Here is a 72,089-nt window from a genome sequence, read left to right on the forward strand (position 1 = left end):
CCAATGGAGACACAGCTAATTATAATAAAAAGCCTGATAAGAATTTCACAACTTCCTAATTCTATCGAAAAATTAAGTTCTTACTTTGGAGATACTAGGGGCGAACTGACCCTTTAGACCGGGGTCTCCAAACTTTCTAAACAAAGGGCAAGTTTACTGTCCCTTAGGCTTTGGAGGGCCAGACTGTGGCCAGCGGGAGTAGAAATTGCTCCAGTGTCAGAGGGAATAGAAAATGCCTCAGGCTTGGTGGTCAGTGGGAGTAAAATAATTAGACAATGTCTGTGGTAAATAGGATGAGGAATAGTGGCCCATCATTGGTATCAGTGGGAGGAATCGTGCCCCATCATTGGTATTAGTGGAAGAAATTGTGTCCCAACATTGGTATTAGTGGGAGGAATAGTGTCCCATTATTGGCATCAGTGGGAGGAATAGTGCCCCATCGTTGGTAATAGTGGGAGAAATAGGGCCCCATCATTGGTAATAGTGGAAGGAAAAGTGCCCCATCATTGGTAATAGTGGAAGGAAAAGTGCCCCATCATTGGTAATAGTGGATAAATAGGACCCCACCATTGGTAATAGTTGGAGGAATAGTGCCCCATCATTGATATTAGTGGAAGGAATAGTGACCCATCATTGGTATTAGTGGGAGAAGTAGTGCTCTATCATTGTTAATAGTGGGAGAAATAGGGCCCCATCACTGGTAATGGTGGAAGGAATAGTACCTCATCATTGATATTAGTGGGAGGAATAGTGCCCCATCATTGGTAATAGTGGGAGGAATAATACCCCACTGTATGTGTCAGCAGACAGTGCCTCATTGTTGGTGTCAGTGGGAGGAACAGTACCCCAAGGGGCAGATAAAGTCAAGCAAAGGGCCGCAAGCGAGCCTGCAGGCCCAAGTTTGTAGACCACTTCTTTAGATGATCAATCTATTATTGTGTTAACAGGGAATGTCCATCAACTGACATGAATATTATGTTCAGTCTGTATGCCATCATCTGGATCATAGTTCTGCCTCGCTTAGTTCTATTATTAAACTCTATGGATCAGAGGTGTCAAATGGATACAACACAGCTTGAGGGACTAACACAGCCAGGGGATATCATCATTGGTGTTTTGTTGCCTCTCCATCTTGACAAGGTCTACCAGAAAGTTGACTACACTGAAAGGCCACCTAGAACCACCTGTACAATGTAAGTAGAGAGTAAAGGTAGACCTATCATATAGAATATTTGCTTTTGAGCTCATGCCATGGTTATGTCTTATCTGCTAATTGGTTGTAATTTCCATCCTGGTTAGAACAGCATGCTTAAGGCATACCTAAAGACAGTAAGAATAAACTACAATACAGTAAAGGTGACAGCATACTGGATTGCCCAGAACATCACTTCTTATTATAATAGTGACTTTTATAGAATACAAGCCTGCTTTAAAGGATATCAACAAGCTTGAGCTCCCTGGCAATAACATCAAACCTGTATGTAGAACAGCAATCAGCTACCTCTATTGTGGTGGCAATGAAGGAGAAGATGTAGCTGGCCATATGGAACAGGGGACACAAGCGACTTAAAATTATTGAGATGTCCTACATAATAAAGAGTTGGTCAGGATTTTGTAATGACTTCTACATCTGTGCATCTTCATGAAAGATACCCTCAATATATCAATGACCACATGATTATATTTTTATATGAATGGCCAAGCAAGCATGAACATACACATTTTAAACACAACTAAATAGCTAACAAATTGCAAATGTCCAGCTTTTGAAAGGTATCTCCAGCAAGGCAGCATTCACACACAAACTGGCCTTTAAGGGTGCCAAACCAGTGAGAGTATCTTTATTTCATCATAAAATCCTGACAACAAACAACTACTTTATAGAGGTTCTGAGGGGCCTAGTCATCAGGGCATTAACGTACTGGATGAAAGAGATGTTCTTAGGGGGAGGATTATATGTGGAAGTTGCAAATGGAAATACAACCGAGTTGCAAGGCTGCAACAACCAGCTGATGGACCATTTTGGTCTTTAGAGCCCCTATGAAAGAGTCCCTTTTGACCCCGATTAAATGATGAAATAAAGATACATTAAGGCATTGATTTTGTTCTCTCCTACATGCCACACAATGGAGTTGAGTGAGTAATAGAATAAAGGTAGAGACTGGCTCAAACACGATATTCCACTGCTGTGAACTCAGTAATCTCTTCTGGGATTTGTTTCAAATGCTGACAAAACCTTTCAAAAATAGTTTAGGCCATACTTGATTAGTTCCTCTACTGCCTTGATGGTGGCCCTGGATATGTGTATTTAGCTGCTTAGCACTAGTTACACATTTCATGTATAGTTTTTTTTCTTTGAAGGTTCCATTTTGAGAATTATCAGCAACTTCAGTCCATCATTTTTGCAGTTGAAGAGATTAATAGCAATCCCAATATCCTGTCAAATCTAACCTTGGGATTTCAAGCTTATGATTCCTGTGATGTACTTCGCCAGGACTTACAGGGCACTTTGGAACTACTGAGTGGAAATCGCAAATCCATCCCAAACTATCGTTGTTTTCTGGAAGTTCCTCTTAGTGCTGTGATTGGACCATCTGTTTCTACGCATTCTATCCTGGTAGCACATATTCTTGGCTTGTACAGATATCCCCAGGTATATATTAGGTATTTTTTTGTACAAAGAGCTTTCTTGGACACCCTTTTAGATCTCTACAGAAATGCATATGGCCCTTTCCTGCAATAAAAGAGTATTGCACTCATATCTCTGACAGTCTGTGGCTCCAGTCTTCCCACTGTTCCAGGCTCTTCAGCATCCAACAATGTAGCATCCATTTTGCAACCCTGTATTACTTCTGTGTTCCTCCCAGGAGTGTGGAATGCTAAAGGAGGCTGCAGTGCTGGAATAGAAGGGAGGTTGACAAAATGGGCTGCCGGAGAGTTGAGTATACTATCTCTCCTACTGTTGGGGAGTGTCATTGCATTTGTTTAGGGACCTGACAGGGTTTTCCTAAATAACTCCACGTAAACTGCCATAAACACAGTCAATTAGTGTACCTGCTCAAGTATTTCTAGTTCAGTTCAGACTGTTTTGTGATTTACACACCAGTACCACACCGAAAGGTCATAAGGTCGACTACGTTATACCACTCTTCAGCTTGTAGTGTCACCTTCCACCTCACGGACCAAGAATGATCATTATCACACTGCTCAGGTTTGCTTCTTCCTATAAGCTTTCAAAACAACCACAGAACTCAATATGATGTCCTAAAACTATTTAAAAAAAAAAAACTCAGAGAAAAAGTCTACTTGATTATTAGAATCCCTTGTGTAACAACACTGCCCCAATAAGGAAATACTATACTTCTTTATTAAGATAGCACCGAATGAAAGTATACTGCTACCAACGTTTTACAGGTGGCAGCAATTCCCATTACATAAACCTTGTCTTAAAAAGTGGGATCTCCTCTGGGGTCCCTGGTTGGAGATTCAGGACACTATTGACTCCCTTCTTTCTTTATTTAATGATCCTTTGCCATAATATACCCCCACATTATGGCATAATTGTTCTGTACTCTACTTACATCTCTTGATGTTGGTGATATTGGATTGCTATCATATTGCACTACAGTACCTGTACCTCTGAAGTTGATGTGCCTATATTTGTACTTCAGGTGAACATCTCAGTAATACTTTTATATTAAATAATTTGTTGCCATATGTACTATGGTTTTTGATTGTTTTTTGTTTTCTTTACCTTCATGGTGATGTTTATATACGCATTCACTTGTGTATTGTATATGTGATACTTTGTATCCTGATGACTTCCAGGTTTTGTGCTGGTTGCAGAATTGGATGTCCTGTAATTTCCATATTTGGCATATACTATTGTGAATGTATGTTTTGTTTTGTTTTTTGGCACATTTTTTAATAGAACAAGTTAAGAAAAGTAGTGGGATCTCCAGAGACCACCCAAATGGTTTTGGCTCTGAAAGCTTGGCATGAACTCTTTGTGGACGACTTTATGAGTATATTTGGGTAAAACATATTTTCCGAAGAAGCAAACTACTACTACCTGAATAATTCTGATTCTGATTCCTTGCATGTTCTGATTTGCTCAAATTGGTTTAATGATTCCTCAAAGATGAAAAGAACGCATGGAAATGAAATATGAAAAAATATGACACCACATCCCAAATAAATGAAAAAATAAATGAAAAGGGATTATATAAATGTTGCGTTAGGAAATCACATACCACACTGTTCTAAAATCATCAAACTTTATTTAGCACAAAATAATAAAATAGTTCCAGATAAAAATGTCTCTCTTATTTTGTCATTCCCCTGCCTTAGGAACACTGCACCTCCTGAATATTCAAGATAGAAAAACAGATGAATATAACCAATGCAACAAGCAAATGCAAATATATGCTAAATAGGAAATGATCCATGTCCTAACACATTTTGCAAAAAATGCTTCTTCAGGGGAGCCTGGTGCATTTAGGAAACTGAATATAAATGGTGCTGAACCCTGACTGAAGACTTATAAACATCCCTATGGGTGTAGTAGGTGAAAAGCAACACAGAAAAAAAAAAAACGGTATGTAATAAAATATGGTGAATCAAAAGGGGGTACAATCTAATGGATGCCACAATGTCAAATTAGGCAACAGTTCACTTTGTATGATTTAGAATGAAGTTACCCAGTCCAAGGTGATAAGTGGATTTTTTACCAAGATACTTGTGCCAAGATGGATCATCAAAACAAGTGGCAGTAGGGTCCAAGGGCTAGCGGTACAATCCCCTCGTGTCCGCGACCTGCTGGATCATTTCCTATTTAGCGTATATTTGCTACACCTCCCTGATATAAAATATTATGCCACATTAGTTATGTTTATCTGCTTTTCTATCTTGAATATGCAGGAGGTACAGTGTTTCTATGGCAGGGGAATGACAAAATAAAGGAGGCAATTTTATCTGGAATGATTTTATTATTTTGTGCTAAATAAATATTGATGATTTTATAGCAGTGTGGTATGTGATTTCCTAAGGCAATATTTGGGCACATTTACCGTCCCTTTTCATGTTTTCTTCTTTGGTGTAGGGCTACTTAATAATAGTAATTTGTGTGGCAGTGAAATTGGAGTTTAATGGAGCTTGATTGGGTTTAATGAAGCTTGCATAAATAGCATTAGATTGTAAGCTCAATACTTCCTATTGTTGCTTTACAAATACAGGAACTTCAGTAAATAGATAAGTACAGTATTTCAAAGCCATCATTTATTTTTTCAATTTTTTTCCAATAGATTAGTCATTTCTCAACAAGCCCTGTGCTAACTGACCGGACCAAATTCCCTTCCTTCTTCAGAACCATTTCCAGCGATGTCTTCCAATCTCGGGGTCTTGCTCAGTTGGTATTGCACTTCGGATGGACATGGGTGGGGTTATTGGCAGTGGACAATGATTATGGTCAACAGGGGATTCAGCTGGTAAAACAGGAACTAGTCACAGCCAAAGCATGTGTGGCCTTTTCTGAGAATATCATTACCAGCCAATCTGACCACAATGCCCCACATATCGTTAAAGTCATTAAGAGGTCAACAGCTAAGGTTGTAGTGGTCTTCTCACCAGCTATTAATCTCCTTCCTATCCTGGATGAGATGTTAAAGCAGAACATCACAGAGAAGATATTTGTTGCCAGTGAAGCTTGGTCTACTTCTAGCCTTTTCTCAAAGGGTCGATTTTCCGAGCTTCTTACAGGCACCATTGGTTTGGCTTTCTATAGTGGGACCATTTTGGAGTTTGGAGAGTTTCTGAATAACATCCACCCATACAGCACCTTGGGGAGTCAGTGGGTGAAGTTGTTTTGGGAGGAGGCATTCAACTGTAAGTTTATGGATGAAAACTTTACCGGGACTTTGGAGACTTTTATAACTGCTTGTACAGGTATGGAAGACCTGAGAAGCATCAAAAACAGTTTTAATGATGTCTCTAGCTTACGAGCAACCTATAATGTCTACACAGCAGTATATGTAATTACTACAGCCTTGGAAGATTTAAAAAGCTGCGAGGATGGAGAAGGGCCCTTCCCATTGAAGAAGTGTGCAAACATTTTTGGTTTTAAACCCTGGCAGGTAATTGCATTTTAACTTACAGACACATGAGAATAACTAGAGGACATAGTGAACAAAGTGAGATTTGAAGGTAATGCATTCTCAGTTATTTAGATAACTTTCTCCAAAAGGAGAAAATACATCTAGGTGAAGTCATGTTTTACATGGCAGACCTGTTAGTGAATGTTTCACCCACTGGATGTGTTAAAGCATTCATATAGTCTTTGCTGAACAAGAGCACCTATCTTATAGGCTGTATATATTTTTTCAAGGAATGTATTAATGGCACACATTAATTGTAATCTTTTTAAATCTGTATTGCTGCGTGCACACGATCGGTTTTGCCGTCAGAATAAACTCCGAAGGTTTCTCCAACGGAACTCCGACGGAATTCCATTCAAGCAGTCTTGCCTACACACGGTCAAACCAAAGTCCGACCAAAGTCTGACCGTCCAGAACGCGGTGACGTACAACACATACGACGGGACTAGAAAGAGGAAGTGCAATAGCCAGTAGCCAATAGCTTCCGTCTCGTACTTGCTTCAGAGCATGCGTCGTTTTTGGTACGTCGGAACAGCATACAGACGATCGGTTTTCCCGATAGGAATTGGTTCCGTCGGAAATATTTAGAACATGTTCCATTTCTAGGTCCGTCAGAATTTTTGAAAAAAAAAGTCCGATGAGGCCCACACACGATCAGAATAGATGATGAAAAGCTTCCATCGGACTTTTTCTGTCGGACATTCCGCTCGTGTGTATGCGGCTAATGAAGTCCAGCCTTAGGTAATTTTTTTGGTTTATTTTAATTGTGTGGGTGTAGGAGTTAGACAGTCTGATTACGAGTGGTGGCCTGTCCATTAGGGGCTCCCAGGAGCCGCCCCCTCTCTCCAGCCAACCCCCTATATGCAGTGGATAGACTCATGCATAGCAAGAATCTATCCACGGCCCCCGCGGCCGCCCCCTACTTATGTGTCCGGCCCCTTTCGGGTCACCGGCATATGAATTAGAGCGGCCAGGTTTTTTCCGAAGAAGCTCTAATAGGCTTCAAAATAGGGTGGACTCGGGGACGCAGAGCATTGCGTCTGGAGCCCACCCAGGTGTGTTGCAACAGCGAATTAAAATTTGCTGTTGCAACACTGATTCTCCTCCCAGCCAATCAGGAAGCAGGTATGAAACCTGTTTCCCAACTGGCCTAAATATCAGGCGATCCTATTGGATGCCTAGCGCCGGGAGGAGCAGAGAGGAGACACCGCGGAAGCTGCTCCAGGAGAGGACACCGGAGCATCTTTCCCCGAGCCCACCACGCTGGAAGATGGCCACATCCGACCGCTGCTCTCACATCCAGGGTAAGGACAGCGGGTGGTGGTGGAGGGGGAAGGGGTGTGTGTTAATGTTGTTACCATGCCACGCTTCGGGGAGGGGGGTAGGTGGTAGTTGTGCTAGAGCCGCTCCACCGGTGGCCCCGGGGGGAGTTGTTTGCCACCCCCCCCCCAAAAAAAAAAGCATCAGCTGCAACTGGTATGGTCCAACATTTCCTCCTGCATTATGTATATATGCTTGTTTGATCTTGAGTTTGCAAGCCATTATTACATAACATTATTTTATTTTTTGTACTAGTAATGGTGACAATCAGCGACTTATAGTGGGACTGTGATATTGCGGCGAACAATAGGACACTAACTGACACTTTTTACACTTTGCGGGATCCAGTGACCTTAAATCAGTGATCAGTGCTAAAAATATGTACTGTCACTGTACTACTGACACTGGCTGGGAAGGGGTTAAACATCTAGGGTGATCAAAGGGTTAACTGTGTGCCTAGCCAGTGTTTTTGTGTACTATGTGAGGTGCTTTTACTAGGGGAAGTGATGGATTTTATTCCCTGCTTTGCAGGAGCACAACATCCATCCCTTTCCACCTGTCAGGCAGATCTCTGTTCTGTGTGTTTTACTGATGAACATCCATTGCCCGGCACCCGCAGATTGGCTTCTGCTGTGATTAATCACAGCAGAAGCGGCCCGCTGGCTCTAGGCAGAAGTGTAGAATCACGTATATTTATGGGATTCTGCACAGGAGGGGCAGTGGTGTATTTAGGTTTTGTGCTGCCCTAGGCCTGACTAAACTTGGGCACCCCCTAATTTAAATATGAACCACCCCTTCCTGTCAAGGCCACACCCCTTCCTTTTTAAGACCCGCCCTGTCATCTTCATCTGAGGAAGACAGAGGGACGTCGGGGGAGGAGGACAGAGAGGGTTGTTGTGGTGGTCAATAAGGCCTAGAGAATAGCAGGTTAGGCACGGCTCAGTCCGTAAGAACAGTAATGGATAATGGCCAACAGGCCCTCTTACCAGACCCAGCGAAACCGCAACAGTGATCCTGTGGCTCTCTGGTGGTGCGGGTAAAGCGTGGCTCCCTCTCTGGTGGTGCGGGTACAGCGTTGCTCCCTCTCTGGTGGTGCGGGTACAGCGTTGCTCCCTCTCTGGTGGTGCGGGTACAGCGTGGCTCCCTCTCTGGTGGTGCGGGTACAGCGTTGCTCCCTCTCTGTTGGTGCGGGTACAGCGTTGCTCCCTCTCTGGTGGTGCGGGTACAGCATGGCTCCCTCTCTGGTGGTGCGGGTACAGCGTGGCTCCCTCTGTGGTGGTGTGGGTACAGCGTGGCTCCCTCTCTGGTGGTGCAGGTACAGCGTTGCTCCCTCTCTGGTGGTGCGGGTACAGCGTTGCTCCCTCTCTGGTGGTGCGGGTACAGCGTTGCTCCCTCTCTGGTGATGCGGGTACAGCGTGGCTCCCTCTCTGGTGGTGAAGGTACAGCGTGGCTCCCTCTGTGGTGGTGTGGGTACAGCGTGGCTCCCTCTCTGGTGGTGTGGGTACAGCGTGGCTCCCTCTCTGGTGGTGCGGGTACAGCGTGGCTCTATCTGGTGGTGCGGGTACAGTGTGGCTCCCTCTCTGGTGGTGCGGGTACAGCGTGGCTCTATCTGGTGGTGTGGGTACAGCGTGGCTCCCTCTCTGGTGGTGCAGGTACAGCGTGGCTTCCTCTCTGGTGGTGTGGGTACAGCGTGGGCCCTCTCTGGTGGTGCGGGTACAGCGTGGCTCCCTCTCTGGTGGTGCGGGTACAGCGTGGCTCCCTCTCTGGTGGTGCGGGTACAGCGTGGCTCCCTCTCTGGTGGTGCGGGTACAGCGTGGCTTTATCTGGTGGTGCGGGTACAGCGTGGCTCCCTCTCCGGTGGTGCGGGTACAGCGTGGCTCCCTCTCTGGTGGTGCGGGTACAGCGTGGCTCCCTCTCTGGTGGTGCGGGTACAGCGTGGCTTTATCTGGTGGTGCGGGTACAGCGTGGCTCCCTCTCCGGTGGTGCGGGTACAGCGTGGCTCCCTCTCTGGTGGTGCGGGTACAGCGTGGCTTTATCTGGTGGTGCGGGTACAGCGTGGCTTTATCTGGTGGTGCGGGTACAGCGTGGCTTTATCTGGTCTCCCCCAGCACAGTCCTCTCTTTTTCTTCCCCTGTAGCACTCTGCTGTTTGCTGGGTTCCAGGTCAGGTCCCCCCCCCAACGCATGTATGTTGGGGGACTGTAGCTGCCCTGTAGTATGTCTGTGGACATACTGGGGCCGTCAATCTTCTGGGACTATGTTTCCCATAATGCCCATTCCCGTGTTTTGGATTGGCTCTCTGCTATGACAAGAGCGGGCAGAGAGCCGGGCGGCGCTTAGGGGAACGAGCCGCTCTCCTCTCCTGTTCAACTTCAGCTGACAGGAGAAAGGAGGGGGGCGAGCGGGGGAAATACACAGCCGCTGTGTACACAGCTCTCCTCTCCCTGTCACAGCGCCGCTGCCTGTGATGTGTGATCACCGCTTTGCCGATGGGGGGGGGGCGGTGGCTGCACCCACTACAACTGCTTCCTGGTGTCACCCGGGTGCAGTACGCCCCCCCCCCACACTCCCATAGCGATCTCATTTAGATTTACTCCACGGATGGCGGCCCTGCATGCGCAAGTCGGGAGGAGGATGCAGGTGCTTTTTTTTCGTGGGGGGGTTGCCGCCCCCCCGCAAAGTGCCGCCCTAGGCCTGGGCCTTGTCGGCCTAGGCCTAAATACAGCACTGAGGAGGGGTACTCTGCTATGGTGCGGTCCAGACGTGTTTATTAATGGATATTATTATTACTATTTTTAGCATTATTATTAACCTGTTGCTGCCCATTTATCATATATGTACGGTGGCAGGAGGGCGGGCTACGCCGCACAAATGCATCACTGGGACAGCCCAATGTTTTTGCACTGAGAGCACACACACTTTGTGCTCCCAGCACAGTCACTGAGCTGTCAAAGACAGCTTTCTTTCCTCACTGATAGATGGTAGATAGCAGAACCGGCTCCCGATTATGTGGCCACTGTGACAGCCAATCACAGTGGTCACACGATTGCTAATCCTTCCTGCCCCTCCGGTGTTCAGAACCTTTTTACCACTTGCCGACCAGCTCCTGTACATATACGGCGGCCTAGAGAATAAAATGGCGGTCGTTGCCATACTTTCTGTCACACCGTATTTGCGCAGCGGTCTTACAAGAGCACTTTGTTTGGAAAAAATACACTTTTTTGAATTAAAAAATAAGACAACAGTAAAGTTAGCCCAATTTTTTATATTGTGAAAGATAAGTGAGCAAATTGATACCCAACATGTCACGCTTTAAAATTGCGCCTGCTCGTGGAATGGCGACAAACTTTTACCCTTACAAATCTCCATAGGCGACGTTTAAAAAATTCTACCGGTTGCAGGTTTTGAGTTACAGAGGAGGTCTAGGGCTAGAATTATTGCTCTCGCTCTACCGATCGCAGTGATAACATGTGTGGTTTGAACACCAATTTCATATGCGGGCGCTACTCACGTATGCGTTCGCTTCTGCACGTGAGCTCGGCGGGACGGGGCGCGTTTAAAATTTTTTTTTTTTTTTTCTTATTTATTTTAACTTTTATTTTTTATTTTTACACTGTTCTTTAAAAAAAAAATGTGTCACTTTTATTCCTATTACAAGGAATGTAAACATCCCTTGTAATAGAAAAAAAGCATGACAGGACCTCTTAAATATGAGATCTGGGGTCAAAAAGACCTCAGATCTCATATTTACACTAAAAAGCAATAAAAAATGGCCCTTTAAGAGCTGTGGGCAGAATTAACGTTTTGACGTCGCTTCCGCCCTGCAATGTTATGGAAATGGGTGGGGGCCATCTTCCCCTCACTCGTCTCCATACCAAGCAAGGAGAAACATCTGCCGATGGCTCCGGTAAGCGGCGGAGGGAACCGGAGCGCGGCAGGAGGGGGGGGCCCCCTTTCCAGCCGCCGATAAAAGTGACCTCGCGGTGAATCCACCGCAGAGACCATTCTTATCGGAAAGCTGACCGCCGGTCGAAGAAGAGGATACCGGGGTTATAGCAGCTAGCTGCTGCCATAAGAACGATATTCCTCTTCAAACTTAGGACGTATATTGGCATGTGGCGGTCCGGAAGTGGTTAAAGGAGCCGCCGTACATATACGGTGATTTGCAAAGGAGAGCCATCTGGGGGACCCGAGATAATTAGAATGGCCGTGCGCTGCCACCTATTGGTGCAAACTAAACAAATAAATTAAAAATAGCTGCTGCTGTCACCTATGTGTTACCACAAATGTTGTCCTTTCAATGTCATTTTAATTCGCTGGAGACTAATGTGGAGCCAACTCCGAAGCAGCTACATTGGGAGGATACTGCACTGGGTGCAGAGTGAGCGATAATCCCACACAGCTTACCAGGAACTAGTGAGGACCAGTGTGGAGCCATCCTTAAAGGAGAACTGCACTGTGTGCAAGGTGTGTTTGACCCCTTGCAGGGTCTTATAAGGAGGTGAGCGCGCATTGCACTCGGTGGTGGGAGCACTTTAACAAGTGGCGTGGAGTCACAGTGAAGCACAATAGCAAATGAACTCACGATTTTCTCACATTGATAAGAAAATGTATTACTTTTATGTCACTTTGGGGCTTTTATTTAATTTTATTCACTGTTTAAATGTGATTGTCTTATTTTGTATTTATTAATTCATTAAGCAACACTGTTACATCTGGGGGACTCGATGCATGTGGCCGTCGGGCCCAATCGCCGCCGGCCACCCGCAATCGTAGGCACGAGAGCCAGAGCGGGGATTTGTGTATGTAAAACACAAATCCTCCTTCTGACAGGAGAGTAGAGACAGATCTGCTGTTTGCAGTAACTGCGAACAGCGATATGTCTCCTCCCCCCAGTCAGTCCCATCTCTCCCACAGTTATGCCCCGTACACACGGTCGGATTTTCCGATGTAAAATGTGTGATAGGACCTTGTTGTCGGAAATTTCCGACCGTGTGTAGGCTCCATCACACATTTTCCATCGGATTTTCCGACACACAAAGTTTGAGAGCTTGCTATAAAATTTTCCGACAACAAAATCCGTTGTCGGAATTTCCGATCGTGTGTACACAAATCCGACACACAAAGTGCCACGCATGCTCAGAATAAATAAAGAGATGAAAGCTATTGGCTACTGCCGCGTTTATAGTCCCGACGTACTTGTTTTACGCCACCACGTTCATAACGATCGGATTTTCCGACAACTTTGTGTGACCGTGTGTATGCAAGACAAGTTTGAGCCAACATCCGTCTGAAAAAATCCTAGGATTTTGTTGGCGCAATGTCCGATCAATGTCCGACCGTGTGTACAGGGCATAAGAAACACACACGAGGGAACACATTTAACCCCTTGATCGCCCCCTAGTGTTAACCCCTTCCCTGCCAGTGACATTGACACATTAATCAGTGCATTTTTATAGAACTGATCGCTGTATAAATGTCAATGGTCCCAAAAATGTGTCAAAAGTGTCCGATGTGTCTGCCGCAATGTCACAGTCCTGCTAAAAAAAAAAAAAAAAAAAAAAAAAAAAAAAAAAAAATCGCAGATCACTGCCATTACTAGTGAAAAAAAAATTTAAAAAGATAATAAAAATGCCATAAAAATGCCATAAATCTATCCCCTATTTTGTAGACGCTATAACTTTTGTGGCTTTTGTGCAAACCAATCACTAAACGCCTATTGCGATTTTTTTTTTACCAAAAAAAAGTATGGAAGAATATATATCGGCCTAAACTGATGAAGACATTTGTTTTTTTAAAAAACTTTTGGGGGTATTTATTATAGCAAAAAGTAAAAAATATTGTTTTTTTTTCAAATTGTCGCTTTTTTTTTTGTTTATGGAGCAAAAAATAAAAACCTGCAGAGATGAGCAAATACCACCAAAAGAGAGCACCTTAAGGCCCCTTTCACACAAAAAAAATACACCACTTGGAAGACCCCTTTCACAGGGGGGCGCTTTGCAGGCCCTACATCGCTAAAAATAGCTGTAGAAGAATATATATCAGCCTAAACTGATGAAGAAATTTGTTTTTAAAAAATTTTTGGGGGATATTTACTATAGCAAAAAGTAAAAAATATTGTTTTTTTTTTTTCAAATTGTCGCTTTCTTTTTGTTAATAGCGCAAAAAATAAAGAACTCAGAGATGAGCAAATACCACCAAAAGAAAGCTCTATTTGTGGGAAAAAAAGAATGTCAAGTTTGTTTGGGTACAACGTCGCACGACCGCGCAATTGTCATTCAAATTGATGCAGTGCCGTATTGCAAAAAATGGCCTGGTCATTAAGGGGCAAATCCTTCCTGGGCTGAAGTGGAGTGAAGGGATGCCAGTGTGGGTTGAAGGGGCTAAGAATAATAATAATAATAATAATAATAATAATAACAACAATGATAGTAGTAATAATGATATTTACTTTAATTCATTTATGTAAATGATCCCGATGTACAACATGCTCTAACCCAATAACCCAATAACCAAATATACTCCTCCAATTTTCAGCTCCTGCACTACATGAAGAATGTGAGAGTGAAGCTAAGTAATGGTCGAGAACTGTATTTTGACCAGAATGGAGACCCGCCAGCGGTTTATGACATTGTGAACTGGCAGCTGAGCCCTGAAGGTGCCGTACAGCATGTGAAGGTCGGCGGTTACGACACGACCGCTTCTCATAACCAAGTCTTTACTATAAACTCCAGTGCCTTGTTGTGGGCCACTGACAATCAGCTGGTAAGCTCATCAACAGATATAAAGCAAAACACTGTCAGATAACAGAAGTATTGATAGAGATGACCATTTAGGTTAGAACAGTGAAGGGGGGGTGTCAAGACGAACCAATTAAAACTCTGCACTATGATGCTGTAGGGCACAGCATTTGACAGTCCCAAGCTGAGTAATTGAGGAGGGTTGAGGAAAGACCTGAAGACTACCTTGTAAAAAATTGCCAGGGAAATGCTACTGAAAAAGGTTTCCAAATGTATCAGACATGGAACCAAGAGAGTTGGCCCATAAAATTGCTGAAAGTCAGATACGACTGAATGAATACCTAATTTTTTGATCCCCTGCAGATTTTGTAAGTTTGCCCACTTACAAAGAAATGAAGGGACTTTAATTGTTATCATAGGTGTATTTTAACCACTTGACAACTGGGCACTTAAACCCCCTTCCTAACCAGACCAATTTTCAGCTTTTGGTGCTCTCACATTTTGAATGACAATTACTCAGTCATGCAACACTGTATCTTTATGAAATTTTTGTCCTTTTTTTCACACAAATAGAGCTTTCTTTTGGTGGTATTTAATCCCTGCTGGTTTCTTTATTTTTTGCGCCGTAAAAGAAAAAAGACCGAAAAATCTGTAAAAAAATACATTTTTCTTCATTTCTGTTATAATATTTTGCAAATTAGTAATTTTTCTTCATATATTTTGGCCAAAATTTATACCGCTACATATCTTTGGTAAAAATAACCCAAATCGGTGGATATTATTTGGTCTTTTTGAAAGTTATAGAGTCCAAAAGCTATGGTGCGAATATCTGAAAATTGATCACACCTGAATTACTGACGGCCTATCTAATTTCTTGAGACCCTAACATGCCAGAAAAGTACAAATACCCCCCAAATGACCCCTTTTTGGAAAGAAGACATTCCAAGGTATTTAGAAAGATGCATGGTGAGTTTTTTGAAGTTGTCATTTTTTCCCACAATTCTTTGCAAAATCAAGGGTTTTTTTTAACTTTTTTTTTTTTTTCCACAAAATTGTCATATTAGCAGGGTATTTCTCACAGACCGCATATGCATACCACAAATTACACCCCAAAACACATTCTGCTATTACTCCTGAGTATGGAGATACCACATGTGTGAGACTTTTACACAGCGTGGCTAACATACAGAGGCCCAACATGCAGGGGAGCACCTTCAGGCGTTCTGGAGCACCCAGGCCAATTCTGACATTTCTCTCCTACATGTAAAAATCATCATTTATTAGCTAGAAAATTACTTAGAACCCCAAAACATTATATATGTTTTTTAGCAAAGACCCTAGAGAATACAATGGCGGTTGTTGCAACTTTTTATCTCGCACAGTATTTGCGCAGCAATTTTTTTAACGCGTTTTTTTGGAAAAAAAACTGTTTTGTGCTTTACAAAAACCAAAATAATAAAGTTAGCCCAATGTTTTTGCATAATGTGAAAGATGAAGTTACGCCGAGTAAATAGATACCCAACATGTCACCCTTCAAAATTGCACGCGCTTGTGGAATGGCGCCAAACTTTGCTACTCAAAAATCCCCATAGGCGACGCTTTAAAATTTTTTACTGGTTACATGTTTTGAGTTACAGAGGAGGTCTAGGGCCAAAATTATTGCTCTCGCTCTACCGATCGCAGCGATACCTCACATGTGTGGTTTGAACACCGTTTTCATATGTGGGCGGGACTTACGTATGCGTTCGCTTCTGCATGCGAGCACACAGGGACAGGGGCGCTTTAAAAATTTTTTTTTTTTTTTTATTGTTCATTTTACTTTATTTATTTTAGTTTGATGCTTTTTTCCAAAAAAAAAAAATTTTTGACCACTTTTATTCCTATTACAAGGAATATAAACATCCTTGTAATAGGAATATGGCATGACAGGTTCTCTTTACAGTGAGATATGGGGTCAATAAGACCCCACATCTCACCTCTAGGCTGGGAAGCCTGAAATTAAAAAAAAAAAAAAAAAAAAGATCCTGGCTTCGATCGTAGCGGTGAGTCGGTAGAAGCACCGCAAGGCGGCGGGAAGGGGGGACGTCCCCTCTCGCCTCCCGTAAGAACGATCAAGCAGTGGAACAGCTGCTATGATTGTTCTCATGGTGTAGGGAATCGCCGGCTGAAAAAGCTGATATCTGAATGATGCCTGTAGCTGCAACCATCATTCAAATATCTCCGCACAAAGTCAAGGACGTTGTATGACGGCCGGGAAGTGGTTAAAACGCTTTTTTTTTTTTTAACACAAAGTTGTCCATTTATACAATATTTCTACCACATAACATGTACATCCCAAAAATGACACCCCAAAATAGATTCTCCTACTCCTCCTGAGTACGGCGATACCACATGTGTGAGACTTCCACAGCCTGGTCACATACAGAGGGCGAGTACAGCTGAGCATGGCTCAGCATGGCAGGGTATGGCGGGGTATTGCGGAGTACGGCGGGGTATTGCGGAGTATGGCGGGGTATGGCGGAGTATGGCGGGGTATGGCGGGGTATGGCGGGGTATGGCGGTGTATGGCGGAGTATGGCGGGGTATGGCGGAGTATGGCGGGGTATGGCGGGGTATGGCGGGGTATGGCGGTGTATGGCGGAGTATGGCGGAGTATGGCGGAATATGGCGGAATATGGCGGGGTATGGCGGAGTATGGCGGAGTATGGCGGGGGCATGGCAGAGTATGGCGGGGGGCATTGCAGAGTATTGTGGGGGCATTGCAGAGTATTGCACAGCATTGCAGAGTATTGTGGGGGCATTGCAGAGTATTGCACAGCATTGCAGAGTATTGTGAGGGTATTGCAGAGTATTGCACAGCATTGCAGAGTATTGTGGGGGCATTGCAGAGTATTGCAGAGTATTGTGGGGGTATTGCAGAGTATTGCAGAGTATTGTGGGGGTATTGCAGAGTATTGTGGGGGTATTGCAGAGTATTGTGGGGGGTAATGCAGAGTATTGCACAGCATTGCAGTAGTGAGGGATGGCTGAGCATGGATGGATGGATGGATGGATGTCTCTGTGCAGCGCTGTGGGCACTACACATACAGCCCACAGCGCTGCAGACATCCATCCGTCCCCCTCCCCGCTCACAGTGTACCGATCGGTACACAGGAGGGGAGGAGAGGAACCGGCGTCATCAGATGACGCCGGTCTGTTTACATGTGATCCCGCCGTCATTTGACGGCTCGATCACATGGTAAACGGCCGCGATCAGCGGCCATTTACCGGGATCCGTGATGCGCCGGGTCCCCTGGACCCGGCGGTCACGGATGTGTTCGGGTGCGCGCCCCAGGGGGCGCGCAAGAGGGGAATTCTGGGAGGACGTCATAGTACGTCCACCCAGAGTTATCCAACCGCCCTGCAGCCGTCATTCGGCTATGGGCCGGTTGGTAAGTGGTTAAATGATAGAGACAGAATATCAACCAAAAATACAGAAACAACACATGATACAAATATTATAATTTGAGTTGCAGTTCAGTGAGTGAAATAAGTATTTGATCCCCTACCAACCAACAATAATTTTGGCTTCCACAGACTGGCTACAGTAGGTGCTCATGTGGTACACAGATTAGTCCTGCCAATTTAAGAAGTTGCTCCTAATGACAACTCATTATGTGTATAAAAGACACCTGTCTACAGAATCTCTTTCTTCCATTTAAACCTCACCATCATAGACAAGACCAAGCAGCTGTCAAAGGACATCAGGGAAAAGATTGTAGACCTGCACAAGGCTGGAATGGGCTACAAGTCCATCAGCAAGAAGCTTGGTGAGAAGGAGACAACTGTTGGCGTGATTATTTGCAAATGGAAGAAATACAAAATATCCATCAATCACCTCGGTCTGATGCTCCATGCAAGATTTTGCCCCATGGGGTAGAGATCATGAGAAAAGTGAGAGATCAGCTCAGAAATACACGGGAGGAGATTGTGAATGATCTCAAGGCAGTTGGGACCACGATCATCAAACCACTGGTAACACAATACCCGTCATGGATTGAAATCCTGCGGTGCCCGCAAGGTCCCCCTCCTCAAGAAGGCACATGTACAGGCCCATCTGAAGTTTGCCAATGAACATCTAAATGATTCAGAGAAGGATTGGGAGAAAGTGCTGTGGTCAGATGAGACCAAAATTTAGCATTTTGGCATTAACTCAACTCACCGTGTTTGAAGGAAGGAAAAATGCTGACTATGACCCCAAGAACACCATCCCTACAGTCAAGCACAGAGGTGCAAACATGATGCTTTGGGGCTGTTTCTCTGCTAGAGGTACAAGCCGACTTTGCTGTATTGAGGGGCCAATGGACGGGGCCATGTATTGTAAAATCTTGGATGAGAACCTTCTTCCTTCAGCCAGAACACTGAAGATGGGTCGTGGATGGGTCTTCCAGCATGACAATGACCCAAAACCTACCGCCAAGGCAACAGAGGTGTGGCTCAAGAAGAAGTACATTAAGGTCATGGAATGGCCTAGCTAGTCTCCAGACCATAATCCTATGGAAAATGTATAAGGAGCTGAAACTTTGCATTGCCAAGAGATAGCCAAGAAACCTTAAGGATTTAGAGAAGATCTGTAAAGAAGAGTGGTCCAAAATCCCTCCTGAGATGTGTGCAAACCTGGTTACCAACTACAAGAAATGCCTTACCTCTGTGCTTGCCAAAAAGGGTTTCTCCACCAAGTACTAAGTCATGTTTTGCTTGGGGATCAAATACTTATTTTACTCGCTGAACTGCAACTCACTCTACATAGGTTTACCCCAATATCAGCTTGCGCGCCTACAGGCCATTCAAAATGCGGCGGCAAGACTGCTAACAGGAAAAAAACCCTGGGAGTCCATCTCCCCATCCCTGAGGAGCCTACATTGGCTAACAGTAAAGAATCGGATCCCATTCAAGACCCTCTGCCTCACCCACAAATGCATACAAGGTAACGCCCCTCAATACCTCAGAGAGAAAATAAAACACTACACACCCAATCGCAGTCTGCGATCATCCAACCAAAACCTCCTCCTCGTCCCCAAATACCACCACAAAGCAAGGGGAGAACGCAGATTCGCAGTCCAGGGACCTCGGCTATGGAATACTCTTCCGACTCACATCCGCATGGAAGAAAACCATCTGGCCTTCAGGAAAAAAACTCAAAACCTTCCTCATCTAAGAAGCTGTTCAACACAAAATGCATTTAGCGCCTTGAGGCGATTCAGTTCGCATTTGCAGCGCTTTACAAATCATTCATTCATGCATTCAATTTATAACATTTGTATCATGTGTTTTTTCTGGATTTTTGGTTGCTCTTCTGTCTCTATCATTTAAAATACACCTATGATAAAAAACTATAGACCCTTCATTTATTTGTAGGATGGAAAACTTACAAAATCTGCAGGGGATCAAATTATTATTTTCACCAACTGTACATACAATATGTTCAAAATATACCTGTAGCACACCCTTATCTCATTGTTTTGGGGTTTCCGAAAACATGATAAACTGTACATAGTATACGTTTGCATCATATAGTTTACAAACAACTATCATTTAGTATTTTAGTGAAAAAAAAAAAGTTTAGTAGTTTAAAAAATAAAATAGACATATTTTTGCAACTACCACAAATAATAAACATATAAAACAAAGGCAGAAGAATGAAATGATTACAGAACTGATACTTGTATATTTATTTTACAGCCACCTACTTCAGTGTGCAGTGAGAGCTGTCCTGCCGGATTCCGGAGAGCAGCTATAAAAGGACAACCTATGTGCTGCTTTCAATGCATTCCATGTTCCCATGGAGAGATTTCAAACCATACGGGTGAGTCCAAATAAAGGTGATAAAAAAATATGTTGTATGTAATAACCAAATAGAAATCTGCATTTAAGCCAAGTTTTGGATAGAGTGGAGAAGGATTAGAGTGTTTGTCAGTTTTTATTGCTGGTTAGGGAGATTAGCTCCCCCTAATTGTGCTAATTAACGTTAGCATCAAAAGTAAAAGAAAATCCCAAATTTTGGGCTGACTTCAGAACACTAATAGAGGGGAAATCTTCCAATGGGCACACTAGTTCTGGTGACACAAGGGGATTCCCGCACTTTGGAGGGATTTCCTCGCACTTCGTGTTTTGGCTATGGGACAAGAAGTGAAGGGAAATCTCCCCAATGGACACAGGTGGCAAAATTAAAAAAAAATGATGGGGCTACAACAATCACAGCTCATTTCATTTCTTAATTTTTCCAAAATATGATAACAAAACAATTACAACTTCAAAAAACTCACCATGCCTTTTACGAAATACCTTGGACTGTCTACTTTCCAAAAAGGGGGTATTTGTACTGTCATGACATTTTAGTGCCTCATGAACAGGACTGATCAGTACATCAGGACTGATCAATTGTTAGATACAGTGCCTTAAAGTATTCATACCCTTTGAAATGTTCCACATGTTGTCATGTTACAACCAGAAACATAAATGTATTTTATTGGGATTTTATGTGATAGACCAACACAAAGTGGCACATAATTGTGAAGTGGAAGGAAAATGATAAATGGTTTTCAAAATGTTTTACATCTAGTGGAACCAATTGTCTTCAGAATTTACCTAATTAGTAAATAGAGTCCACCTGTGTGTAATTTAATCTTAGTAAAAATACAGCAGTTCTGTGAAGCCATCAGAGGTTTGTTAGAGAACCTTAGTGAACAAACAGAATCATGAAGGCCAAGGAACACACCAGACAGGTTAGGGATAAAGTTGTGGAGAAGTTTAAAGCAGGGTTAGGTTATAAAAAAAATTCCCAAGCTTTGAACATCTCACACAACACTGTTCAATCCATCATCCGAAAATGGAAAGAGTATGGCACAACTGCAAACCAACCATGACATGGCCGTCCACCTAAACTGACAGGCTGGGCAAGGAGAGCATTAATCAGAGAAGCAGCCAAGAGGCCCATGGTAATTCTGGAGGAGCTGTAGAGATCCACAGCCCTGGTGGGAGAATCTCTCCACAGGACAACTATTAGTCGTGCACTCCACAAATCTGGCCTTTATGGAAGAGTAACAAGAAGCAAGCAATTGTTGAAAGAAAGCCATAAGAAGTCCCATTTGCAGTTTGCGAGAAGCCATGTGGGGGACACAGCAAACATGTGGAAGAAGGTGATCTGGTCAGATGAGACCAAATTTTTACTTTTTGGCCTAAAGGCAAAACGCTATGTGTGGTGGAAAACTAACACTGCATATCACCCTGAACACACCATCCCCACTGTGAAACATGGTGGTGGCAGCATCATGTTGTGGGGATGCTTTTCTTCAGCAGGGACAGGGAAGCTGATTAGAGTTGATGGGAAGATGGATGGAGCCAAATACAGGGTAATCTTAGAAGAAAACCTGTTAGAGTCTGCAAAAGACTTGAGACTGGGGTGGAGGTTCACCTTCCAGCAGGAGAACGACCCTAAACATACAGCCAGAGCTACAATGGAATGGTTTAGATCAAAGCATATTCATGTGTTAGAATGGCCCAGTCAAAGTCCAGACCTAAATCCAAATGAGAATCTGTGGCAAGACTTGAAAATTGCTGTTCACAGACGCTCTCCATCCAATCTGACAGAGCTTGAGATATTTTGCAAAGAAGAATGGGCAAAAATGTCACTCTCTAGATGTGCAAAGCTGGTAGAGACATCCCCAAAAAGACTTGCAGCTGTAATTGCAGTGAAAGGGGGTTCTACAAAGTATTGACTCGGGGAGGGCGAATACAATTGTACACCACACTTTTCACATATTTATTTGTAAAAAATGTTGTAAACCATTTATCATTTTCCTTCCACTTCACAATTATTTTCCACTTTGTGTTGGTCTATCACATCAAATCCCAATAAAATACATTTACGTTTTTGGTTGTAACATGACAAAATGTGGAAAATTTCAAGGGGTGTGAACACTTTTTCAAGGAACTGTATATACTATACCATAGTTTGTAGACACTATAACTTTCCTACAGACTAAATAATATACACTGATTTGGGTTATTTTTTCACCAAATAAATGTAGCAGAATACATTTTGGTCTAAATTTATGAAGAACAAATATTTATTTGCAAAATTTTATAACAGAAACTAAGAAAAACGCGTTTTTTTTTTCAAAATTTTCCAGTTTTTTTTTTTCCAAAATTTTCCATTTTTTTTTCAAAAATTTCTGTTTTTTTTTTCAAAATGTTTAGTTTTTTCTCAAATTTTTCTTTTTTTTTTGTTAATTTAGAAAAAAATAACCCAGTGGTGATTAAATACCATCAAAAGAAAGCTCTATTTGTTTGAACAAAATGATAAACATTTAGTTTGGGTACAGTGTTGTATGACTGCGCAATTGTCATTCAAAGTGTGACAGTGCTGAAAGCTGAAAATTAACCTGGGCAGGAAGGGGATAAAAGTGCCCGGTATTGAAGTGCTTAAGGCATCCTGTTTAAATGAATGGGCTGCCAATGCAACCTAATGGGGCAAAATTCAAATGTGACCCTTTGCATTGCAATTCATTGCAGCATGGAACTACACATGTCTTCTTAGGAATGCTTATTTGTGTACAATTATCCCCACGACCTTGTAAATTTTTTAGAAACATGAATTTGATTGTAACACATTATTTCTGTTTCAGATTCCATTGATTGCATTCAGTGTCCCTGGGATCAGTGGCCAAATGCAGAAAAGAACAAGTGCCTCCAGAAGCCCATAGAGTATCTCTCATACGAAGATGCATTGGGAGCAACATTGACCTCTACTTCTCTCTTTTCTTTTTCATTTCCTTTGGTTATTTTACACTTTTACATTAAGTTTAAAACAACCCCCGTAGTGAAAGCAAATAATTATTATCTAAGTTGCCTTCTGCTGGTGTCACTGTCTCTGTGTTTCCTTTGCTCACTGTTTTTCATTGGCTATCCAGACTTCAAGAAATGTCTTTTGCAACAAGTTGCTTTTGGTTTGATTTTTGCCCAGTGCATCTCTTGCATTTTGGCCAAAACTGTTGTGGTGGTTCTGGCTTTCATGGCCACTAGACCTGGCAGCAATCTAAGGAAATGGACCAAGCCCACAATATCCTATGTCATTGTTTTTTCATGTACTTTTTTACAGTTACTTTTGTGCCTCACTTGGTTATCACTATCTCCTCCATACTCCCAGTACAATATTCACGTCAAACCTGATGTGATCATTGTTGAGTGCAATGAAGGGTCATATATTGCCTTCTGGACCATGTTGGGTTACCTTTTTCTCCTGGCCACCATTAGTTTTGTTGTTGCCTTCCTGGCACGAAGACTTCCTGACAGCTTCAATGAGGCCCAGTTTATTACATTCAGCATGGTGGCCTTCCTCAGTGTCTGGATATCTTATATCCCAGCATCTCTCAGTGCCCAGGGAAAGTACACTGTGGCCATGGAGATCTTTGCCATCTTAGCCTCCAGTTGGGCTCTTGTAATCTGTATGTTTCTTCCTAAATGTTTCATCATTTGGTTCAAACCTATCATGAACACAAGGCGATATCTCATGAAAAAAGCTTAAGCAAGTAATAAACTATGGGTTTTTAAATACAAGAAAAGAGTTTTCAGTAAATGCGTTGCAGACCTGAGCAGTTTAAACTGAGCAAATGAGGACAAATGCATAAGTCTAGGTAACTTTCAAGTCAATCCAAAGATACACTTTGCTAAAGATATATACGCACATCTCAAATTTTTGTAAGGATTCTTACATTAGAGGTGATGGGATGGGGCACAATTCCTCTCACTGATGGAGCATAATTCTTCCCACTGCCAGCACAGATGAAGCATAATTCCCCCTACTGACACCTCCGATGGAGCATAATTCCCCCTACTGACACCACCGATGGAGCATAATTCCCCCTACTGAAACCACCAATGGAGCATAATTCCCCCTACTGACACCACTAATGGAGCATAATTCTCCCTACTGACACCACCAATGGAGCATAATTCTCCCTACTGAAACCACCAATGGAGCATAATTCCCCCTACTGACACCACTAATGGAGCATAATTCTCCCTACTGACACCACCAATGGAGCATAATTCTCCCTACTGAAACCACCAATGGAGCATAATTCCCCCTACTGACACCACCAATGGAGCATAATTCTCCCTACTGACACCACCAATGGAGCATAATTCTCCCTACTGACACCACCAATGGAGCATAATTCCCCCTACTGACACCACCAATGGAGCATAATTCCCCCTACTGAAACCACCAATGGAGCATAATTCCCCCTACTGACACCACCGATGGAGAATAATTCCCCCCTACTGACACCACCGATGGAGCATAATTCCCCCTACTGACACCACCGATGGAGCATAATTCCCCCTACTGACACCACCGATGGAGCATAATTCCCCCTACTGACACCACCGATGGAGCATAATTCCCCCTACTGACACCACCGATGGAGCATAATTCCCCCTACTGACACCACCAATGGAGCATAATTCCCCCTACTGACACCACCGATGTAGAATCATTCCCCCCCTACTGACACCACCGATGGAGCATGATTACTCCCACTGAGAGCACAAATGGAGCATAATTCCTTCAAATGACACCCTCACAGAAACCACAAAGTCAAGAAAACAATCCCCAGATTGCTTCCATTTTTAGATTTGTGGCCCCACAATCTGGCAGGGCATTTAGGAGCTTCTTAAATCAGTCTGCATAAAGTCCAGAGCCGGTTATCAGGCTTTGCCCTTCCCACTTACGGTATAAGGTGATGGCATTCTCATTAAGATGGAGACTTAAGCCTAGTACACACAGGCCAAATCTTGAGCGACATCGGCTGGTTCAATAAAAACTTGCCAACATTCAGCCTGTGTGTATGGCAGCCGTGTGTATGGCAGCTTGACAAGCATGCTGGAAAACCAGCAGCCGGGCCGGCTCCTGATCAGCTTTCTCAACCAATGCCTGAGAGTGCTGACCGGAGTGTTCTGGCGTGGGGCACCCCCCTGTCAGAACACAATAGCGCAGCAGAGAAGATCACTGTACTAACATCGGATTGTTAGTACAGCAGCTCCGACCTGAGGTGTGTTTTTTTTCTGTTCAGCCCAGTGGTGTGTACTGGGCTATAAAAGGCTGGAGTGGATGTGGACCAAGCTTGACTTTTCCATGAATAGTCATGGTTTTTACATCATACCAGTTAGACATACATCTGTAGCAACTCCCTGGTGGGAAAGAAGACCCTTAGTGCCAGGGTGGACTGACATTACCCCAGAGTGGATCCATAGTTGTAGTGGAGAATTGAAATAATGCTGGCTGGCAATTCCTTTTTCTCCTTTCCGGATTTTTAATTTGCTCCAGGCTCATAGGAGAAGGTCCCACCAATACACCTCCTTTCACATCTGCCCCACTGCTCTACCCCCCTGCTTTTCTGTCCCACCACTAAACCCCTTCTCATCTGGCCCACCACTTTAACCCCCTGCTCTTCTGTCTCACTGCTGAACCCCCTTCTCATCTCTTCCACCACTGTACTGTACCTCCCTGCACATCTGCTCCACCGCTGTACCCTCTTCTCACCTATGATATGCAGAGTGGTGAAAGGAAGCAGATATGAGACACATCTACCTGTCCTGGCACACTCATCCTGCTGATCCACGTCTCACATCCAGTCCACGTGCTTGTATGGGATGTATGTGATGTATGGGATGTATGGAATGTATGTGATGTAACATACAAGCATCTGGAATGGATGCACAATGATGAGCTCAGGTCAGGGGCATTTTCTGAAAGCAGTGGGCCTGTGTGCAGGATCATAAATTGGGCCCCCGCAGCTGAGGAAAAGTGCGGCACTCTGCGCCGTAGCAAAAGTTGGGTGTGATTTTCATTGCGCTGAATACTGGTTGTGGCTTAAAGGGACACAGAGTGCAGAGGGGTTCAGTAGTAAGTGACGCAAAGGTTCAGGAATAATTTCAATCTCCCAATCTCTTCCCCATCACAAAAGCTGACAATCGCAGCTACAGCAAAGTTGAAGAACCAAATAATGTTTCCCATCTTTTACAATGTGTGGGGGTGCAGTGCCTCCCCCTCAGTGCAGTGTGGGGAATTCTAAAATTGGAATGCAATAGTGTCTCACTGACACTTCCCTGCACTGCTCTGCTGATGGGGAGGGAGTCGAGTGCCGACAAAAGAGACTTTGCGTGCCGCTTGCGGCACCAGTGCGGGGGGTTGCCTACCCCGTCCTATTCTAAAGAACTTATAGAATCATGCTACATTTTGTTATTTGTCACATAATGTATCTTTTTTTCGGTTGCCATATAATTACTAAATAAGAAAAAGATGCCTTGAGTTCCTGCTCTCCTCATACTTGCAAGCCATCAAAGAATTTACCAAATGAGAGAAACAATCCCGATGACGTAACTGGGAGGGCACACTTATCTCTATCAATCTATCATCTATCAATAGACTAATTCCCTTATGCACACTTCAAAAACAAATACAGTTTGAAAATGAGCATGAAACTCTGTAGCGAGCTCTTCTTGTTCATTCATTCTGTGCAGATAAGGCTGCAGAGATAGAAATTGAGGGTTGTGTCTCAAAAGTGAGTCATCATGGGCCTGTTTAAACCCCACAACGGAGATGCAAAGAAAAAATAATAATTGTAATAAAATATAAAATTGTAAAAAAAAAAATAAAATTGTAAAGATAAAAAAAATAATAATAAAAATAAAAAACTACTGACACCGTCCACTGCCCTACTGACACTGCCTTCTGCCCTTCTGACAAAGTCCACTATGCTACTGACACCTTACACTGCTCTACTGACTGACACCATCCACTGCCCTACTGACAGGTCCACTGCTTTACTAACCGTGTCCACTGTCCTACTGACATTGACCACTGCTCTGCTGAAACCAACCTCTGCCATACCGACATGTCCACTGCTTTACTGACCCCATCCACTGCTCTACTGACACCATGCACTGTCCACACACTGCCCACTGCTATACAAAGACAGTCTACTGCTCAACTGACTGATTCTGTCCACTTTTAAGGTAGACTAAGTTTATATTATTACAGTGACATTTGTTTTGGTATATTTTTCCAAGTTTTCCTTACAATTTAGTTAGTCCTTTTTTGTTCATTTCTTTAAAAAAAAGATGAGCAGGGCTTGCTGAGCCCATGTGAGGGACCTGGCAATTGCTAGTGCCCCCCAAGGCAGGTTGAGTCTGCCGTTTAAAGCAAGATCGGCGTTAAGTCAGCACTCAAACTTAAAAGTGATGCTTCTCCAAAGGAACACATTTAACTCCTTGTAATCCATGGCCCAACACATTTACTCTTTACGTTGTTCACTACAGACCTCAGTTTCTCATTTCACTTCACAACTCTTCTCTCAGTTTAATTGTGCAGTATTTCTGAGCCTGTACCTCTGAGCTTGTACCAGACTTCACCAGCCCAGTAACCATCACCTAACGCCCAGTGACATTGATTCGTATATTTCACTTGAATACTAGGAATCTCAACTTTTGTACATAACCCATGCTTATTATCTCCCAAGGCCTCACTCCATCTTCCGTGATTACCAGCCTGGGTCCCTAGGAGGTGCTGTGTCACAATGTCAGACCCAGTATTGGGGTTCTGATTTCTAGGTAAGGAGCCTAAGCGCACAAGCTCCTTCACTACCAGGGACTTCTGTTACCTGTGCCAAGTCACAAATTTTTCCAACAGACTGGCTGCTTATGCACATAGACACTAGTATCGTAGTCATTGGCAATGGCAATACCGCCTCATCCAAATAGTATTACCGCATGTTAGACAGTTGTACTGCATCTTCTCTAATTCATCATTTCCCCTTATCAAGACCTGTTCTTGTGATATGTCACCATGCATGCACCCTTTTAAGATTGTCCTCAAGTACCTTTAGGCCAGGCCAAGATGTATGTAACAATAAATGTCCTTTATTGAAGTTGTTTAAATATAACAAATGAAAAGTTCAACAAATATGTCTTCAATACACATTCCTGTTCATAATTTTCTAAGTGCCCATCAGTCGTTCTTCTGGTGCCTGTGATGGCCCATGAGATAGCCATACCCTAATTAGGTTAAAAAGTCTTTAGAGTCCTTTGGTCAAGCTTGAATCCATACCCTCTGAACCCCGACTGGGCTTTCACAAGGGGTGGTTAAGTTCAGTAGCAGTTCACGCCTTTAACAGCATTCTGTTCCTGAATTGGGGAGACCTGGAACTGTACCTCCAGCCATCTTACTAACCAAGGCGCCACCAAGTGGTTCCCTACTTTTTTTATGTGTTTGCACCGGCAGAGAGCAGCACCTCCCTAAAAAGCCCTGGAAAATGTAGCCAGTAGAGTTAACCCTTATTTCCCTGCGAGTATCAGCTCAGCAGGGCAAGCACAACTAAACAGTACAATTATCTCACATTGAACTTCCTGATGATGTGTTGACCACAAAATGCATTGAGGCTGCGTGCTCGCCCACAATAACGTCACTTCCGGTACTCATGTGAAGGAATGTGATGTAGATAATAATAATAGTAATCTGAAAATGTCTATTTTCTTATGTGCATACATATTTTTCTCCTTACTCATTATATAAGTATACAGATTAGCTCTGTTCCTATATTTTCTCAAGATGGCGGGTACCCCCTACATCCCACACATCAGAAGAAGGCGGAACTGGAGATAAAACCAAAGACAGCCAAACCTCGTTATGAACATTCTCCATCTTCTTTTCTATCTTAACCAATGAGATGTACTTATTAGACTAACATAGCAATGACGTATTTGTGTGTATAAAACATTAACACTGCCTTGAATAAATTAAAAGTGTAACAGTAACGATGCCGAGCGTGTCTCAGAGTGTTTACTTTTATATGCATGCATATCAACACTTTTCAAATTAGAGACAGCAGCAGATAACCTTGGGCTCGATTGGAGCTCTTAATCATTTCCATAACAGATGGTGCCGAAACCCGGGACCTCAGGCTACAGTCGAAGTTATACCGCGACAAGCATTTGGGCGTTAATTGATTGATGAGAGTGGGGTCTTTGCGCAGCCCTAACAGTACGGTAAGTTTGATTTATATTCTTACCACTGTACGACTCTCTTATCTTTCGGTTGACGGCTGGATTCTGTCGGTATGCTGAGACTGTCTTAGAGGCAGGTATTTCCTTGCCTGAGGTTGTTTTAACGAACCTGCCAATGGGTTTCTGCTGACTGTATTTTTTGTTCACTGTCTGCCATTCTCTGGGCTACGAAACTCAGCAGTCTAAAAGTGCTACATGTGTGATTGTGGCAGTCGGTTATAGGACAGGTTACTCAAGGATTTGTCGGATCTTTAAAAGGAAATCTCAGCTGCTGCTGTTGCAGTCTGAAAGCATTACAGATGTGTCACCCCCAGATGTGCTGTCGGCCTCTGGGAGGTAACTGTAATGAATGACGGCCTATAACTGGATTGTGAAGAGGGTGGTCTGCCCTTGTGGTTATCTTAGCCTGCTGAAATTTTGCAGTTCGAAGAGTGGCAGGTGTAATGTCCTGTCGTGAGTGTATTTGTGGTTTACTGTTTGCTATATACACGAGAGGGGGTGGGGACAGGTTAAGGTTGGAGGGGGGGGCTGCCCGGGGGATCTGTTGGGTCGCCGTTGCTCCTCACTACCCCTGATGTGTTTGTTCTTGTTCTGAGATTAACCGTACATTAGTCTTATGAGCCCCCACCAAAGGAATTTGCTGATAAGAACGCTGAGAAAAATATTAACCCCTTGGTTGTACGAGAGAAAAGAAAGTGATATTGTAAAGAAAGTGATATTGCAAAGAAGATGTTGAAATAGTTAACAAAGTTGAAAGAAGTGGCGAAAGTTATGTTGCTGAAGAAAACAGGGAGAAAAATCCTGTGTGATAAAGAAAATTGGATAAAGGAAGTTAAGAAAGATGGCGATTGTATTATGTATGTGTATCACAGAGCTGATGATATGTTGGAACTTGAAACAAAGGAGGGGAGGGACAGCACTGCCCTCCGTCTAACAACCACTCCTTTCTCACCACCCAAGCACAACCCACTGTGACAACTCAGCCCGGCGGCCATCTTAGTGCACCCATGCCTTCACTTTCTACCCAGTCCAGTGCACTTCCTGCCGGCGGCCATCTTGGTACACCCAGTAAGCTTAAACAGCCTGTACCCAGCCCTCCCTGTTTTAAACCAAGATGGTTCATACCACACACCTGTCTTCCCCAATACGGGAGCATCACATTCCCAGGCCGGATATGTTAATGATGAAGAAGCGTCTGAGTGGGAAGCCCAACAGCAGGCAGCAAGGCCACCCACTGATTTAACCCCCAATCCGGCTCCGGACTCACAGTTCCGAGAGGATCTCAAACACATGCTGGCATCCGTAAAGAACAGTGCCCCTTGCCAGCACCTGCCCCAACAACAGTCTCGGTAACCAGAAGGAGCACCAGTGATGTATGTCGCTTTTACTCTATCACAAGCAGCGGCCTTAGTGACAAGTCTGCCTGACCCAGAGAAGCAGCCAATTCCCTTCTACCACAGGATAGTGCAGATACAAGAAACTTACTCAGCTGCCTGGAGAGACTTGATCAGCCTATGCCAAATCAAAGCAGGATATGTCTTTTGGCCAGTCATGCAGATGGCCTTCAATGATGCCTGCCTGACAAGTGCCACTTCCTACACCTCAGGAGTGGAGTTCTGTGCACAACTCCACGACTGGGCAAAGGAGAAGTTGACGGATCAGACCACCACAATCCAAGATATTACCCAAGATAAAGGGGAGTCTGTGAAGAAGTATCATGCTAGACTCATAAAGGCACACACACACATGTTATCAACTGCTTTTGTTTCAGGGCTCAGAGAGGATATCAGAAAAGGCCTGATGGTGGCCCGCCCTGAATACCATTCAATGAAAATGTCTGATTTATTGTTGGTGACCAGAGGTATAAAAAATCAAAAAGGTAAAAAAAAACCAACGCCCCTCATGGTAACCCATGACGAAGATCCCGCCTACACTAGTCCACCACCACTGCTCAATACCAGGGAAAGGATCACCTGTTACAACTGTGGGAAACGGGGTCACTTCAGAAAAGAATGCAGAGCCCCAAGATGTCCCAGACGAAAAACCTACCACTTTCCTCATTGACAGGGGTGCAGCCAAAAGTGTGTTGAGGGCGGTGAACCTGCCTAATAATTCTTTCCTTTCCACTTCCTGATTTGCTTGCCAGATTTGTGGTGTCCTCTACATGTCCCTTGAATCTACTAGGAGCTGATGTGTTGTCCGGACTACAGGCCTCAATCAGGACACGCCTGAAGGGGGGATGAAGTTACATACTCCCCTATCTTTAGAAGACTCATCTGCTTTGTGTTCTCAGCCTCTCCTGATGACACTTACTGAAGCAAAAACTTCAAGTTCAATACTGCAGGAAGTACTTGACAGAATCCCTGCGTGCCTATGGTCCACAGGACAGGAAGACAACGGTAACTTAAAGGTGCCACCAGTTTCAGTCAAGCTAAAAGAGGGCGCTTCATGGCCCCGGAAACCACAATAACCCCAAGAAGAGAATCCTAAAAAGAGAACCAGGTACCTACTGTGGATGCCTTTGACTGCAAAATACCTCACAGAGGTGGACCTTACAAACGCTTTCTTCAGTGTCCACCCTCACCCCTCCTGCTGGTACCTTTTCGCATTCATCCACGGAAAGAAACGGCAACATACCTAAACAGTTGTGCCACAAGGGGCACAGAACTTTCCAAGCCAGTTTGCAAAAGCTATGGCTATCATCCTTGACACATGACAAGAGGAACACCCGGAAGTGATTCTCTTCCAACGTGTTGATGACCTTCTCCTTTTGTGCAGCTGACTTACCCCCTGTTGAAGTCACCTCAGAAACCTGTTGTGCTATCTTGCCAACCAGGGCTGCAGAGCCTCAACACCTGTCATTTTCCTTGGACTAATTTCCGAGTGCAGAGCATGGATTCCAGAAGCCTTCCTACTGATGCTCTGCAATCAGACCCTTCCAGATGTCTCCTGAAGAAATATCTAAAGTTTGAAGCCTTTAAGTGCGCCACCCCCGGCGCTAGGGCTCCCAGACTACGACAAAACACTCAAGCTCTTTGTATCCGAACGTCTGGGACATGCTGCAGGTGTACTCACCCAATCACACGGCATCAGCCTACGCCCCGTAGGATATTATTCCCGTTGGCTGGATGCGGTAGCAAGAGGAGGCCTATTGTGTCTGCGAGCTGGATTTGCTACACAAGCCTTGCTTGACAAAACTTTGAACTTGGTCCTCGGACACTGCCTCGTTCTGCTTGCTCCCCATGACGTTGTTGCCATATTCAACCAAGATCCAGCCGAAACACTTGTCCACTACCAGACACTTGAGACTCCTGTGTTCCCTCCTACTGGACAGCATTACTCTATTAAGTTGTCAAACACTGAACCCTACCACCCTTCTTCCACTTCTCGAGGGGGGAAAGGAGGAGGAGGAGTAGAGTCTTGACTTGTCACCCCATGACCACACAGGACACGCGGTCACCACTGAAAACACTGTTCTACAAGCTGAAGCCTTACCATCGGTGATGTCTGCACAGGAGGCAGAGCTGTAAGCACTTACTACAGCATGTAAATGGGCAGAGGGAAAAAGAGCCAAGATATGCTTTCAGCATTGCCCATGATTATGGTGTTATCTAGGACAGAGGATTCCTGACGGCTGCAGGAACACCTGTGAAAAATTGATGCCTTGCTTCTCCCAACCCAAGTGACTATTCTGAGTAAAGCACACGACAAAATGAACTCAAAGGAAGCTCGAGGCAATCATCTAGCCAATTCAGCTGCCAAACAGACAGCTGGTGGTCCATGGGAAGTGGACAGCAGGGTGGTAGAAGAAGACCACCCCGTGCTTACCTTACAGACTTTCCCAGTGGACAGAGTTTATCTAAAAGAACTACAGGAAACAACAAGTACGGATAAGAAGGAAAGCTGGAAATGGAGAGGAGCAACTCTCAGAAATGGACTATTCGAGTGCAACAAGAAGCCTTGTCTACCCAGGAGTATGTACCCAGCCGTGGTGCAATGGGCACATGGAGCTGCCCACTTGACAAAGACTTTTATGAACTCTCTTATCAACAAGTGTTGCACCAAGAGTTACTCCACTGACCGACAGCTTCTGCAGATCATGCATTATCTGCACCAAATGTAACCCAGGATGCACAGAAGAAGCACAGAAGAAGCACCTGGCAAAAGCCCTATACCCCATTCCAGAGGATGCAAATTGATCATTCTCAAGTGCCAAGAAGTGGCAGATTCAAATACGCCCTAGTGGAAGTGGTCATGACTGCCAGGACCACAGCTAAGAAACTACTGAGTGAGATAGTATGTAGATTTGGGGTCCCAGAGGTGATATTGAGAGATTAGGGACCAGCCCTAACAACAACCCTTACTAAAGAGATTTGGGCAGCACTGGGGGTTCAGTTGGCACTACACATCCCATACCACCCTCAAAGTAGCGGGAAGGTAGAAAGGATGAATGGGACACTAAAAACAGGATGTTAAAGATGGCCCAAGAGACTAACATGAGTTGGCCAGACAGTTAGCCCATTGCCCTGTTCAGTGTCAGACACAACCCCAGGGGAAACATGCCCTATCCCCTTATGAAATTTTGTTTGGTTCAGCTCCCAGACTTGGTTACTTTCCACAACAGTTACAGTTACAGTCTGATGTGTTGACTAATTATGTAACCACATTATCACGAGAATTAACCTGAATGCATGTCCAGGTGTTTTCTTCCATTCCAGATCCTGAATTAGATACAGGAACACACCAACTACTGTCTGGAGATACTTGAGCCAAGTTATGATGGTCCATTCCAAGTTTTGCTGACCACAGCCACCTCAGTCAAGTTGGCCAGGAAGAACACCTAAATGCACGCTTATCACTGCAGGAGAGAGTGTTTTCGGGTGCTGCATATCCTTTTTCTGTTTGATCTAGGGGGGAGGGGCCCAGGAGGTGGCCATCACAAAAATGATAACATAATTACGTTTTGGTGTAACTCTTCAGGTACACATGTGACCACCTTTACCTTAGATTACTGTGACATAGTACCTTGTCCGTTTGACCCTTCATGGTGATGCCATTGGTACAGTGATATCCCTGACGGTAAGGACATATATGTATGCCACACAGACAGTTACTGGGGACAGAGTTGTGGTTTCTGTGGGGGCCAGTGGGTTGGAACACAGGGCCAGACTGGGCGACCACAGAGTGCATTAGACAAAAAAGATGAAAATAGAAAGCCCCATATCCTAACCAAAGATACCCCTGATACATACACTGACCCAGCACACAGTCAGAGGAGGAAGCGAACAGCTCTCTCCGGAAGCTTTGATCCTCATGTATACATACATGTCATAGGGGTTACAAGGGGGGTCCCTGATGAATTTAAAGCCAGGGATCAGGTAAAAGCTGGTTTTGAGTCTTTGATCCCCATAACAACTGTCAGCAAGAATGTAGATTGGATTAACTACATGTCATGGTTATGCAATAGAGTTTGTCGATCAGCATACCTGTCTCCATGTGTTCATCTCTAGAGACCAGCTGACCCTCACCTGACAGCTTTTGTAACCTCCCCTCTAAGCATGGCCCCACCCCAGGCCCTATCAGGGAACCCTATATTAACCTGTGCACTGCAAGCCAGCAGTGCTGATCAACCACTGTGTGTTAGCCTCTATGTGTACTTGCTGTGTTTCCTACATCTGATTCCTGTTACCGACTTTGGCCTGTTCCCGACCATCCCTGTTTGCCTGTGACCCTCATGTTCCAGCCTGCTGCCTCCTTCCTCTTCTCCTGTAGTCTACCGTGAGCGTGAGCTGTGAGACCCTGGGGGCCGCGACCTGGAGCCAGACTGCAGCGCAGTCCATCCTCACCACTAGAGGCTCTGGTGAACACCTGCTGGCTCTTAGACTCCGCGCCCTGGGGAATCTATGCTCTAGCTCCCAGTGGGATCTGTGTCAGTGATCCAGTAGACCTTATTCCTGAACCTCCCAGGGTACAATCCGCAACAGTCAGCCGTAGGGTCCACTACCTTGCGGTGCACTCCTGATCCCAACGGTGTACATCTGTCACCCAGCCTCTAGGTGACCTGACACTACACATATAACCAACAGAGATTTGTAAATTACTCTAAAGATGCCCTCCAGGGAATTGCTGACCGGTTATCCCCCACTTCCTACATGACGATCCAGGACCTGATGGCCTTAGACATGGTGCTAGCTGGGAAAGGAGGTGTTTTGTAAAATCATAGGAAAAAAACGGGAACCTGTTGTACATACATTCCTGATAATACTGGGCCAAATGGTAAGGTTACTTTAGCTATAAAGAAATTAGAAGATCTGTCACTGGAGTTGAAGAAGAACTCAGGTATCACAGACCCATGGGATCAATACTTCAGCTGGATGAGTGGGTGGCAGAAGGTGCTCGCCCAGATAGGGGTAACGGTATTAATAATCCTGGTTCTTTTAGCCCTGATTGTATGCTGTATTCTAAGAAAAATATAGGGACTAGGGGAAAAAGGGGGGACAATGGGGACTTTATATGAAACACATCACTAGGGCAGGCTGAGTCATCAGATGTATAAAAATGTAAATTTATTGATACCACATGAGAAACAATGTTCAATAGATGATACTCGCATATAGTCAATAGATAAGGTACAAAGTATGTAAAACATGGCAGTAGAACATATAATAGTAGCATAGTAACATGTTATACATTGTAACATAAATAGATTGCAGCATCATCAAAATTACACCCCACATGTGTATACGTAATCCATATTGTATTAAAATCCAACTGATGGCTAAAACACTAAAAATGCCTATAATAGATACATATTCGTTGTGACATGTCAAAAAGTTATGAATGTTCAGTTGTATTGCTCGACGCGTTTCGTGGAAGTTTGTCCACTCATCAGGAGCAGCTATCTGGAAATATCTAGAGTAACGTATAAAGTAGTAATTAATAATGTTTAATTACAACAGGAAGAGGGGAAGCAAAACCGCTAGTCCTACCACTCTTACCTGTAGATATATGGTATAATAGTAGTAGGGCATATATAGGAAAGTTCATGATTGTAGGAGATAACCAGGGGTGGATACATCAACCTAGTTATTATATCTACTTGCTATCACTGGAATATCTTTGTTATATCCTAGTCATGTTATCTATCCAGGTTGATACTCGGGGGGTGGATCCTTTCCATCCCCGGGAGCTGCGACGCGCACCGTTGCTATCCCCCTATCCCCCTGATCCACCAGTCATGGGATCGGGGGCGTGTGTCCGCTGTGCATCGACGCCACGCCCCGCACGTCGGCACGTTTGGCGTCAATTGACGTCACGCGCCGTCGTGACGCTGTTCCCATCTGGCGTGCATATTGATGGAGGCCAGAGGTAGCCTATATAGGCACTAGTCACCTTAGTGGGCTGCCTCCTCTCCTCCCTCCTAGCACGTCTTAGCGTGACGTTGGGGGTTCACCTCGTTGGCTGGCGGGCTGAGACTCTGTCATCTTAGGTAACCGTATATCTCCTTGCACCATGTTTTCTTCATTTCCCTCTATACACCTGTCCTCACTTTATCTGCCTTGCACTATCCCTTCACCCTGTTCGCTTGGTGTTGTGGTGGGCTCTCTTTGTCCTTTCACTCCACCGGTCTCCCGAACACTATCTGTCTGTTTTTCCTATGTTCACTCCACTGTCACTTCACCTTGTCCCACACTTGATTTTACACCTAGTGGCCATCCAACATTACTTGTTTTTTACCTATACGTATTTTATTTTATTTGTCTACAGTTACCTTGGGTCAATGCTCTATCTTACACCACCATGTTGGAAACGTAGGTGAACTTTTTCACTACTCACTGCTCTACGGCGTCCTAAACTGCCTCGCCCTGCCGCCCCGTGGTTGCCTCCTCAGCTCCCGTGGGGCTGATGTATCCACCCCTGGTTATCTCCTACAATCATGAACTTTCCTATATATGCCCTACTACTATTATACCATATATCTACAGGTAAGAGTGGTAGGACTAGCGGTTTTGCTTCCCCTCTTCCTGTTGTAATTAAACATTATTAATTACTACTTTATATGTTACTCTAGATATTTCCAGATAGCTGCTCCTGATGAGTGGACAAACTTCCACGAAACGCGTCGAGCAATACAACTGAACATTCATAACTTTTTGACATGTCACAACGAATATGTATCTATTATGGGCATTTTTAGTGTTTTAGCCATCAGTTGGATTTTAATACAATATGGATTACGTATACACATGTGGGGTGTAATTTTGATGATGCTGCAATCTATTTATGTTACAATGTATAACATGTTACTATGCTACTATTATATGTTCTACTGCCATGTTTTACATACTTTGTACCTTATCTATTGACTATATGCGAGTATCATCTATTGCACCTTGTTTCTCATGTGGTATCAATAAATTTACATTTTTATACATCTGATGACTCAGCCTGCCCTAGTGATGTGTTTCATATAAAGTCCCCATTGTCCCCCCTTTTTCCCCTAGTCCCTATATTTTTCTTAGATATAATTGGATGGAGACCTGTGTACTGGATGGTCATGGTCTCATATAAAGTCCTAACCTATGCCTCTTGTTTCAATATGAATATGGGATGGAAACACACACTAAATACTATATATACCATTGCTGTGGTCTTGTGTCATATGCCTAGTTATTATATCTACTTGCTATCACTGGAATATCTTTGTTATATCCTAGTCATGTTATCTATCCAGGTTGATACTCGGGGGGTGGATCCTTTCCATCCCCGGGAGCTGCGACGCGCACCGTTGCTATCCCCCTATCCCCCTGATCCACCAGTCATGGGATCGGGGGCGTGTGTCCGCTGTGCGTCGACGCCACGCCCCGCACGTCGGCACGTTTGGCGTCAATTGACGTCACGCGCCGTCGTGACGCTGTTCCCATCTGGCGTGCATATTGATGGAGGCCAGAGGTAGCCTATATAGGCGCTAGTCACCTTAGTGGGCTGCCTCCTCTCCTCCCTCCTAGCACGTCTTAGCGTGACGTTGGGGGTTCACCTCGTTGGCTGGCGGGCTGAGACTCTGTCATCTTAGGTAACCGTATATCTCCTTGCACCATGTTTTCTTCATTTCCCTCTATACACCTGTCCTCACTTTATCTGCCTTGCACTATCCCTTCACCCTGTTCGCTTGGTGTTGTGGTGGGCTCTCTTTGTCCTTTCACTCCACCGGTCTCCCGAACACTATCTGTCTGTTTTTCCTATGTTCACTCCACTGTCACTTCACCTTGTCCCACACTTGATTTTACACCTAGTGGCCATCCAACATTACTTGTTTTTTACCTATACGTATTTTTATTTTATTTGTCTACAGTTACCTTGGGTCAATGCTCTATCTTACACCACCATGTTGGAAACGTAGGTGAACTTTTTCACTACTCACTGCTCTACGGCGTCCTAAACTGCCTCGCCCTGCCGCCCCGTGGTTGCCTCCTCAGCTCCCGTGGGGTTGATGTATCCACCCCTGGTTATCTCCTACAATCATGAACTTTCCTATATATGCCCTACTACTATTATACCATATATCTACAGGTAAGAGTGGTAGGACTAGCGGTTTTGCTTCCCCTCTTCCTGTTGTAATTAAACATTATTAATTACTACTTTATACGTTACTCTAGATATTTCCAGATAGCTGCTCCTGATGAGTGGACAAACTTCCACGAAACGCGTCGAGCAATACAACTGAACATTCATAACTTTTTGACATGTCACAACGAATATGTATCTATTATGGGCATTTTTAGTGTTTTAGCCATCAGTTGGATTTTAATACAATATGGATTACGTATACACATGTGGGGTGTAATTTTGATGATGCTGCAATCTATTTATGTTACAATGTAGAACATGTTACTATGCTACTATTATATGTTCTACTGCCATGTTTTACATACTTTGTACCTTATCTATTGACTATATGCGAGTATCATCTATTGCACCTTGTTTCTCATGTGGTATCAATAAATTTACATTTTTATACATCTGATGACTCAGCCTGCCCTAGTGATGTGTTTCATATAAAGTCCCCATTGTCCCCCCTTTTTCCCCTAGTCCCTATATTTTTCTTAGATATAATTGGATGGAGACCTGTGTACTGGATGGTCATGGTCTCATATAAAGTCCTAACCTATGCCTCTTGTTTCAGTATGCTGTATTCTACCTTTTGTAAAAAAGTTAATGAGCAAGGCTGTAGACAACAGTACACCTACATTTCTCCACCAAGAAGAAGAGGACCTCCTTATGATGGAAGATGACAAACCCTTCACTCCCCTACAGTCACTCCCTGTCCATAACCTCACAATCCTATAGGGTTTTAGGGATAGATAGCGCCTGACTGCACCTCTCCAGCTGTATCGAGGAGGGAAGTGAACAGTTGCTGCCCAATTCTATATACAGCCAAAAAGAGTTGCTGAGGAGAAGGGCCAGGCTAAAAGTAGGACCTTTAGTATTAGGGACAGAAAAGAGAAAATAGTCATTTTAGGGGGGATTGTGAAGGAATGTGATGTAGATAATAATAATAGTAATCTGAAAATGTCTATTTTCTTATGTGCATACATATTTTTCTCCTTACTCATTATATAAGTATACAGATTAGCTCTGTTCCTATATTTTCTCAAGATGGCGGGTACCCCCTACATCCCACACATCAGAAGAACGCGGAACTGGAGATAAAACCAAAGACAGCCAAACCTCGTTATGAACATTCTCCATCTTCTTTTCTATCTTAACCAATGAGATGTACTTATTAGACTAACATAGCAATGACGTATTTGTGTGTATAAAACATTAACACCGCCTTGAATAAATTAGAAGTGTAACAGTAACGATGCTGAGCGTGTCTCAGAGTGTTTACTTTTATATGCATGCATATCAACACTTTTCAAATTAGAGACAGCAGCAGATAACCTTGGGCTCGATTGGAGCTCTTAATCATTTCCATAACACTCATGGTTCCGACTTCCGGTGTTTTGGAGCGCACGCCGTAATTTGGAGGAATGGAGCTTCCTACTCGGCTGGCTGTACATGTTGGTGCTGACTTATTAGCACCTTAAAATATAAGTGTCCATTTACTATATACTTGCTTGGATACATGCTACAATAAACTTGTTGCACTATGATATACATTCTGCTTCTCCCGAGCTTCTTTAGTATATTAATCTAAGGAGATACCTCATGAGCTGAGCTTGAGTTGAGGATTACCCTCTTCAGATATATATCGATACCCATGGAATCTGATTATTATGAGGCTCACTGCACAATTTTTTGTTTCTTTTTCCACACTGTTTGGATTTTTCCTGAGGACCTTCATCCTTTTTTTTCACTTTATCGATTTTTTTGTGGAACATTACTATGCACTAAATGATTGTATAGAGCTGTTATTTTTAGAAGGTTTTTGAGTTAGAGCTAAACTTTTTATTTTCTGAAATTAACTCACATTGAGGTTTACCAAGAAATGAAAAACAAAATAATCACTAATAACCACAATAGTCAAAAACATATAAAAGAACACACAATACAATAAACCCATTGAAAACACCTGCTTACACACATGCCCTCAACTTGGGGAGGATACGTTGCCAGAAACCCCTGAACTGTTGGATGTGAGGATCTCAATTGCAATCTGAAAGCACCATTTAAAATGTAAAAGGTGGATGCACAGATATACACCTTCCCTACATGAATGAATAGGGTGCACCCCTGGATACTCATTTGTAGGTTTAAGTTGAAAAGCTAAAAAACGCAGCACACATTTGAATACACATACACAGGAAAGCCTCATGGTGTAATTCTATCATCCATCAATCATTTCGTCCTACTACGTAGCTTTACCTGGCAGGGTGCCCTCCCCATGATGTGGGTGAGGCTGCATGATTGAATAAAAGTCTAGTACTGATTTTAGGAGTGGATTTCACTTTTTTGTCTTTTGTGTAGTGTCTCCCTTAAAATCCATACCAAAAAAAAGGAGCACTTTCCAGAAGGAAATTAGCAATGGGTGCCTAATTTTGCTTATCACAGATTTTCCTTCATAGATGAGAAGAATGGGTAAGAGATTCAATGTTCCATCAAACAGCATTGTGTGTAAAGCTAGGGTAAAATCGCCTCTCAAAAGGCCTAAGCTGCACTATATATATATTTAACCCAAATGAAAAGACGTAGACCCACACACCACTTCTGATGTTACTTGCCAAACTTAATTGAGCAATTGTGTACAATGGCTTTTTAATCACACAGAAGCAGCAATACACGCCAAACATTTTAGAGCACTTTTTTTTTTCCAACCCATCCTACGAAAACAAAAAAAAAAAGGACAATGGCTTTTCTTTTAATTGGATTTTCTGCCTTGGTGCTGGTCTTTAAAAGAACAGTGACTGGCCTGCAAGTGACCATATAGATCCAGCAGTCTTTGGCCCCAGTGGTCATTGTGGCTTTTGCTCCTCCCTTCTCCTTTCCCCTCACTGACACTACACCTCTTTGTTTCTTGAGAACAAGGGGGTTTAAGAAATATTTGGATTCTATGGTGTCACAGATCAGCTGCGGAGCTGATCTGTGTCTTACCTTTACTGCTGTAGGTCGGCTGGCACCTGTTGTTCCACTAGCTTGTTTTCAGCTCTGGCTGCACTCAGCAGCAATGGGTGTCACCGGCTTCACTTGTTGATTAATATATCATTCCTTCCTGCTACTTCCTGTCCAGCCCCCCCATGTGCCTCGCTATTTAAATTCCACTCAGACCAGTTTCTGGTTGCTTGAGCAACACTTATTCCTGAGCACCCTTCCTGTAACCTGCTTAACCTGACTTCTCGTGAACTGATCTCTTGTGTACCGGCTCGGCTAGTTCTTCTGATAACGTTGTTTGCTGCCCGTCCTGACCTCGGCTCGCTATCCGGCTCTCCTTTTGCTTTATCTATCCATCCATGTCTGACTGTTTCTTCTGGTACTCTCCTCGCGAGCCGGGTTAACCTGGGGGTCGTGACCTGGGGTCAGCACGCAGCTAAGCCCAAACCCTCGTGAGGGGGTCCCTGGCAGAATACCGGCTGGTCCTTAGAGTCCACGCCCTGGGGGATCCCGTTTCACCTGCTCGCCTGTGGGCTCACATCAGTAGCACTGTGACATATGGTAGGAAAAGGGACCAATGCATGATTTTAAATGGTATGGCGATACTCTGTCTACTGTCCATTTGATTCCAGATTTGATCCTGTATACTGTATACCCCTGATGAAGCAGATTGATCTCTCTGAAACACGTCGGGTGACAGAAGACACATCGTATCACATGTAACATTGTAGACAGTATTTGTTTTACATAGTGTATGCTGTATTATGCAGATGTCATTTTTATGATGTTGCACCAATAAAATTGTTTTTACCGTATATTGTAATATACAGTATACTTTGTTTCAATACTACTATTAATGTGCCTTAAAAATCCCATTGGGGAACATTCTGTTTTTCTAGTGAGATGTGGCACATATACCAAACAGAATACAGCTATTCCATACTTCTTTGAGCATTACAATTGTATTAAATTTTTCACCCATTTGTGTAAGGAAAAGTGCTGAAAGCTGCACTACATAAACGATTAACATTTAATCCAGTCATGAGTTCATCAAATATAACCAAATTCCCTGCTTACTTGTGCTCTTTAATTGTACCATGTCTGAACGATCAGCTTTAGACTTACCAACAACTATGTGGGGTCTATAAAACAATCCAACCTACTCAAGACCAATCATATAGATCTAAAGGAGACTGTACAAACAGATAATAACATGATGACCTGCTTTACTGCTGTATCTTATAACAGAAAATGAACAAAAGATTACATTTATGACCAATGATCTTAGAAAGAATGAATGAATAAAATAATAAATTGGAAAGGATTCCCTATTTCATGTTATTAGTTTTTATTATATATATATATATATATATATATATATATATATATATATATATATATATATATATATATATATATATATATATATATATATATGTATATGTATATATTATTATATCAGTTAGACAGGGGTTTGCCTTTCCTGAAGAGATATTCTCTGGAGTTCATGTCTGGTCTGAATAATATGATGAAACATTTGGGAAAAAACATACAAATCAGCAATGCCCAACTAGAAGACAGTATGGCAAAAATTTCCATAGCCACCGTGTACTTCCCCTGAGCACTAAAGTATGCTGGGATAAAAGAAATCCAGACACTGAGGAAGGCCAACATGCTGAAAGTAATATACTGGGCCTCATTGAAGCTGTCAGGAAGCCCCCTAGACAGAAAAGCCACAGTGAAACTAATGAATGCTAAGAGACTAAGATACCCCAACATGGCCCAGAAGGCTATAGCTGACCCTTCATTACACTCAAAACTTATGATCCGTGACTCAGTTCCAGTGCTGAGTTTTGGAAATGGAGGGGCAAGTGACAACCAAAAGATGCACAAAGTTAGTTGTAAAAGGGAACAGATGAATATTATTAAAAACAAAACCCAAGGACTAGTCCATATCCTCAGTTTGCTACCAGGTTTGGTAGCCATGAAGGCAAAAACTACCATAATGGTTTTTGCCAAGATGCAGGAAACACACAGAGTAAAAACCATGCCAAATGCTGATTGTCGTAGGAGACATGTCTCTCTTTGGGGAGGTCCAATGAAGATCAAAGAACAAAAGAAACAAAGCAACAAGGAGAGGAGGAGAAGACAGCTGAGCCTGTAATTGTTGGCTTTCACTAAGGGACTGTTCCTATGTAGGACAAAAAGTCTCAAAATAATATTAGGAACCAAAGAGGAGACAATGGTGATCCCTGCCAATGTTGCTCCCAGTGGATCTTCATAGGATAGGTACTCAATGGTTTTGGGAAGACACATGGATTTCTGAGGATCAGGCCAATGGTCCCATGAACACTTCAGGCAACCAACAGAATCTGAAAAGAATAAAGAAATCAAAAACTTTTTTTCCAGCAGTATCGCCTCATCAATGACACTGCTTTCAATGTTTAACTACTTCAATACCAGGCACTTTCCCCCCTTCCTGCCAAGGACAATTTTTAGCTTTCAGCGCTGTCGCACTTTGAATGACAATTGCGCGGTCATGCAACACTGAACCCAAACTAAATGTTTATCATTTTCTTCCCACAAATAGAGCTTTCTTTTGGTGGTATTTGATCACCTCTGCGTTTTAAATTTTTGTGCTATAAACAAAAAAAGAGCGACAATTTTGAAAAAAAAAAAAAAAATGATAGGCACTGATAGGTAGCACTGATAGGTGGCACTGATAGGCACTAATAGGCGGCACTGATAGGTGGCACTGGATAGGCAGCACTGATGGGGCACTGATTGGCACTTTTTTGGTAACTGTTGTGGGCACTGATATGCACTTTTCTGGGCACTGACAGGCTTTATAGAGGGGGACAGGCTGGCAGGTGATGGGCATTGATTGGCAGCTGATGGGCACCTTTTGATGGGGGCTGTACTGATAATCAATGTGCTGTTTATCAGCACAGACCCCCCTCTGACAGGGAGAGCCGCCGATCGGCTCTCCCTGTCAGCGTGAACTGAGGAAAGCCGTTTACCGGCACTTCCTGGTTCACGCGATGATCAGCTGTGATTGGTCACAGCTGATCACGTGGTATGAAGCCTAGAAGCCTACCATGATCAGAGTTGCGGTGTGTCAAACTGACAACAGCACATCCGATCACCACGCTGCACGCCGGCTCTGTTATCTTAATCAGGTCATATGATGTCCGATCAGGATAACTAAACCACTTTGCCGCCGTCATTTTGCCATACAGCAAGTGGTTAATGTAGATTACAACTGTAGTACAGTATCTCACAAAAGTGAGTACACCCCTCACATTTTTGTAAATATTTTATTATATATCTTTTCATGTGACAACACTAAAGAGATTACACTTTACTACAAAGTAAAGTAGTGAATGTACAGCTTGTATAACAGTGTCAATTTGCTGTCCCCTCAAAATAACTCAACACACAGCCATTGATGTCTAAACCGCTGGCAACAAAAGTGAGTACACACCTAAGTGTCGGTTCAAACTGAGGCAGCACGACTTGCAGCGCGACTGCCTCAGACGACCTGGACGCGACTTGCAAAACGACTTCTGTATAGAAGTCAATGCAAGTCGCCTCAAGTCGCCCCCAAAGTCGTACAGGAACCTTTTTCTAAGTCGGAGTGACTTGTGTCGCTCCAATTAGAACGGTTGCATTGTACACAACGGGACGCTACTTGTCAGGCGGCTAAGTCGCCTGACAAGTAGGGATGAGCCGAACACCCCCCGGTTCGGTTCGCACCAGAACCCGCGAACGGACCGAAAGTTCGCACGAACGTTAGAACCCCATTGACGTCTATGGGACTCGAACGTTCGAAATCAAAAGTGCTCATTTTAAAGGCTAATTTGCATGGTATTGTCCTAAAAAGGGTTTGGGGACCCGGGTCCTACCCCAGGGGACATGTATCAATGCAAAAAAAACTTTTAAAAACGTCCGTTTTTTCGGGAGCAGTGATTTTAATGATGCTTAAAGTAAAAAAAAAAAAGTGAAATATTCCTTTAAATATCGTACCTGGGGGGTGTCTATAGTATGCCTGTAAAGTGACGCGTGTTTCCCATGTTTAGAACAGTCCCTGCACCAAATGTCATTTTTAAAGGAAAAAATCTCATTTAAAACTGCTTGCGGGTTTAATGTCATGTCGGGTCATGGCAATATGGATGAAAATCAGTGAGACAAACGGCATGGGTACCCCCCAGTCCATTACCAGTCCCTTTGGGTCTTGTATGGATATTAAGGGGAACCCCGCACCCAAATTAAAATAAGGAAAGGTGTGGGGCCACCAGGCCCTATATACTCTGAACAGCAGTATACAGGCGGTGCAAACAAGACAGGGACTGTAGGTTTGTTGTTAAGTAGAATCTGTTTGTAATTTTGAACATTTTTAACGTGTTTAGCTCCAGCCAAAAAATCTTTTCTAAGCTTTTTGGAAAACATAGGGAAGGGTTATCACCCCTGTGACATTTGTTTTGCTGTCTTTCCTCCTCTTCAGAAGATTTCACCTCACTTTTTTGTCCCAATGAAAAATGTTTTTTGAAAATTTGGGTTTTTTTGTGGAACAAGGATTGGAAAGCATCAGTGGAAAGGAGAACTTGTTTTCCCATATTAACTCTTACAGGAGAGAATTTCCCTTCCTAGGGGTAGATTTCATCTCACTTCCTGTTGTCTCCTTCCGTTTGCAAGTAGGACTCGTTTGTAAGTTAGATGTTTGAAAGTAGGGTCCTGCCCTATATACTCAGCAGAAATTTGGGCCTTAGGTGTTGCTGTGGCCACAACACTGTAAGCCCTCACAGGGCCCTGCTGTGAAATATTAGATCAAGAATTGTAATTACATGCCCCTGTTGAACAGGAGCTGAAAAATTAGGCCTTAGGCACTGGTGCTGGTGCCACAACACTGCAACCCCTCACAGACACTCTAGTTGGAACGCAGGAACGAGCCCTGCTGCAAATTATTGCTTCAAAAATTGTAATTACACGCCCCTGTTAGACAGGGGCAGAAAAATTGGGCCTTAGGCACTGGTGCTGGTGCCACAACACTGCAACCCCTCACAGACACTCTAGTTGGAACGCAGGAACGAGCCCTGCTGCAAAGTATTGCATCAAAAATTGTAATTACACGCCCCTGTTAGACAGGGGCAGAAAAATTGGGCCTTAGGCACTGGTGCTGGTGCCACAACACTGCAACCCCTCACAGACACTCTAGTTGGAACGCAGGAACGAGCCCTGCTGCAAAGTATTGCATCAAAAATTGTAATTACACGCCCCTGTTAGACAGGGGCAGAAAAATTGGGCCCTAGGCACTGGTGCTGGTGCCACAACACTGCAACCCCTCACAGACACTCTAGTTGGAATGCAGGAACGAGCCCTGCTGCAAAGTATTACATCAAAAATTGTAATTACACGCCCCTGTTAAACAGGGGCTGAAAAATTGTGCCTTAGGCACTGGTGGTGGCGCCCAGAACCAAAAATGTTCTTACAAGCTATCAGCGTGATGATTGAGGAGGAAGAGGATAATTACTCAGGGATAGTCACTCAGCATCAGCATAGGCAGTCTTTGAAGGGATCTGAGATTTCAAAAAAAATTATTCGGTTACATCAGCATCAGGTGCTTGGTAGCTGGTGGTGATCCAAGACTCATTCATTTTTATGAAGGTCAGCCGATCGACCGAGTCGGTGGACAGACGCACCCTGTGATCGGTTACCACGCCTCCAGCAGCACTGAATGTGCGTTCCGAAAGAACGCTGGATGCAGGACAGGCCAGTAGCTCAATTGCATACTGTGCAAGCTCTGGCCAGTAATCCATCCTCAAGACCCAGTAACCCAGAGGATTTTCGGTGGGAAAGGTGTCCAAGTCTGATCTTGCCCCTAGGTATTCCTGCACCATGTAAAACAGACGCTGGCAATGGTTGCTGGAACCGATCATACCTTGGGGCTGCGGACCAAAAAATTGTCTGAACGCATCGGTCAGACGGCCACCTTCTCCACCGCTCCTTCTTTGACTGACCGAAGCCTCAGCAACACGTTGTCCAGAAACAGGAGTTTGTAACCTCCCAGTCTCTGGGAACGCGTTGCACAGACCTTTCTGCAAGGCCTCCCGAAGATGTTTCATCCTCTGCTCCCTCTGCGATGGCAAGATAAGGTCCGCAACCTTACCCTTGTAACGTGGATCAAGGAGGGTTGCCAGCCAGTATTGGTCCTTCTCCTTGATACCACGAATACGAGGATCCTTACGCAGGCTTTGCAGGATCAGGGAGGCCATGCAGCGTAGGTTTGCTGAGGCATTCGGTCCGGAGTCCTCTGGGTCACTAAGAACGACATGGTCCGCAGCCACCTCCTCCCAGCCACGTACAAGTCCATGTGTTTCTTGGGACTGATCCCTTAAAGACTGCTGCTGATGCTGAGTGCCAGGCTCCACCTCCATACTGACACAATCTTCCTCCTCCTCCTCTTCCTCCTCGTCCTCTTCCTGTGTGATCGGCGGGCACGCAGGAACACTGTCTGGATAAAGGGGGCCTTGAGAGCTAAGGAAGTCCTCCTCTTCCTGCCTCTGCTCTGCCTCAAGTGCCCTGTCCATTATTCCACGCAGCGTGTGCTCCAACAGGTGGACAAGGGGGACAGTGTCACTGATGCATGCACTGTCACTGCTCACCATCCTCGTGGCCTCCTCGAATGGTGACAGGACAGTGCATGCATCCCTGATCATGGCCCACTGGCGTGGGGAAAAAAAACCAAGCTCCCCTGACCCTGTCCTGGTGCCATAGTCGCACAGGTACTCATTGATGGCCCTCTGCTGCGTGTGCAGCCGCTGCAGCATGGCCAACGTTGAGTTCCACCTGGTGGGCATGTCACAGATTAGGCGGTTCTTGGGCAGGTTAAACTCCTTTTGGAGGTCCGTCAGCCGAGCACTGGCATTATATGACCGGCGGAAATGCACACAGACTTTCCTGGCCTGCCTCAGGACATCCTGTAAGCCCGGGTACCTGCCCAAGAACCGCTGCACCACCAAGTTAAGGACGTGAGCCAAACAGGGCACATGGGTCATTTGTCCCTGTCGGAGGGCAGAGAGGAGGTTGGTGCCATTGTCGCAAACCACCATTCCTGCCTTAAGTTGGCGTGGCGTCAACCACCTCTGAACCTGCCCCTGCAGAGCTGACAGAACCTCTGCCCCAGTGTGGCTCCTGTCCCCCAAGCACACCAGCTCAAGCACCGCATGGCATCTTTTGGCCTGCGTACTTGCGTAGCCCCTTGAACGCCTACGGAGCACCGCTGGTTCCGAGGAAGAGGCCATGGAGGAAGAAGAAGAGGAGGGGGTGGAGGAGAGAGGTGTGTCACAATCAGCATTTTGGAGGCGTGGTGGCGGAACAACCTCCAACACTACTGCACCTTGTCCTGCATCCTTCCCAGCTGCCAGCAGAGTCACCCAATGCGCCGTGAAACTTAGGTAACATCCCTGTCCATGCCTGCTGGACCATGAGTCAGCGGTAATATGCACCTTACCGCTGACCGCCCTGTCCAGCGAGGCATGGACATTGCCTTCCACATGCCGGTAGAGAGCCGGAATCGCCTTCCGTGAGAAAAAGTGGCGTTTGGGTACCTGCCACTGAGGAACCGCACATTCCACAAACTCACGGAAGGGGGCAGAGTCTACCAACTGAAAAGGCAGCAGTTGAAGTGCTAGCAATTTTGCCAAGCTAGCATTCAACCGCTGGGCATGTGGATGGCTGGGAGCAAACTTCTTTCGGCGGTGCAGCAGCTGGGGCAGGGAAATTTGCCTGGTACAATCTGACGTCGGTGTACCAAAAGCAGATTGCCCACAAGTACTTGGCTGTGACACACCTAATTCTACACCTTCATTCCTCTCACTGCAGGTCTCAGAGAGGACTGAAGGTCTAGTGGGGTTGGAAATCTCAGCTGATGAGGAGCAAGGAGAGATCCTCTTTGTTCTTTGGTGTGGGTCTTTTAGATACGCTTGCCAACGAACTGCATGGCAGGTCAACATATGTCTGGTCAAGCATGTGGTACCCAAGCGGGAGATATTTTGGCCACGCGAGATACGCTTGAGACATATGTTGCAAATAGCAGCGGTGCGATCTGATGCACTCGTCTCAAAAAAGGCCCACACCAAAGAACTTTTTGAATAACGCGCAGAGACTGCAGCGCCCTGCACATGTGGAGCTTTGGGGTGTGATGCAGTCAATGTGCTGCCCTTAGGCTGGCCCCTGGAGGGCATCCTGCCTCGTTGGTGATGTGCCGCCGCCTCCTCCTCCTCCTCCTCCTCCTCTCTCCTATCAGGCACCCACGTTGAGTCAGTGACCTCATCATCCCCTCCCTCCTCATCACTGGAGCAAACCTGGCAGTATGCTGCAGCAGGGGGAGCATGACTGCCAGATTGCTGTCCTTCTTGGGCACCCCCTCTGTCCGCGCTCATGTTACTGCCTTCATCGAGCTCAGTATCGTCATCAGAGCCTTCCAAACGCTGGGCATCCTCCTGGAGCATGTACCCAACACTGTGGTCAAACAGTTCGAGGGAATCCTCATGAGGACATGGTGGAGCTAGGGAAGGAGTCACTGATGACATTGAGCTGAGGGAAGAGGCCGCTGCTTTGCCAGACAAAGCACCCTGGGCATGGGTGAGAGAGGATGAGGAGGATGAGGACGGCTTGGTCATCCACTCGACCAAGTCTTCCGCATGTTGCGGCTCAACATGGCCAGCTGCCGAAAAAAAGGCCAAGCGTGTCCCATGGCCACGTGCTGATGAGGATGCACCGTCTCCACGACCAGCACTAGACACAGAGCCTGCTTGCCCTCTCTTATTGGCTTGTGACTGTCTGCCTCTCCTTCTTGGCCTTCCAGACATACTAATGGCCTGTAGCTGCACTAAGCTGGGATAGAACACCTGTAATTTTCTTCAAGTAGCTTTATATACTGTAACCAGACAAGCCTGCCTGTCAGTAGGAAGATAACAGGAACGGATCTAGCTGAACACTGTGAGCAGGACGCACTGTACTAAATGTAAATAGTCTAGCTGCCTGACCGTGGTACTAATAGGATCAAATAGAACACCTGTAATTTTCTTCAGGTAGCTTTATATACTGTAACCAGACAAGCCTGCCTGTCAGTAGGAAGATAACAGGAACGGATCTAGCTGTACACTGTGAGCAGGACGCACTGTACTAAATGTAAATAGTCTAGCTGCCTGACCGTGGTACTAATAGGATCAAATAGAACACCTGTAATTTTCTTCAGGTAGCTTTATATACTGTAACCAGACAAGCCTGCCTGTCAGTAGGAAGATAACAGGAACGGATCTAGCTGTACACTGTGAGCAGGACGCACTGTACTAAATGTAAATAGTCTAGCTGCCTGACCGTGGTACTAATAGGATCAAATAGAACACCTGTAATTTTCTTCAGGTAACTTTATATACTGTAACCAGACAAGCCTGCCTGTCAGTAGGAAGATAACAGGAACGGATCTAGCTGAACACTGTGAGCAGGACGCACTGTACTAAATGTAAATAGTCTAGCTGCCTGACCGTGGTACTAATAGGATCAAATAGAACACCTGTAATTTTCTTCAGGTAGCTTTATATACTGTAACCAGACAAGCCTGCCGGTCAGTAGGAATTTAACAGGAACGGATCTAGCTGAACACTGTGAGCAGGACGCACTGCACTAAATGTAAATAGCAGGAACGGATCTAGCTGAACACTGTGAGCAGGACACACTGCACTAAATGTAAATAGTCTAGAAGATAACAGGAACGGATCTAGCTGAACACTGTGAGCAGGACGCACTGCACTAAATGTAAATAGTCTAGAAGATAACAGGAACGGATCTAGCTGAACACTGTGAGCAGGACGCACTGCACTAAATGTAAATAGCAGGAACGGCTCTAGCTGAACACTGTGCGCAGGACGCACTGCACTAAATGTAAATAGCAGGAACGGATCTAGCTGAACACTGTGAGCAGGACGCACTGCACTAAATGTAAATAGCAGGAACGGATCTAGCTGAACACTGTGAGCAGGACGCACTGCACTAAATGTAAATAGCAGGAACGGATCTAGCTGAACACTGTGAGCAGGACGCACTGCACTAAATGTAAATAGCAGGAACGGATCTAGCTGAACACTGTGAGCAGGACGCACTGCACTAAATGTAAATTGCAGGAACGGATCTAGCTGAACACTGTGAGCAGGACGCACTGCACTAAATGTAAATAGTCTAGAAGATAACAGGAACGGATCTAGCTGAACACTGTGAGCAGGACGCACTGCACTAAATGTAAATAGCAGGAACGGATCTAGCTGAACACTGTGAGCAGGACGCACTGCACTAAATGTAAATAGCAGGAACGGATCTAGCTGAACACTGTGAGCAGGACGCACTGCACTAAATGTAAATAGCAGGAACGGATCTAGCTGAACACTGTGAGCAGGACGCACTGCACTAAATGTAAATTGCAGGAACGGATCTAGCTGAACACTGTGAGCAGGACGCACTGCACTAAATGTAAATAGTCTAGAAGATAACAGGAACGGATCTAGCTGAACACTGTGAGCAGGACGCACTGCACTAAATGTAAATAGCAGGAACGGATCTAGCTGAACACTGTGAGCAGGACGCACTGCATTAAATGTAAATAGTCTAGATAGAAGATAACAGGAACGGATCTAGCTAAACTGAATACAGTGTATATATATATATATGCAACACCTGGGATGCATATATATACACAATACACTGTAAGTGCAGCTAACTGACTGACTGTTCTGCCTAATCTATCTAACTCAAATCAAATGACACTGTCTCTCTCTCTCTCTATCTCTCAGCACACCGGAACACACACTACACAGGGCCGCCGTGCAGGCGGCCTTATATAGTGTGGGGTGTGTACTAAATCCCCTGAGCCATAATTGGCCAAAGCCACCCTGGCTTTGGCCAATTACAGCTCTCTCTACTGACAGCGCTGTGATTGGCCAAGCATGCGGGTCATAGTGCATGCTTGGCCAATCATCAGCCAGCAATGCACTGCGATGCCGCAGTGAATTATGGGCCGTGACGCGCCACACGAATTTAGCGCGAACGGCCCATAACGTTCGCAATTCGGCGAACGATCGAACAGCCGATGTTCGAGTCGAACATGGGTTCGACTCGAACACGAAGCTCATCCCTACTGACAAGTCGTCCCAGTGTGAACCGGCATTAAGTAAAAAAGTCCAAATTGGGCCCAATTAGCCATTTTCCCTTCCCTGTGTGATGTGACTCGTTAGTGTTACAAGGTCTCAGGTGTGAATAGGGAGCATGTGTGTTAAATTAGGCGTTATCGCTCTCACTCATGGCAAAGAACTCTCTGAGGATCTGAAAAAAAAATTGTTGCTCTACATAAAGATGGCCTAGGTTATAAGAAGATTGCCAAGACCCTGAAACTGAGCTGCAGCATGGTGGCCAAGACCAAACAGCTGTTTAACAGGACAGGTTCCACTCAGAACAGGCCTCGCCATGGTCGACCAAAGTTGAGTGCACGTGTTCAGTGTCATTTCCAGAGGTTGTCTTTGGGAAATAGACGTATGAGGGCTGCCAGCATTGCTGCAGAGGTTGAAGGGGTGGTGGGTCAGCCTGTCAGTGCTCAGACCATGCACCGCACACTGCATCAAATTGGTCTGCATGGCTGTCATCCCAGAAGGAAGCCTCTTCTAAAGATGATGCAAAAGAAAGCCCGCAAACAGTTTGCTGAAGACAAGCAGACTAAGGACATGGATTACTGGAACCATGTCCTGTGGTCTGATGAGACCAAGATAGACATATTTGGTTCAGATGGTGTCAAGCGTGTGTGGCAGCAACCAGGTGAGGAGTACAAAGACAAATGTGTCTTGCCTACAGTCAAGCATGGTGGTGGGAGTGTAATAGTCTGGGGCTGCATGAGTGCTGCCGGCACTGGGGAGCTACAGTTCATTGAGGGAACCATGAATGCCAACATGTACTGTGACATACTGAAACAGAGCATAGTCACCTCCCTTCTGAGACTGGGCCGCAGGGCAGTATTCCAACATGATAACAACCCCAAATACACCTCCAAGACGACCACTGCCTTTCTAAAGAAGCTGAGGGTAAAAGGTGATGGACTGGCCAAGCATGTCTCCAGTCCTAAACCCTATTGAACATCTGAGGGACATCCTCAAACAGAAAGTGGAGGAGTGCAAGGTCTCTAACATCCACCAGCTCCGTGATGTCATCATGGAGGAGTGGAAGAGTACTCCAGTGGAAACCCGTGAAGCTCTGGTGAACTCCATGCCCAAGAGGGTTAAGGCAGTGCTGAAAATAAATGGTGGCCACACGAAATATTGACACTTTGGGCCCAGTTTGGCCATTTTCACTCAGGGATGTACTCACTTTTATTGCCAGCGGTTTAGACATTAATGGCTGTGTGTTGAGTTATTTTGAGGGGACAGCAAATTTACACTGTTATACAAGCTGTACACTCACTACTTTACATTGTAGCAAAGTGTCATTTCTTCAGTGTTGTCACATGAAAAGATATAAAAAAATATTTACAAAAATGTGAGGGGTGTACTCACTTTTGTGGGAGAAGATGGTAGTTGCGCTGTGATGAAGGGGGGGAGGGGAAGCTACAAAGATGACTAAAGTGGCAAAGTGAACTAAAAAAGCAGAAACGGGCCAATGCATGAATGGATCCTACATGCTAAAAGAACATGGTGGGGATGCAGTGCAGTGCAACGTAGCTAATCAACATGGCTATAATGTTGCGGGCAGACAAAGCCTAATATATAAAAGGTAATTGTGAAACAGTGACTGCTTGAATATAGCAAAGCAAAATTGCATATACTAACACAAATAGGATGAATAATGACACAATGCAAAAAAATATATAATGCAAGAAAAAAAATATATGTGGGCTAGTGCCCCATTAGCAAAAACGTGCCAAATCCTGGTGAACTACAAGTGACAAATCCCTAGGGCTAACATGAATATTAGTTCTATCATCCAGTCCAAAAAACAAAAACTCGTGATGAGAAACACAAAACAAGTCCAATCGTGAAGGGAGGGGGGATCTTCAGTGAGGACACCTCCGTGTTTGCAAGCCGCTTACCTGTAAGGTGTACAGCCTGTGTTGCAAATGACCTGCAGGTGTAGACGTTCCGTGTATAAGGTAGTGACAATGATGAACATGCCAAGCAAAATATAAAAAATAAAAAATATACAGCATGTAAAATAACTCTGCGAGGACCACAGTGGAGGGGGGGCAAGACACACACGGGGGGAGGTTGCACTCACTTTCATGAAGTGAGTGTGGGCATCAATCCACGAGCGCCGAGCTCGTATGCCTCCAGGGGTATCACCAATCTGGAATCTGTCCCCATGCCTGGAAACTGGAATATGTCCCTGTGCCTCTCTCCTCAGTGTTCGTCAGGTAGAGTAGTGATGTACAGTGTGAGGGGGAAAGAGACGCACATAGCGTGATCCCATATAAAAGGTATATTGATTGATTTTTTTCCAGAAATCTCCACTAAAAGTATGATTTTGGGTATTCCTTGTATGATGCCCATAGGACAAATATTGTCTTTGGGCATCATGCAAGGAATAACCAATGCATTCTTTTAGTGCAGATTTCTGGAAAAAAATCAATCAGCCAATCACAAAAGCAGGACATGACATTTCTGGTGGTATTCCATTCACCATGAGTGCACGGCAAGTCATCCAGGTCTTGAAGCTGCAAAGCAGTCCTAGACCATCACACCACCATTATGTGAGATTGTTGGTATGATGTTCTTTTTATGAAATGCTGTGTTAGTTTTATACCAGATGTAATGGGACGCACACTCCATTTGGGGATAATGGCTCTCACCGTGGTCAATTGGAGTCCCAAAGCCTTGTAAACCCTTTCCAGACTATTACATGTCAATCGCTTTGTTTCTCATCTGTTCTTAAATTTCTTTGGATCGCAGCATGATGTGTGGCTTTTTCAGATATTTTAGCATGCTTCCCTTTGTTAGACGGCTTCTATTTAAGTGATTTCTTGATTTAACAGGTCTGGCAGTAATCGGGTCTGGGTGTGGCAAGTGAAATTTAGCTCAGCTTTCCAAAAAATGTAGTTAATCACAATTCATTCATGATTTAAAAGGGGGGCAATTACTTTTTCACATAGGGCCAGGCAGGTTTGTACAGCATTTTTCCTGTAATAAATGAAATCATAATTTCAAAGCTGCATTTTGTACATACTTGGGTTATCTTTGTGTAATATTACAATTTGTTTGATGATCTGAAATCATTTAAGTGTGACAAATGTGCAAACAAAAATAAAAATCGAGAAGGGGCAAATACTTTTTCACGGCACTGCATATCATTTTTCACAAAAAGCAGAGTTTTTCATAATCTAATTTCAATATGCAGTCCCAAGTGGCGAGATTAGAGGCTTATTTTGCCAAACACCAAGTTCTCCGGCTCATCTCAAATAATAAGGCTGTTATTCCAATCATGACCTGTATGTTAGACCTCCTTGATAAAATATACAAGGATATGGTCATTATTCACCTGATTGGTTGGCAATCTCTCCATGAGGACATGGTACACACTCATAGCAGCAGACAGGTTGTCCACTTCTTGGAGCCTTCCGAAATCCTGGTGGACAGCTTTCACTGCAGACTGATTGTGGAACCTGGTGGTATGCCAGTCAAAAACATCCTTTATTCAAAAAATCCAACATTAATAGTCCTTGGATTACTAATCTAAAACCAACAGTTCACCAAAGTAACAATAGGTTAATGTAGAACTCAACCGACAGCTTTGTCTAAGGTTCACATATGTGCGAATTGGATGTGGTTTCCCAGCATCCAATTCCCATGACATACGAGTGTGACCGGCTGTCAATGGAGCCGGTTCACACATGTCCGGGATGGTCGCGGTCTGCATTCCAAAAGGGTCCTGTGCGTGTTTGGGTCCAGTTCAAGGGTTGAATTAAGGCAAAAATTCGGAACCTGAACCAGTGAACAGAAACGCATCGGACCCCATGTCCATGGGTTGACATATGTGAACCTGGTCTTAGATTGTTTGGTGATTGATTGGTCTCAAACCTCTGCCAGGTTTTCATTATTGTGTTTCACCTTTTAGGATGTTTTTCAGGACTGGAAGTGAATAACGTTTTTTAGAGGTGCACCGAATGGAAATTTTGGTGCCGAAACCAAAAATGCAGGATACACTTGATCGAAACCGAAAATGACAAATTAAAAAAAATAAATATATATATATATATATATATATATATATATATATATATATATATATATATATATATATATATATATATATATATATATATATATATATATATTTTATTCGACTTTAATTAAAATCATGAATTCAAATTAATATGAATTTATTGTCGGCCATTATTGGCATCTTTAAAGCAAGAGAAGCTTGAGAAAAATGTATCCCTTTAAATTCTATGTATGTCTTCACAATGGTCCGTTGCGCTTCCGTTGTGGTGTTGAAAATCCTGCTTGCTGCATTTTTGGTCAGTTAAAAAAAAAACTCACCAAAAACGCACCTCCCCATTGAAATGCACTAAAAACACCGAAAAAAAAACGCATCAATAATGCACCCATGTTACGTTTTTGATGTGGAGTTCAGTTTTAAATAAATGTTACAGCTTGAAAAATGGGGTTTGGGAGAGTCTTCAAAACTTCTAGACCTGTTGAGTACATAGAAAGTGAGGGAACAGCTGCCACAGTACAACTGTCAAACATTGAGACTTTTCCTCACTGGATGTTTCCACTTCACTTTACTTATCATGTAACTAGGACAGGACATGAGGAAAAACTTCCTAATAGCAACAGAGACAGCATTAATAAAAAACCTGGCACAGGTTTTAACTCTTCCCTACTCTTTCCAAAACTAATAATATCATTTTGCCTGTAGTTCTAATTTAAATAGACTTTAATCACTAGTGGGAAAGGTTTGGGGGCATTCAAATCTTGGGACATTCAGACAAGCAAAGCTTCACCTCATCTGGCTAGTGATGGAGCTTGCCGCTAAGTCATATTTCTGTGCATTTATCACATTCAACTAAACATGGCTTGCAGTGTTAGAGATGTTTTGTTGCTTATCCAAGTAGCTTTTTATGCTCTAATAAGTTTCAGGAATATACTCAAGCTTTTATTCCTATACCCATACTAGGGGCTTGCGTGGCTCTAAATGTTAGGTTTTGTTCCTGATGCTCATTAGAATCAAAGACTTCAACATTAATGAACACGTTTAACTGAAAACACCTCCATGTGACTAGATATACAGTAAGTTCCCAAATTATTTACTGCAGGTTTCTGGAATTCGTAATTAATACATAATGTGAAATATTATATAACCCATAGACAAAGCCACACCTGTTGATTTCCAGCAGGCCACCAGATTAAACTTGTGTTTACACTGAAAACTTGACCAGGAGCAGCATCGCTATCATAACTGCCAACCTTAACGTGTTGTATCAAGCCCCCTGGGCTCAGTTGCCAGTTCATAATGTCATAAAGTGCTGGTGGGTCTCCATTCTCATCAAAGTAAAGTTCTCTCCCATCAGGTAGCTTTAACCGGACCTTCTTCATGTAGTTCAGAAGCTGCAAGAGCCAAAGGAATTTACAGAGGATAATGTTATAAAATTATGTTACATAAAGTGTGTAGGAATATTTTTAGTATGTTAAGTTGAACTTGACCCGTGCAAAGCTACGGGTTCTCTAAAATGCCATTCCTCAGTTGAATATATTTACATTCTATACACTTCCCTGCCACTTTGTTCACTCACAAGGATGGAGAGAAGAAGTCCTATCCAAGTTCTAACTCCAACTTACATATACAGTATGTGTAAAATCTCCTGGAGCTTGAGAGTAGACCCCAGGGGTGGTAGTTGTCTAGATTCCCATCTTGGCTGTAATGGACATGCTGGGCCTTGCTGCCCTCTTAAGACTGGGGAAGTCAGGATACAATGAAACCATAAAAAAAAAAAAAAACAGAGGGCACACCAACCTAGCGCATTATCCTCAAAACATGTATTTTATTGTTAAAAAGTCGCAAAAAGTCTAGGGTTTTCCCTCTTCCTCAGAGTGGCTCTGAGGAAGGGGGAAACCCCTTGAAACACGTTAGCCTGTTGGACTCATGACATCCTGTTACGATCTATGATATAATGTGGACTCAATGCTGTTGTTGTAGCAAGGCAAGCATTTATACAGTTGTTATCAGTTAGTTTGTGAGTATTGTACTAACAACTTTTTTTAAAAAATACATGTTTTGAGGACAATGCGCTAGGCTGGTGCATCCTCTGTTTTGTTTTATGGTTCCAACTTACATATAGCTGAGAAATCTCTTTCCACCCTACTTAACAACTGAAATCCTGTTCACGCTCCCAGTGCAGCAATATGGGAGGAAGGGTAATGAGTCACATTTTCCCTTATACCTGGAAGTACTGCTTATGTCTCTTTACTCTGGGTGGTCAAACAAAATGGCAGAGGAGTGGAGCATATTATATTTCAGGGTGGTGTTGGGGAAATTGTGGCATTTAGATGACCCGGTTACTTGTATGGAGTTATGCTTTAACTACACTGTGCAATGCATTAGGATCCGGTTGATTTAGTTTTTTCTGGACCTTCCAATGTCAATCTGATTTCTGGTGTTCTGTATGCATGGGAAGTTAATATAAAGCTAGCTTTCAGACAAATATACTAACCACATTTAGACAAGCAAAGTTTTGATGGGAGAGAGCAGATAGTCCTGACACTATCCAAAAGAGTTGGAAATTGCCTCTTATAATGGTATGCTGCCATAATTGAAGGTGCTGCAGAAGGTATGTTTGCAGATATGCTGATGATACATCTCATGCTCAGTGGGCCCACCCGAGTCTGTGCAAGCACCAGTGATGGGATATACAGTATATAGCGATGAATGCTGTATAGCTATAGCAAGCTTATCTGGATGTACCCTTTTCCATTCTTAACCTACCCTACCAATTGTACCTTGATTTGGGGAGTTGTCTTTTGTCTGACCAAAACTGGACATCTGACCATCACATCTATATGAACTTGTTGGATATCTGAATTTTTTAGCCATGGGAACAAATATGAATAGGGATAGGGGTGGAAGGGAGCAGGCATCGACCGTGTGACCAAAGTCCAACTGGTCAGGTCAAAATCTGGAGTGCTGACTCACCCTGATTTGGAGTGGAGTTCACTATTAAAGAACTATAAATGTTCAGTGGCAAAAAAACTAGGGGGGGGGGAATTGGAAAGAATTCCCTGGAGGGGTCCATACCTCACAAGAGGGAAGGGAACAGACTGCGGCGTACTCCTAAATAAATGTAATTCAAAATAAGATATATGGAAATTCCAAGCACAAAATGTTTACAATAGGTTGCAGAAATTGCTGCAACCTATGGGTGGGGGGGGGGGGGGGGTAAATGTCAAGTAGGAATCAGTGCTGGTAAGTTTTTTTTTTTTTTTATTGTGCTGTTAATGGTATATTGATCATTTGCTCAGAATTTTCCCCCAAATTTGCTAATCAACCAGACGCATATTACAGGGAACTCCATTCCTTATTTCAACTTAGTCCAAATATGAACAATAATGTCAGGTGGGGTGGTGGGTAGGTGGATCAAAAATCCCTCCCCTTTGCTGGAATGCCATCCTGGGCACCTATGATCAACATAGGACACCAGTGCTTTTAGAGGAGAACCCCCTTTTTTTAAGGGGGACTCAACCTGAAGCACCACACCCAATTACTAAAAATAACAGGGGCACCGGTTGCCTGCCACAACCTTACTCTGGGGATACCAGCCTAAATCCTTGGCATGCCAGGCTGGTTAGTAGACACGTGTAATTTGTTTCATTCCAGATTCGTTTTTTAACGAATTTCGACAAAGTTGTTAATTTGTAAATATCCGAATTAACGAAAACCCGTTTAACAAATTTTTCCGAATATTCGTAAATCCGAATATTCAAAGATGTATAAATTTGAAAATTCGGAAATATGAAATTCGAAATCTGAAATAATAATCAACTAATAATAACTTAACTATTACTAACTATTAAATTACAGGTATTGGAATTTCCTTTCAAATTTGGCTGTTAGTGAACGTAATGAATATGAATTTATCCGAAGTTACAAATTATCAGAAATAACGAATGCCGAATCTAAATGAATGCAACATAAATAAATTTATAATAAAAAATAACAATAAAAATTAATAAAACCTTTTTATTATTATTATTATTATTAATTTGTTCAGTTCCATTTGTTTAGATGCGGCATTCGTTATTTCGGATAATTTGTAACTTTTGATAAATTTGTATTCGTTACGTTCACTAACAGCCAAATTTGAAAGGAAATTCCAATACCTATAATTTAATAGTTATTAATAGTTAGTTAGTTAGATAGATATTCTTTCAAATTTTCAGATTTTCTTTCTTATTTTGAGATTTTCGAATTTTCAAATTTACGAATTTGCAAATTTACAAATTTACGAATTACAATCATAACGAATGACCCGAAAAACAGAAAAAAAACCTGAATGAAACAAAAACAAACACACTCTTTCTAGTAAAAAAAATATAAAAAAAAAAAATTACAAGCTGCCAGCATTATCTATGCATGCTGTACCATGAATATCACAATGGATAAGATTTATCGGTATGTGAATGGATTCCTTTTACTTAACAAGATTCCACCCAAAAGATTTGTCTAAAGATTGCAAAAGGGGAAAGATGCCCTGACAAAATTTGATCTAAAAGGATCTACTAAGTGAACGTGGCATAATACATAGTGAAAAACCTGGCAGAAAATGCTTGGTGAATCATACTTTGGGAAATTTACATATTTTTTCGCCAGGTGACTTTCTCCAGTGAAGCTTTGAAAAATAAACCCCTTATCTCTTCCGCTGACTAGCTAGTTTTAAGTTGCCATAATGGTTTGTTTTTTAATTCTATTGATTCAATCAATAAAAAGCTTTTATCTTTCTTCTGTCATCAATGACTAACACAGCTCATTATTTTTTCTTTTTTATCAATGTAAAATAAAGTACCTCAAAAGGTCGAAAATTGAAAATATTGGAACATATTTTGTTAACATAAAGATTCTTGATATTGTAACAAGTTCTTAGATCTTCCAAAGCTTTGGCAACCACATGAACGGCCATATAAGCACTGTAAGTGACTCGCAAGTTAGAGATATCAGTGAAGCTGTTCTGAATGTTTTCAAGACTTTCATTGCCTGTGCAATATTTAACTGAAGTGCTTGGGACAGTTGTGATGTTGCTCTGATCTAGCAATGCACAGGTAAAAGTTTTCTCCCAGAGGATCTTCACCCACTTCCCTCCCCAGGGTAAGGAGGGGTGGATTTTGTTAAGGAACTCCTTAAATCCCATGATTGTTCCTCTATGGAGGGCCAATCCAATTGTGCCAGTAACAAACTGGGCAAGGGATTTTGTAGAAAAGATGGTAGATGTTGACCAAGCCTCACTGGCCACAAATACTCTTTGGGTAACATTCTGTCTCATCATCTCAGCAACTATCATGGCAAAATCAAGGTCCCGAGAGAAGACAACCACCACCATTGCTGTTGACTTTTTAATGACTTTGGCGATGTGTGGAACATTCCGGTCAGATTGTCTCGAAATAAGGTTCTCTGTAAAAGCCACACATGCCCCAGCTTTGATGATCTCTTGCCTGACAAGTTGAATGCCTTGCAGTCCATAATCGTTGTCCACACCCACCAGTCCAACCCACATCCAACCAAAATGTAACAGAAGCTGGGCAACTCCTCTAGACTGAAAAGCATCACTAGGAACGGTTCTGAAGAAAGAGGGGAACTTTTGTTTGTCACTGAGAAAAGGACTTGTAGCAAAATTACTGATCTGTTTAAACAAAAAATTTGGATTTGGTTAATGATTACATTTTTTTTTCTGCAATGTTCAAAATTCTAAAGATGACCATGGTTTTAAAAATATTTGATTTAATAGAGGATTAAAACGTATGTGTAATGTATGAGGGGCTGCATGACTAGATATAGAATGAATGGATTGTTTAGGCAAGTAAACATTAGTATATAGTCAGCATAAGGAAGACAGTGAAAGATTTTTAAGGTACTTGTCTTGTTCTCTAAGCTTGTACAAACTTCCTTGGCATGGTTAGACTATTAATAGCTTTTCAAGGAGTTTTCTAGACAGTAGCCCTGGGTTTATAGGTCTATGGGAGTGAATAGACTGATAGATACAATGTAGGTAGATATAATTACATATATTTATTTAGTTATAACTTTTTGATGCTGAATTGGATTCTATGCATCCAGTTGATGTTCAAGTAGATGAACACTGGTTGTGACAGAGTGAGCTCACCATGCTGTCACTTGTTCACAAAATGGAAGTAAACAGGGTCACTTTTCCAGCGCTCAGGTATAAAATTAATCCCAATTAAGCTAAGAAGCTGCTATATTATTACAAGACATTATAAAGGGTGAGCAAAAAAGATCACCAGACCAAGTGATTCCGCTCCCTTAGGAGCTGCACTCACCGAATTCCCAATTAACAAGCGCCTTTGCATATATTATGCCTTTACGATTGCTGCCTAAATTACATCTGCCTGGATCTCCAATAACGATTAACCAAAGGATATCAAATGTTCTGGTCCTATGATTCGCTCAGTTTAAGCCCATTGACAAAGACGGAATGACGAAACGCATCTAGGCGTGACCACATGGCTTGCTGCATCTGTCACTGGCTCCAATCTCCTCCCGGGAACCACCACAGACGATCATATCTCCACGAGAGGTGGTGAGAGTATCGGAACTGATTACACAGCGCAATATTTTATACGGAACGCTTTTGATATTATGTTTGTAAGTGCATTGGCATAAGGGAAGTTTTTTTTTATGAATAAAAGTTTTACAGTTTCACACTGTGAGGATTCTTTGCCTTCCTTATGCCCGAGCTGATTAAAGGGTTTTGGCTTGCTTAATTTGAGCGAATCATATGACCAGAACGTTTGATATCCTTTGGTTGATCATTATTGGAGATCCAGGCAGATGTCCTTTAGGCGGTGATCGTAAAGGCATAATATATGCAAAGGCACCTTTGGTAGTTGGGAATTTGGTGAGTGCAACTCCTAAGGGAGCGGAATCACTTGGTGTGGTGATGGTCGAACGTTCAAACAGCTGATGTTTTCCATATGAACTGTCACATAAATTTTCCGAACTATCTCTCACCTAGATTCACATCACTATCAAATGAGTTATTGTGTTTTAAATGTTTTAGTGCTGCTTAAGCTTGAAGGCCTATCTATTAGATCTTTTTTGCTCACCCTTTATTTTGCTGTCACTTGTTTACTAGCAGCATTGATCTTTGGGGTCTATGCTTTAACTATAGCTTATGTCAAGATCGAGGTCTGAACCTGCAACTTCTGCTGTGTCTGGCAATGTTTCTTCTTGCTGAGCCACCTCACAATCCCTCAGATTCTCTTGCCTCGTGCCTTGTTCCTTGTGAACCTTGAGCTCTTTGCTCCTCCCATGAACTTCCTATTTAAGCCATGCCTTTGCACTTCCTGTTTGGCAGATTACTGTGCTCTCTCCAGCCAATATCTCAGTCTTGTCACTCCTGCTGCCACCCATATCTTCGCTACCACTCGTTACCGACCTTTGACTTGTTAGACTATGCTTCTGCTTGTTCCTTATCTGCTTCATCCGCTACCTGCCTCCCACTTTCTCTCTCCCTGCTGGGGCAATCCTTGGCAACCTGGCATTGGCATGCCGTGAAACCCATCTCCCCCAACCGGAGCTCCAGTGAAGACTGGCTGGTGCTTGGGTGTGCCTGCGTCATCTGCTAGCAGATATGTTTGTGTATTCATCCAGCTGACTACTCGTGAATCTCAGCTGCTACAGCCACTGGCCTTTGAGCCTGACTCCAAACTGTGACAGCTTGACTGTAGGGAAACGAGACTAGGAGTAGGAGACAACTAAGTGGGGTCATTTAACTATGGATGTTGCCCCTGGATGGTGACCAGACTATAGGAACTTGCTTAGATCACCTTAAGAGAGACCTTCCTAACATAATCCATAACAAGAAGTCTTGAGACAGGCTGAGTCTCCTACTCTGGATTCACAAAACCATAAACCACCTCTTGTTCAGTTTATTTATTTATAGTTTGACTCCAAAACTTTTTTACATTTTACATGTACTGTAGTAAAAATAAATTAAACATTCTGCAAGGATTTATTGCAGTCTTCATCCTCTTTAAAAATATTCATTTTATTCCCTCTCCCGATCAGGTGTCACCAGGGCACAGAGTGCAGGAAAATTCCACCTTTGACTGTTGTCAATAGTATAGGAAATGAAGGGAAGTATCTCAAGAATGAGGCCAACTAGGTTTGTGACAACTGTCATAGGTTTAATTTTTCTGTCTTGTTTGTAAAATTTTACTAGAATCTCTTTAATGGAGGCATAGCAGGATTAAAGCACATTTTCTAGAGAGGAAGATAAAATCACTGAAAGGTTTTTTTTTTGTTTGTTTTGTTTTGCTGGATGGGTTTGGTAGGGCGTGGCGCTGGATTTGGAAGATGTTTGTAATCCAAATAGAACAAAAGACTGAAGACTTTTGAAGCGTTAATATAACAATTAGGTTGTTCATGGTTACTCTTTGCCCATTGAGGGACCTTGTGAAAGCTAGAACAATATAGAAAGAGAATCAATAAGGAAGTTAATGTTAAAGATGGCATTTAATTTAAAATTTGTAGCCATCATGTTTTAGGGGTTACAAGTTCTTCTTGCTTCAGTGCATAGAAATGTAAAGCACAGTTTGCTGCTGTATTGATCATGTCTTTTTTTGGTTGCAATTATCTACCTAAGAAGGTAATAAATGGTAGCAATACAGTTTCCGTAATAATCATTAGATGCCACCAACGAGATTGCTGCCACGTATCCCCTTCCAGGGTAAATAACTGCAATGAAAACACAGATACACACTGAGACCAATACTGAAGCAGCTTTGTTTTAGACTTCTAAGCCTTGGAGATGTGGAACGTGTAACCCCCAAAATGACTTGTTTTTGATAAAACCATAACCTTTAAGATATGCCCAACACTTTATTTCATCTTTCTTTGGCACTTCACTTTCTCTAGTGTTCCTATTGTCTGTGTTCCCATTAGGAAAAGTTCTCTCGCCTTCTATTGCATCACCGGGTTACTAAGTGGTGAATTATATGCTCAAGTTAAATATATTATGTTATTTTTTTTATGCAAATTTTAGAAAATCACAGTGACTGAAGATTGAAATGAGAGGACATTTTTAATAACAATAAATCATAAAATGCCTTGTGTGAAAATTATGTTTGTTTTTTTTGTTTTTTTCACGAATATGGAATCTTATTTTAAAGGAGGTGTTTAAAAGTGTATCAAACTCAGATCAAAACTTAAAAAAAGTATTTATGTAAGTTACCTGAGGGTACCAGAGAAGTCCAAGAACTTGAGCCAGGAGTATAGAGTGAGTAGATGTTGAGTGCCCGATGATGGCACTTAGGGGCACACCTAGAAAACATTGGTAGTTGGGGACAACCATCCCTCTTCCTGTCACTGCGTGCAATGCTCCTTCTAAACTTTGCTGTATCACCATACAGGAGTCATAAGCCTGGAAGCCCAGTGTGATGTTAGGGAGAATAGCCGAACTCTTTGTAATTTCATCTATTGCAAAGATCATCGCTTGGAGCTGCTGGAAGTACTCCAAACTGAACCTTCGATGTAAGTAAACATAAAAGATATTCCAAAATAAACAGTAGAAAAAGTGATATTAACTATATTAAATATAAATATCTTCTAATATGGTACATTAGTAAGATAACAATTTCCCATAAAAAAAATTGGATAAACAGGGGCCAAAGAAAGTAACATAGAAGAGTGATGACAGAAAAAAAAGTATTCATACCCCTTGGAGGTATGAAAACCTAATTATGTGGGCATGGGACTGGATCTCTGCATAAATAAAATAAAAAAGTTGTGACTGAAACAACTTAAGAATAGCGATCAGAACCCTTAACACAACAATATCCCACTTTCCAATGAACTTTTACTGATTTTCTAGAAGACCTTATAAAGAGAGCTAATTAGGAAAAAGATTGGTGTGTGGGTGGGGTCAGTTGATTGGCATGCAAGATGGTGTAAAGGCACATAGAGACCAAGGAAAATGGCACCATTATTATTTGATTAATTAGAGACAAATGTGCACCAACTGCAGTGGGACAGTGCTATTTAGTAGTATTGCTCTCATGAAAGATGGCCATGGAGGTCAACCGGTGTTGCAGTTTCCAAAAGTACAGCTGATCCCCTGATGACACTTACAGAGGCTTCAGAGTAACAAAGCTCCTCTCAACCTCCATTCTCTCTGTACAGCAGCAAGCCAAACAGCACCACCTACAGGCTGGAGAAAAAACAGCACCACCTACAGGCTGGAGAAAAAACAGCACCACCTACAGGCTGGAGAAAAAACAGCACCACCTACAGGCTGGAGAAAAAACAGCACCACCTACAGGCTGGAGAAAAAACAGCACCACCTACAGGCTGGAGAAAAAACAGCACCACCTACAGGCTGGAGAAAAAACAGCACCACCTACAGGCTGGAGAAAAAACAGCACCACCTACAGGCTGGAGAAAAGACAGCACCACCTACAGGCTGGAGAAAAGACAGCACCACCTACAGACTGGAGGATAAACTGCACCTGCCTACAGGTGGGATGTCAAGCAGTTTTGATGTGAGCAGTCGCAGCTTACTCTTGCTTTGCATTGAGGATAAAGAATGTTTTGGTTCCCTTCACAACTACCTATCTGATACTATACTAAACCTGTTCATTACTGTACCTCCATTCTATGTTTTGATTGAACACAATCAAAAGTCAATTATCGCTAGATGTAGCAAGTTCATGCATTTGTAATTTGCCATTTTAGCTATCCATATGCAAAGTAAAATCAAGCTATTGACACATTTTGAAGCTTTACTGGTACCCCAAAGGACTGATGTTAATGATGATACTTTTGACAGTCAAAGGGGTATGGGGGGCATATTGGGCAATCCACTGGGTCCATAATTATAAGAAGTTTAAGAACAATCGATTCTTTTATCTCTCCTTCTAGTTTACTATTGTAGAATTTGTGTGTAGATTAAGATCACTCCCTTTGTCAAAGGTCATGGTTACAGACTTTTGGAGGTTTGGCTTGCAATTATTGGTTGGTTTCTTACCTATATTCTGCCAATTAGAAAAGACAAATACAGTTTTTGTTAAATGAAGGGGCAGTTAAAACCTCTTAAACTGGGCTCTGTGTAGGGTACGAAAAAAAATCAGCTCAGCCTGCCATACTCGCCTTCAATTTGAAGCCAGTCCTTACAGTACTTATTTGTTTATCACAACAACATCCATCAGGGTTGAATGCCTCCCAGCATCGCTGAGACTGAGAACATACTATTAAGCCTACTACACACTATTCGTTTTTTTTTGTCCGTTCAACCCAGCGATTGAACTGTCAGCTTCAGTTGGAGCCACTGTACTAACTATCCAAAGTTAGTACAGTGATCTCCCCTGCTGAGCTGTTGTGTTCTGACAGGGGGATAGCCCCCCCCCCCCAGAACACTCCTTTCAGAGTGTGTTGAAGCAGAGAGTGACATTGACTTTATATCGGCATGTGCTCTGCATCAGTGAGATTCATCCCACACCAAGGAAGAAGAAAAGAGTCAAATGACCAAGCACATCATGTGTCCACCCTGGATACTTCTTAAAAAGCTCCATGTTAAAAAAAAAGATAAACAAACATTCAGTGAAAGGGACACTAGGAAGCTGAGCCCAGAGCTGGGCTTTAACTGCTTGCCGATCAGCCACCGTCATTATATGGCGGCAGGTTGGCACGGCGAATCACCGTAAGCGGCTGCTTTAAGACCCCTTTCACACTGAGGCGCTTTCACGCTAAAAAAAAGCACCTGAAAAGCTCACAGAAAACCTATTTCCATTAAAATCAATGAATGCTTTCACACTGGGGCAGTGCGCTGGCAGGGCAGTGAAAAAAACGCCCCTCTCCATTGAAATTAATGGAAAGCTCTTTCAAAGCACCTGAAAAACTCTTCAAAAGCGCTCAGTGTTTAGAAAGTTTAGAAAGCTACTCAATGTGAAAGGGGCCTATCAGCTATAGGGGCGCGCCCACACCACACGTGCCCGCAGCACGTTGCCAGAGCCAATGCGCCTGACCGGCTGCCACGATGTTCGCCGGCAACCCGCGCTCAATCCTCAGAGAGGCAGAACGGGGATCTGTCAATGTAAACAAACAGATTTTTGTTATGTCAGAGAAGTAGAGAGAGATCTGCTGTTCCTAGTGGTCAGGAACAACAATCTCTCTCTACTCCCAGTCAGTCCCCTCCCCCCACAGTGATCAGGAACAGCGACCTCTCTCTACTCCCAGTCAGTACACTCCCCCCACAGTGTTCAGGAACAGTGATCTCTCTCTACTCCCAGTCAGTACACTCCCCCCACAAAGATCAGGAACAGCGATCTCTCTAAACTCCCCCATAGTTAGAAACACCTCCCTAGGACACAGTTAACCCCTTGATTGCCCCCTAGTGTTAACCCATTCCCTGCCAGCGACATTTATACAGTAATCAGTGGCTATTTTAGCTCTGATCACTGTATAAATGTCACTGGTCCCAAAAAGGTCTAAAAAGTGTCTGAACTGTCCACCGCAATGGCTCTAAATATCGCTGATCACTGCCATTACTAGTAAAAAAAGAAATTAATAATAAAAATGTCATAAATATATCCCCGCTTGCTTGTGCCATTTCTTCAGCTGCTGTTATTACCGGCGGCTCCCACGCGCATGCGTGGGAGTGACGTCATCGCGGCTCCGGCCAATCACAGGGCCGGAGCCCGCGATACCAGGAAATAACTCCGGGAGACATGTCGCCGGCCACAGCGGTGTGCCAGGACCACTGCGGGGGCTTTGATCTATGGTAAGTATTTCATAATGAGCTAGTATGCATACTAGCTCATTATGCCTTTGTCATGCAGGGTTTTTTTTGTAGGTTTTTTTGTTTGTTTACAACCACTTTAAGGGGGTAAATCCTTCCGGGGCTGAGGTGGTTAAAGAACAAAAAACAAGACCTCACCATGTATATCACTTACTTGGAACAGGTGACCCTGGGAGGTCTCTTGGTGAAGGTGTAAAACTGGCTTACAGTGTCCAGATTAAGAGATAACACAATTCCAATCATCACATCTCCAGGCCGTATCACTCCCTCCAAATCAGAGGCATCCAGGTGACACTGGGGGGCTTCAGAGTTGAGGGCATTCATAAGGTGAGACAGAGACTGGACCAGAGTCCAGAGGTAGAAGTGTAGGCTGATCATCATGTTGAGTTTTAGCCAGAAAAATGACTGCGAAAGAGAAATGAAAATGGGATCTGGGATTATTATTTGAGCCCATAAATGCTGCAATTAAACCATCCACCTGTTGGCTGACTCTGATATTTATCCTGATATTCATCATATCCTTATTTTCTGAGTAGTTCTGGATCTGAGCTAGGGAAAATACCTATGTTCTCTGCTCCAGTACAACCCACACTATGAGCCCATCACAGTCTCACTCGCTCACCTCACATGTTACAATTCAATTGTACAATCTCCTTATATCTACCAACAACTATTTTGTGAAGGGGCACTACAACTGAACCGAATTGTGGCGGCAACTCTAGGTATCTCTGGGTTACATGAATTGCAAACATAGCACAGTGTTGTTATTAAAATATATTAGAGCAAAAGATTGAGAGCAGGTTCTCTATTTTTCCAATGGAACAAGTTCCTATCGGAAATTCCGATCACCTGTAGCAATTCCGACGTGCAAAATTCCTACGCATGTTCGGAGACAATTTGACACATGCTCGGAAGCACTGAACTTAATTTTCTCAGTTCCTCGTAGTGTTGTACGTCACCGCGTTCTTGATGGTCGAAAGTTCAGAGAACTTTTGTGTGACCGTGTGTATGCAAGGCAAGCTTGAGTGGAATTGGATGTTTTTTCTGACGGAAATTCCGATCGTGTGTACAGGGCATTAGATGAGCTTGTTGGACATTTTATTCCAAAACCATGCCCATTATTGTAGTGTTGGCTTCCCTTTCTGGCTTTAGCATAGGAGCTTCCATTATTTCTGGAATTATTTCTACAAGGGTTTGGAGGGTTGAATTTCTACCCATGTGGGCAAAAATTAGCATTTGTGAAATCAAGTACTGATATTGAATGAGAAGACATCGCATTCCAGTTCATCCCAAAGGTGTTCAGTAGGGTTAAAGTCAGGGCTCTGTGCAAGACACTCGGGTTTGACCACACCAAACTCATCAGACCATGCCATTATGGAGCTGGCTGCTGGGACAGAAAAGGACATTCCCCCAAAACTGTTACCACAAGGTTGGAAGCACACAATTGTCTAAAATGTCTTTGTGTACTGTAAGATTAACAGCACCCTTCACTGGAAAAAAATGAACTCATGAATCATTTGGAGGGGAGTCCACTTTGTTTTTTTTTATAGTGTAGATGTGATGATGAGGTGTTCACAAATTTTTGATCATACATGTATACGAAATCACAATACATTCCCCTAAACAATGCAAGCTAACATTTATTTCCTATGAGACAAAAAAATTCTCAACCCTATTCAGTTTTCGCTGTACTATTTTGTCAAAAAAAAAACTTAGAAATGAAACAAAAAAGGAACAGTATGTTGCAGATGTACTTTTTTGTGTTGTATTTGTGTTTGTGTTCAGCCCAGGTTGAAAAAAATTTAAATAAAACAACATTATTTTATAAATCATATGCTGAATGTATTTTGTGTTCTATATGTTCACCTTGGTTTAAAAAATATAACTGACCATAAGTAGTTTAATACATGAAACAGAGTAATATACCAAAAGTATTGTATAGGGGTTACATACTTGCGCTGTTCCGTTCTCTGTTTTTTATCATCACCTTTTCTATGTGTGTCCCTGTTCCTGGAGACACCTGTATTTATCTCTGAAGGCTGGTAGGTAATTAAACCTCACAGCTCCCTGTCGGCAAAATTATCACCCTGCATGTGCCAAGTTTAGCTGGCTCATCATCACTTAACAGTTA

At 43.4% G+C, this 72,089-nt stretch overlaps 3 protein-coding genes across 3 annotated transcripts; 2 read left to right on the forward strand and 1 right to left on the reverse strand.

The window, feature by feature from the left end:
* The first annotated feature begins 966 nt into the window (after positions 1-966).
* LOC141134115 (extracellular calcium-sensing receptor-like) lies at positions 967-14,278 on the forward strand. The gene is made up of 4 exons (XM_073623700.1): positions 967-1,193; positions 2,362-2,653; positions 5,304-6,131; positions 14,009-14,278. The coding sequence occupies exons 1-4, from the start codon at positions 967-969 to the stop codon at positions 14,276-14,278; spliced, it is 1,617 nt and encodes a 538-aa protein (XP_073479801.1).
* A 3,857-nt stretch (positions 14,279-18,135) lies between these two features.
* Positions 18,136-23,776, forward strand: LOC141134116 (vomeronasal type-2 receptor 26-like). The gene is made up of 3 exons (XM_073623701.1): positions 18,136-18,225; positions 19,933-20,056; positions 22,878-23,776. The coding sequence occupies exons 1-3, from the start codon at positions 18,136-18,138 to the stop codon at positions 23,774-23,776; spliced, it is 1,113 nt and encodes a 370-aa protein (XP_073479802.1).
* A 19,589-nt stretch (positions 23,777-43,365) lies between these two features.
* LOC141134117 (extracellular calcium-sensing receptor-like) lies at positions 43,366-70,339 on the reverse strand. Its single transcript, XM_073623702.1, has 6 exons — positions 70,113-70,339; positions 66,398-66,689; positions 61,997-62,827; positions 58,320-58,547; positions 56,476-56,599; positions 43,366-44,279 (listed from the first exon to the last, which is right to left on the reverse strand). The coding sequence occupies exons 1-6, from the start codon at positions 70,337-70,339 to the stop codon at positions 43,366-43,368; spliced, it is 2,616 nt and encodes an 871-aa protein (XP_073479803.1).
* Between the last annotated feature and the right edge of the window lie 1,750 nt (positions 70,340-72,089).

This window comes from Aquarana catesbeiana, linkage group LG03 (genome assembly GCF_042186555.1).
Source record: "Aquarana catesbeiana isolate 2022-GZ linkage group LG03, ASM4218655v1, whole genome shotgun sequence".
Classification (NCBI taxonomy): Eukaryota; Metazoa; Chordata; class Amphibia; order Anura; family Ranidae; genus Aquarana; species Aquarana catesbeiana.

Bases quoted from the DNA above. Each gene is read 5' to 3' on its own strand.
- LOC141134115 (XM_073623700.1), top strand. From the start codon at position 967: ATGAATATTATGTTCAGTCTGTATGCCATCATCTGGATCATAGTTCTG. The intron at 2,654-5,303 runs GTATATATTAGG...TTTTTCCAATAG, and splicing joins GCTTGTACAGATATCCCCAG to ATTAGTCATTTCTCAACAAG. The intron at 6,132-14,008 runs GTAATTGCATTT...TCCAATTTTCAG, and splicing joins TTGGTTTTAAACCCTGGCAG to CTCCTGCACTACATGAAGAA.
- LOC141134116 (XM_073623701.1), top strand. From the start codon at position 18,136: ATGAGAAAAGTGAGAGATCAGCTCAGAAATACACGGGAGGAGATTGTG. The intron at 18,226-19,932 runs GTAACACAATAC...TTTATTTTACAG, and splicing joins CCACGATCATCAAACCACTG to CCACCTACTTCAGTGTGCAG. The intron at 20,057-22,877 runs GTGAGTCCAAAT...TTTCTGTTTCAG, and splicing joins AGAGATTTCAAACCATACGG to ATTCCATTGATTGCATTCAG.
- LOC141134117 (XM_073623702.1), bottom strand. From the start codon at position 70,339: ATGATGATCAGCCTACACTTCTACCTCTGGACTCTGGTCCAGTCTCTG. The intron at 58,548-61,996 runs GTACTTTATTTT...TGGCTCTTGCAG, and splicing joins TCAATTTTCGACCTTTTGAG to CTTCTGAACTACATGAAGAA. The intron at 44,280-56,475 runs GTGAATAATGAC...TATTCTTTTCAG, and splicing joins AGAGATTGCCAACCAATCAG to ATTCTGTTGGTTGCCTGAAG.